The following is a 72089-nucleotide window of genomic DNA, read 5'->3' as shown; positions in this document are numbered from 1 at the left end:
GTAGCTTGTCCGTCTCTCTTAACGGTTGCTAAAGTACTTGGGTAGCACACGCCTTAATCCGTGAAGCCTGGCCCTCATGTATCACTTCGTGCTAAGCACGCTCAAGCCTGCTCTCGGCAACACCCCGGAAGGTTCAGGTGCTTAAACATAACGAGCTAACTACTCAGGGAAATTACATGGCCTACAAGAGCAGGATGCGCAAGAATTTACTTCTACACCAAATAAAACTCCGAGTTATTCAATTATTAAATACTCTATATTATGCTACATAATCTTTGTATTGTCCTCTTACAACTCCGAGACTACTTGGCATGCCTCCCGTTGCCCAGCCGACCTCTCTGGCTCAGGGTGGGAGGCAACTTGACGTGCTTCCATGGCTCAGCCGGCTCCTAGGCTTGGGGGCTGGGTGCTACACACAACTTGGTGTGCCTCCTGTTGCCCGGCCGACCTCTCTGGCTCGGCGCGGGAGGTGGCTTGGCGTGCTTATGTGGCTCAGCCAGCTCCCAGGCTCAGGGGCTGGGCACTACAGACGACTCGGTGTGCTTCCCGTTGCCCAGCCGACCTCTTTGGCTCGGGGTGGTAGGTGACTCGGCATGCTTTCGTGGCTCAGCTGACTCCCAAGCTTGGGGGCTGGGTGCCATAGACGACTCAACGTGCCTCTTGTTGCTCAGCCGAGCTCTCTGGCTCGAGGTAGGAGGTGCCTCGGTGTACTTCCGTGACTCAGCCGACTCCCAAGCTCAATGGCTAGGCGCCTTACTTTTGTCGGCGTGCCTCCGTGGCTTCGCTAGTCCTCACGCTCGAGGGTTGGATGCCTATTTCTGGTGGATGTGCCTCCATGGCTCTGCCAGTCCTCGCGCTCGAGGGCTGCACACCTGTTTTTGGTTGGCGTGCCTCTGTGGCTCTGCCAGTCCTTGCGCTCAGGGGGCTAGATGCCTGTTTCAGGTTGGCGTGCCTCCTTGGCTCTGCCAGTCCTCATGCTCGGGGGCTGGATGCATATTTCAGGTCAATGTGCCTCCATGGCTCTGCCAATCCTCGTGCTCTAGGGCTGGACGCCTATTTCAGGTCGGTGTGCATCTTTGGCTCTGCTAGTCCTCGCGCTCGGGGGCTGGGTGCCTACTTTAGGTTGGTGTGCCTCCGCAGCTCCGTCAATCCTTGTGCTCGGGGGCTAGGCACCTATTTCAGGTCAGCATGCCTCTGCGGCTCCACCAGTCCTTGCACTCGGGGGCTGGGCACTATATTTGGATCCCTTTTACGACAGAAGCAATACATCAGATTCTTGACCATTGGACCAATTACTTTAATCGCTTGAATGCTTGGGGGCTACTCCATATGGAGTGTGTCTTACAACGCCTTCCATGTGCTTCCCTTTGATCTACAGGATGCCAGACATCCTGGAGCTCGGCAGTCGCATAGACATGCACATTTGGTCATATGCCTGTGGAAGTTTCAATTTTTCTTCCTTTTTTGAGCACTACACAGCCTCTCCATCACTATGACGACATCGAAACTTCATCTAAGTGCATTAAAAGCTTTGTTGCATATCTATCAGGCTCCTGTTCAACTCCACATTGCTCAGGGGCTTAAGGGATAAGGGTACACACGAGTCCCTATCGACTAGGATACTGGTCGGTACTGACAGGTGGGTCCACCCGACCATGCCATGCAGGCCAAGGCATGAAGATACGTAGAGCACAAGCTTAGAGGCCGGGAGAACGGATTCTACCTGGATATTACAGGATACTTGTTGTAGTCCGACTAAGATTGCTTTCCATTTAACAACCGACTAGGATTAAATCCTATCCGATTGTAACCCTAGGTCGTCAGCCTATATAAGGTGGCTAGGGATACCCCCTGAACGCAAATCAACCCAACTGAACATCAACTCTTCATGTCCCATACCAGCAATACAATCCACCAGAACACACAACGTAGGGTATTACTCTCTGGAGGCTCGAACCTATCTAAACCTTGCATCTCTGTGTTACCATTCGAGTTCTTGGTCTTGCGATCTCTCTCGCCTACAAATCTACCACCTAGGTGACCCTGTGATGGACTGTCGGTCACTAAATCCAACAAGCTTGAAATCATGATGAGTGGCAAATGCTAGCAATATATGGATAGCTTCAAGTCTTACCACCGGTGCATAGGTTTCACCAAAATCCAATCCCTCAATTTGAGTAAATCCTTGAGCGACCAACCTAGCCCCTTTTCTTGTCACCACGTTGTGCTCATCTTGCTTGTTGCGAAACACACATTTTATTCCAATAACATTTTGCTTGGGGCATTCCACTAAGGACCAAACTTCATTCTGAGTGAAGTTGTTCAACTCTTCTTGCATGGCCAACACCCAATCCAGATCATCCAATATTTCATCTACCTTAAGAGGAAACAAACAAGTAATGTTCACAAATATTTGCCAATCTAGAACCAGTAGTTACCCCTATTTGGATGCTCCCTAGGATGTTATCCACGAGATGATCACGTTGAACAATCTGATGAACTCTTGGATGTGGGTTTGGAGCTTGATGTTGGATCGAATCATCATCATCATCATCATCTCTAGAATTTTCAGAGATTTGTTCAGAATTTCTGGAACTTGCAAAATTTCTGCAAGTTTCTTTGGAATCTCCAGAGCTTGCAGTGGATCTTGCAATTTGTGGCCCATTACTTGTGTCACAGTCATCTTTCTTCTCTTGAGGCTTTATTTCTCCTGTGGCCAGCTTCTCAATAGCTTGTGATGGAGGTTCTTCATCATCTACATCAATTAAAAGCATCGTTATTTATTCAATTTAAAATCATTTTATAGAGAGCAATCAGTCAAGGCATATACAACATAGTGTAGGTAAAACAAAGCGGCAACTTTTATCTTTTTTCCATAAGCAAAGGCAATATAAAACATTGAGGTGAGCACATGGTCATGCCTATCTATTGAAAATAAAAACAAATTGAGGTTGTCCTCCTAGTAGTCATGTTATTATCACACAAATGATGCACCGAGTTGAAGGTTGAAGGCTTTTATAAATAGGCATTTAGAAAGAGATGGAAAAGAGAATGTGCAAGAAAAATTTACCATCCTGTTGATGATGAAGTGTAGCGAAGCCTCCCCCATGCTTAAGCGTCATGCTTAGCATGGAAGAAGAACAATGACCATGTTTTTGCAGTAATAATCCTCATACTCCACGTGTCATTTTCATCTTTATCCAGCAAGCGCTCCCCCATGCTTAGCAGTGCGCTAAGCATGGAGAAGAAGATAGAGCATCTTGTGATCATCAGCTTGATGCTGTCTTTTATATTCCATCGTGGTTCCCCTCTAACATCTCTGTGTTTCCATGTGACAATGCTCTCGAGGGTGTGATTCCGTCCTAAGATCCAAATTTCATCATGTAAGCTCAATGGAAGCATCGCCCAAGCTTCTCCTCATTGTCGTCATCTTCATCTCCTTTGTTCAGCTATCATTATCTTGCAAGCACCTTTGTTCATGGATTTTCCCCTACGTCCAGAGAAGAACATATACCAAAGTATAGATCTATTGAAATGTGTATGAAATTACCTTTCCAATGAGTGGTCATTCATAAAAAAATGGAGTTCATATGAGAGAGTTATGCCCGTTTAACTTCAGCACAGCGCGCTGTCCATAACTGATTTCAGGACGTGCGTTGTTCAATGATTTGGCCATAACCGCTTGTAATAACATCCCAATGCCTTGCCACTTGATTCGTTGGAAAGAAAACTTCATATGGATTCTAAATATCCAAAAATATTTTGTGTTTTCCTCTGAGGTGATGCAAAATTTTGATGATAACAATAGCTACGAGTATGTCTCTCTGGATGTTGATAATCTTGATCTTGTGGTCTTTAGGGCACCATGTTGTGCATCCTTTGGCTTCAAGGTCATCACCGTTGCTGCACAAACAACTAACATGGTGGCAATGATAGTTCTTCTCCATAATTCTTGATTTTACTGAGGTGATGGGATCATAGTAGGCTTGTGTGCTTCGTGTTGATGATTTGGATTGCCTTCTTCCTAGGGAGCACCACTCACTCATGAACATCTCGCAGGAGAATATTGGTGGTGCCACGGTGCTTCGAATTTTGTTGCCTCCAAATCTGATTACCATCGAATCATATCCCTCTTATTTATCATCTTTTTATCATGAGATCATCTTCATCATGCCTGCAAAAAAATTTAAGTGCACATACTACTCCCAGGGTGATAATTGGGAGTAGAAACAATTGGCAACAAACCAATGACACATCCTAAGATTCTTAACTTGTGGCATAATTAGTCTAGTGAAAAGAAAGATAAAAACCTAATGGGTGTACATGAGTGCAAGGTGCATATGCATATGAGAGGGAAGCATATAAGCAAAGACCATGTTCACGTCTAGTTCTAAACACCATGTTTACAACTAGGTTGTTGAATTTCTCCATAACCATAGAGATTAATTAACCAATATCAAAACACCATGTCTATCCCAAGATCAATAATTCTTTATAGCACAAGAAAAACAAAGCGCATTGCAAAACTTATAAACCAACCAAAGCAACATGTAAACAAGATGGATAGCTAGCGAGGTTTATAGAACTGAGTGATGATGGCCTGCAATCAATTTTAAACACCATGTTTACATGCCCAATTGAAGCACTAACATGGATATGAAAGAATTCATCATAAAACACATATAACAACCAAGCCAACAATATGCAACGCATGACTAGAATGCAAAGAAGCTGCAAGAGAACTTTAGAATGCACACATCATGATGATGGCAAAATGCAATTCACGCAAAAAAAATAAATATGAACATGAACATGATGGTGGTCTAAAGACAAAACAAACCTAGAATAACTAGCCACAAGTTAATCATCATAAGGTGGTGCCATGCATTTTATTATCTAAAAGAAACAAAAACTCAATGAATGGGATGCCTCCCGAAAAGCGCTTCTTTTATAGTCATAGAGCTCGACTTTCTCAAATACCTTATTTTTGTCGCAAAGCCATGATCCTTTATGTAAGAGTTAAAGGAATCCATGCAGCTTTTATTCACTTCCTATACTGTATATGATCATTTAGGCTCAATAGAAAACTTGCCCAAGCTAATTTCTCTCACATCATCATCTCCTTCTTCATCGTTCTTCGTTGTTGCCTCTTCTTCATCGATTTCCGCTGCGTCCAGAACTTACCAAAACTCTGCTCCATTGCTAAGTTCATCAAATTATCTTTCCAACAAGTAGTCATTCACCCAAAACAGACTCCGGATGAGAGAGTTACGTCTGTTTTATTCCAGCACTGCGTTTTGTCTTGAGTTGATTTTAGAACGCACAGTGTTGAAAGATTTAATCATAACACTGCGTACTGATGTAATAAATTAGTGATTCTTGATGTGTTGGAAAGAAGACTTGATGGAACTTCTGAATATCTAATTTTCTCCTATTGTACATCTCTGATCATGGGTAGAAAATTGATCACAATGGTAACGTTGAACCTGACATGCTGATGATCCAACTTGCAACTTTTGGGGCATGACTTCTCCATTTGGATCTCATGTTCCTGCATGGATGTGAAATCCAGGCAACCTCCCAACAAGTGCTTATTTAAGGTCATTTGCTTTCCCAAATGCGAAGCAAGATCGAGATTTGAAAAATTTATTGTAAACATAAGTGTCCATGTTTAGACCTAGCAACCTACCGAGGGGTATGCGAGGTAGTGTTTTATGCGTGGGGCTCGTCGAAGATCAGGAACTCGAAGGTGAACTCAAACACATGATTTAGACAGGTTCAGGCCACTTATGTCGCGTAATACCCTATGTCCTATGTGTTGATTGGATTGTATTGATTAATGATGTTTGGAGGGGGTCCCTACCTCGCCTTATATTGTCGGGGGCAAGGTTACAGGTCGGTTGCTTTACAAGAGTTTTAGTCGAATTCGACTAGAGAGTCCTACTCTAATCGCTACGAGTAGTTTCCTACTCCTCGACTAGTCCTTGTCCTCCACGCAGACCACGCCGTCCTGCACTATAGTCTCCGTGTCTGACACGTCTCGGTGTACAGCCCTATATGTAGGACCATCCAAACCTGCTGGTGGGCCCATAGATGTATGGCTAACAAGCCACTGAGTACTTTTTAGTCAAATGCAGCAGTCCCAAGTACTTCTGTAGACGTCTCTAACTAGTTTGTGGTGTTCTTTTGAGTACTCCATCAGATTGAGTCTTCGAATGTGCTCGAGTACTACCTTGCGGCTAGAAGGTGCTCAAGCCTCATTTAACTTAGTCTTGAACCATGGAAGTGCGATGAAAGCCCCCGAGCCTTAAGTTGAATCAAAGAATTAGACTGAGGGTCAATCTTGTAATTTCACATCTTTTTCCCCTTAAAAACCCAAAGAAAAAACTTTTTGTCCAACGGGCACGTGGCACACAGGCCCCGAGCCGTTACATGACTAGTTTGGGTACAAGGATCAACAACTAGGCAACATGACGCTTCGCCTTCAGAAATCTTATCTCTTCCGAGAAAATTGGTAACTGTCACACCCTGAAATTTTCGAATTTCAGGATGTGAATTAAAAGAATAATTAAATAATGATTTTCTCATAATTTTAAATTTTTCCCAACATTTTTTTTCTTTACACGAAATTTAGTGTAGGAAAAATAATTGTTTGCTTTTCTAAATTAAATAATGTTGTTCTGTGTTTGTGCATTCATGCTGATGCATCTTGGTGTTTCAGGATTGCAAAAGTTTTAAAAATGTGTTTAGGCGTTGTTCAGACCCTTCTGAGAATTTTCCATCTTTTTTCTGAAAATTATTCTCCTTTTCCTAGAGCTAACTCCAATTTTTGGACGGCTCTAAAATCCTTTGCATGAGCTCCAAGTATTTTATTTGGATTGATCGTGTCCCAATCTATCTCCAGGATTTTTCTTGGAATTTTGGAGTATTTTTCGTGAATTATCTGGACTTTCTGGATTTTCCGTTCACGGGAAAATACATCCTATCCTTCTGGGCCAAGCCCGTGGGACGACCCGCTTCGTCCGACCTGCCATGACCCTAAGGTTCCAGCTTTTCACGAGCACTATTCACTGAGTCTAAGGTATCTTTCTTGCTAGACCCTATAGACTACGGTTAACCGCAAATAGGTCCCTACAATCTTGTTTAGCTCATAGATTCCACGTTTTAACTCCCTTTAACCTTGTTCAAGTTGCGTCAGGTTCAGGTTAACATAAAATACACGTTAGTGGTAATGTTTTTCTTCATGAATGATTTTGAAAATAAATTTGATATTAATTTGATTAATACCTGATAAACATGTGTCTTCGCTAAATAAAAGCTACTTGGAGTTATGCACCGCTTTTCATGATAAACATCAATTTGATTAATGCTTATCTAAATAGTTCTTACATTTAAAAGCTAATTAGAGAGATACCTCGGCTTTTCATAAATTAAATTCAATTTGATTAATATCTATTCAATTTGCTTTCTAAATAAAGGCTACATAGGTTATATCTCGAGTTTTCAAAAATTAAATGTTAATTCAACTAATCTGAATATAAATGTGTTTTTAATATAATCTCCTAGTTGACCTCGAAATATAAAGTTATGCGCTTATATGTTTACATATACTTTATTTCCAAATTAAATGTTTAATTTGCATAAATTGTACTTAAATATTTATAAATAAAATTGGACTAAGTTTTACGTCATCTTTTCTTATGAAAATATAAATATGACTTGATTAATACTAACTAAGGATATTTCTCTGAAATATCTTTACATTGTTTTTCTCAACTAAAACATATGCAGCATGTAGCTCTTGTCTTTTCTTTTGTAATTCAAATCACTCAATAGCTTTATCTTTTCAACCATAGTTCCGTTTCAAGCATTTCCTACGTTCGTGAAATCCTAGAATCAAGTCCTATCCTTTAATACGCTCTTTTAAAGCCTTTCTCTTGTTTTGGTGTATTGTTCTTAGTTGTATTTGTTTGCTTGCTTGTATGTTTGTGCCGATGATTGCTTCAAGTAGAATGATCGCTGTTCGCAAGATTTGAAGATTAAGAGTTTCAAGAAAACAAGATCTGAAGAGCAGTAAGAGTAACTTTTTCTTGGAGAAAGACAAGTGTCCCTAACCATCCTTCTACTTATGCTTTGTTCACAATATCATGATAATGTTAATTGGAACATGGAGCGACCACCCAGGAAAACAGTACAACCATAAGATTAAATGGCTCTGGTCTTGGCTAATTAATTAGAGACTCTAGTTTTTGATAGTCATGCTGAAAGGGCAAGAGGGGCTCATAGGTTGTGCGATAGCTTGTCTAACCAAGGGGTGTTCGCACCACTTGGGGGAGGGTTCATCCCCTTATGCGGAAACCTTAGCGGGTTATTACTTATTAGGGAATCTTTGCATAGCATGGTTAGGTCTAAAGCTCTCCTGAACTTTTACGCGACTTGTGGGTAAAGATGTGTGACCTCTGCAGAGTGTAAAACTGATATATTAGCCGTGCTCATGGTTACGAGTGGCCTAGACCCTCACATGATTAATTAAACGTAAAGATGGACTTAAATTGTTAATTCTGGTTGTTCCTTGTGGTCTTGCTGAGTACCAACCATAAGTGTACTCACCCTTGCTTACTGCTGCTCAGAAGAAGAAGGTGAGAAGTTTTTCGAAGATGATGCTGAGTTCTAGGCGTATGCAGCCCCTAGTTGATTGCCTGTGAAGTTTGGAGCCTCCGTTTCCAGAATAAAGCTGTAATCTCTGATGGTTTTGTAAGTCTTTATTTGTATCTTTTTACGTGATACTGTTGCTGTTATTCACTAATGATGTCACTATATGTATGAAATTTGATCCTAGCATATAAATAGGTAGCACTTGGTTTTGTCCTTAAAACCGGGTGTGACAGTAACTGTTCCAGCGATAGCCATGGGCTTTAAAAATGGAATATTCCCCGTTATTCTCGCTGCTCGGTTGACTGTGCCGCGATTTTAAATATCAGAGGAACTTATCCCTTCCATTTGCCCGAGCTAGTGCGCCCGCACATCTTCTCACTGTTGCCCTAGCACTGCCACTTGCCATCCCCGAGCACTATTGCCCAAGCACTGCCGCTCGTCATTCCCGAGCACCACCACCCTCGCCCCCCAACTGTTTAGCCCTCCAGCTCATGCGCCAGAAGAAGCATCCTCAAGCAAAGCGGCGAACACCAAGAAGTGCAAGGTCGCCAAGAAGGAGAAGGAGATCTCACTGCTGGCGCCCAAGTACGGGAAGAACGACAAGACGGCACCGCCGACTCAAGCCTGTGCCGGGAAGAAATCCATCTTGAAAGAGGCAGACGTCCAAGTACTAGTGAATGCGATTCTGCTCCAGGAGAAGGAGTTTGCTGATTGGAGGGAAGTAGTCAGCAATCCGTGGCCTCCAGAGAGCTACCCGGATGAGACAGTCATTTTCGCGCAGTTCGTTGAGCGCGGGCTAGCTCTGCTGTCATCCGACTTCTTCTGGGGTTACTAAGGTACTATAATCTCGAGCTAGTCCACCTCAACCCTAATTCTATTTTGCACGTTGCTATCTTCATGCACCTCTGCGAGGCCTTCCTAGGTATTCAGTCCCACTTCCAGTTATTTAGGAAGTTCTTTAAAGTGAAGCGCCAACCTCGGATGGACCATACAGAAGTAGTCGGAGGGGTGAGGATCTAGCTTCGAGAGTAGTTCAAGAGCCAGTACATTGAGAATGAACTCATAGACTTGCAGAAATACCAGAAGATGAAGATAATTCTGATGACGCCTACATTGGTGATGGAGTTGTTGCTCCAGTCAATATACCTGGAGAAGACAAAGATATTTTCTTTGTGTAATTTGGAGTTGCAAAGTTTACTTCGTGAGCGGAGGCGAAGGCACGTCTGTCGTCATGGCCGCACAGCCCCGACCGTCGCACCTCTGGATCAGTGCAGCCCCGGCCGCCGCGCCTCCAGATTTGCGCTGTGCTGCTCTGATATGCTCCGGATTCGGGCCACACTGGCCTAGTCACCGCTCCTCAGGGCTGTGCCGTGCCCCGGCTGCCGTGCCACTTGACCCGGGAAAAGGGGCCTCCGCCGCCCATGGCCACGCCTCCCACGCTCGATTTGGGGGCCAGCGAGGCCAGGATGGCGCGGCGGCGGGAGGTGCAGGGCCTGTGGAAGGGAGGCAAGAGGTGCCGCTGTAAGGATAAGACTAGAACGCGCAGGCGGGCGGCGGTGCGGCTGCCACGGTAGCGAACGAATAGGAGCTAGGGTTTCAGGGGATCCGTTTGACTTTTGTTTCATGTGGATGCGATCCGATCAGTCAGATCGAGGATCCGATGGTCAGGAAGAGATAGGCCGTAAAGGCCGCGCGGACAAACAAAAAAAAGATGGCCCAGATCTATACTTTGGGGTATATAACATAATTATTTTAAAAGTTACTTCACAAGCGTGTATTAATTAGTTAGTTAAAAAATAGAAAAATAAGCTCCCATTGATCCAGAAAAAAAAAGAACCTTTATTCTATGGCCCAGATCTATACTATGGGGAATTAAACCCAAGTCTTTAGGCTCCCAAACGCAAGCATTACCACTACGCCAAACCTTTATTCTTGGTACTATTTGTATTTCATCATTTTATATAGAACTGCTCTCGTAGAGAAAATGCAAAAAAGAAAGTACAAAATGCTACACACAGGATACAAACCTAGCGCACCAGGGGTCTTAAGCAGTACTAGCATTACCACCACACCACTTGAACATTCGTGCTAGAGAGTTGCATTATTTCTACTTAACAAACCTCTCTCGGCCCAGCAGCGAGAAGCCAGCTCCGCTCGGCCCACTTCCGTCGCCTGCGCCATTCTCGCTCAGCCCGCTTCCTCCCTGCGCCGGACCAGCAAGCAGCCAGGCCACATAAATAGGGCAAAAAAAATAGTGAGGGTCAAGGGAATTGAACCGATGACCTCAAACACAAACCACACATACCTTGTCATTGGGCTACTAGCTCAGATGGGCTTTGACATAGCACAAGAGCTCTTATACAATACAATACTGATCAACTGATTTGGATTAAAGAACACATAAATAGTTGATCTTTCTCTTTTTAATCTAGAATCAAAATTTGTAGCTGGCATTTATCCATCATACATTATCCAAATTTGATGAGGTTTTTTCTAATTTTTTCTAAAATCGCCATATTTTCTTTAGTGGCGTTTATTTGTATGTTAATTGCTATTTCTTGAATTTTTTTATTTGACATGTTTTCTTCCAACTAAATAGAGAATAGAAAAAACATGTTTTTGCATAACAATTGCTAATGTTACTTGATATTTTCCAATGTTATGGTTATCATAAGGTTGTGTTCAATTTTGATGTGCATACAAGTTCGAACATGTTATGAGGTATTCAAATCATAAAATTTGACTTGAATTGTGTGAAACAATGTGAGAGGTCTATCCATTTTATGAACAACGTACACTCTAATTTTTGTGAAATCTTATGAGAGTTTTATGTCAAGCTTATAGACCCAAAATATGTTGACATGTAGATTTGTAGAATTTTCTGAACAAATTTAGATATTATTGTAATTATTATGTAGTAATTTGGAGATAGAAGTTTGAATTGTCCCTAGAAGACAATTGATGTTTTCTTCTATCTCCAAGACATGGGATAGAATTGAACATAGAAGTCTAAATGTAATTTTTTTGCATTTTTTTGAATCTTATTGGAGGTACACATAGTTCAACTTGGAATTATTTTCGATAAGCGTGTAGAAATTCATTTAAATGATAGAAAATAGTAATTCTATTAAAAAATTAATAAAACTCCTACATGACAACTTAGATGTTGTTTATTACATTTTAAAAATATAGTAGTGTATTTAAGATAATTTTCTTTGTGTGTTACTTTATGACGGTGTAATAAAATGAAAAAGAAAAAGAAACATATTAAGCAGAGAAGGAATGAATCAAGCCCATTTTGGCCCAAATGGCCCAACTATTTCTGGTCGTCTATCGTCGATACGATGGTTCTAATCGCACTCATACGATATAAAATCAGCTGACCACCCCACAAACCCTAACTCTCCTCTCACACACCTCCACCTCCAGCCGCAGCCCCCCTCCTTCTCTCACGCGCCCGCCCATCTCATCCAGACCGGTCCTCTCTTCCTTCTCACGTTTCTTCCTCCTCCCCTGCTCTCCCATGGTTTTCCTTCCCTAAATCCCCTCTACAGCAGCAAACCCTTGCGGGGAACTAGAAAAACGGATCGAGGACAACAAGAGGAGCAAGAAAGGTGCATCTTCCATGTAGATCGGTCCTTTCCCCATATCTTCCTGCTGCCCTAGGGTTTGGGAAACGACCAAGGTGAGGTGAATCCACTTTAGATCTGCTAATTGATGTTTTTAGAAGGTTCTTGGTCCTAAGTATTAGTGGATTTGTTGGGGAAAACACGGTTTGAAGGTCGATCTAAGGTGTGTTGTCCTGTAGCTCGGGCAGTGCTGCTGTCCTTGTAGTTTTGGCAATCTAAACAATTTTTCCTCCAAACGTGGATCGTACAAAAGTTGTGGAAGATTATGAGATCTAACTGCTGTGAAAGTTTCGCATGTTTTTGTGGAGTATACTTTTGGTTATGGAATATTGTTTGGACGCTGTTTCTGAATGTCCAGATGGTTGACAGCAGATGTTCAGAGATGTATTAGATGATCTTAAGGATGGAATTCGTGGAAACCTATAATAACAAAGTTGTAGGTTTCTCAGAGATGTATATCCTAACAAAATTTTAGAATTTTTGGACAAGGGGTTTGGGAGATATAAAGTTTTTTATGCTGCTGCCCGAAATTTTAGACAGATTCTGTACTTCACATTCAACTGCAGTTTTACCCCTCTTTGGATTATGCTAAAAATAAAGGATCTGAACAAAGTTGTATGATTTCTCCCTTAGTTTTCTAAGGTGTATTTGCTTGCTGTCATATCTTTTATAATTTTAAAGATACCAAAAAGTGAAGCAAAGCTGCTGCGGTTAGCCTAGGCGATGTTCACCATTGTTGCTTGTTTGACGGGTTGAGCTAATGAGTGATTTACTTGCTATGTGCACATGGTTTTCTACCTCCACCTTAAATTTTAGAATGATAACTTATCCAATATAATCCATTCAATTACAAGTTTATGCACATCTTACTGTTGTTATTACATATGCCTTGTTCTTTACTTTATAACTTGGTAATGGCTCTTGTTGGCATAATTAGGATGAGGTTTATGTTGTCAAATGAGGAGAGACTTATCTAGTGCATGCGATGTATACTCTTTCCATGTGATCTGTCTTGGCATTGCATTTCATTGCATCACAATGCATGGCATATGGAGTTATGTCGCTTAATAGCATGATACTGTAATATTTAAGTCCTTCTCTATGAGAGTTTATTTGTTGCTTAATGATGGCTAAGATTTGTTAAACCTTACCTTTAATCATTTGGACATCATGTTAGGATCTTTCATTTATGCTAGTGTGCTTTATTTTTTTTTCATATCTTTTTGTTTGTTGCTTCCACGATGTTCCTGTTTTAGGGGAGATGCTGTCAAAATATTTCCCTTCCGTCTAGTGTGGCTTAGTAGCATCCTAAGGTGGTGTTAGTTTTCCTGGGGTGTTACATTAACAACAGTATATACTTCTTAACAGTTTGAATTATCCCTGTCAGGTGCTTTGTGCTTTGAGCATATTTTTGTTTCATAACCTAATTCATACAACTTTTGTTGCAGATTGTCAATGAAGCAGCTAAATTTAGATATACCAAACCAACATTTTCCTGAATGTATACATCTTTGATATTCTTCTGAACATCTTTTCAACTGTAGCAGCAATACTTTGTTGTAGTTAAATTGTGACTGTTTCTTTCTTGTCTTGAAAAAAAACTAAAAATGTATACCTCAGAATATTATTCTTATGTGTGTATGTGTATCTAAGGTACATTTTGCTATAGTCCTGCCTACTAAGAAAATGAAGTCTTTCAGTTTATGCAGGTAAATCTGGAACCAGAGCTGAGGACGAATAGGGCAGTGTCAATGATGGTCCACTCCTTGACTACTGAAGAGCGTGTTTATGAACCTGAAGGCACTGGTGTATGCCTGTGCACAGTGTTGCTAGCACATTGTTTGACAGAAATCGATTAGATTTATATATGATTTCGGACCATTTTATTAGTTCTCATATACTATTTCAGTGACATTGATTGGTTATTTTGGATAGGAGTCAAACTATTTTTGAATGTACCTGGCTGTTATTTTTAGTTGATGGGTTCATATAATATTATATGTATTCTGGGTGAAATGATGATTGTGATATATGGGCATATAACGACGATTTCACGTCGTTGCTATATCCATTGAGCATATAACCACGACCCGTATTGTGTTGCAATATCCTGTACGCATATAACCACCAGACATATTCCATTGCGATATGGTTGAAGCATATAATGACGGCACGTACATCGTTGCGATACCTTGTACGCATATTACGACGCTTTCTCATCGTTGCGATATCCGTTGAGCATATAGCAACAATCCATATTTCGTTGGGATATGGTTGACGCATATAGCCATGACTAGTATTTCGTTGAGATAGCCTGTTAGTATATTGCAACAGCATAGGTCTCGTATTGCAACAACATTCTTGCATTGCATTAACGCTTGTTTGCAACAGCGCAATGTCGTTGCAATAGCCACTATAGCAACGACGCCTACTGTTGCAATAGCCACTATTGCAATGACAATGGGCGTTGTAATAGCCACTTATTGCGATGACACACGACGGCTTCCTGTGTCGCTGTAATAGCATATTGCAACACCATTTTACACGATGACATGATTTTTAGCGCCACGACACGAAATCGTTGCAATAGACCCCTATTGCAACGAAATAACCCCTATTGCAACGATTTTGTGCCGTTGCGTTAGTGACAAAACCTTGTAGTGCAACTTAGATTCTAGACACTGTAGACCACTTGAAAGAACCGTCAGTAATAATGAAAATTCTTGTAGTGATATGACCTAAATGGAATCCTATCTTCATAAGATGTGAGTTCAAACACTTTTAGTGTTCACTAGTTCTTTTTTCAACAAAATCAGAGGAAGACGCTCATATACATGCATGCACACTCACTACTACGAATACACACATGCATGCAATCCTACCCCTATTACTATGAGCATCTCTGAGAGACTGAGTCAACAAATATCGAGATCGATGAAGTCACCATAGGTGCCTTGCTATCGATGGGCACATTGCCTAACACTAAAACAATAACGCCGGTTAAATCTTGGAATAAATACAGAAAAATGCAAGTGCTCATGCCGAATCGAGGACTAATCTGGGTGGGTAGATTCCAGCCAAAGAGAACCTGCCAGGTGAGCTATGCTCAGTTCGCATGTTCACTAGGCTTTTACCTGTGCTTGTCAAGCCAAAAAAGTTTCAATATATAAGTGAAGCATAAAAAACAGTGACTAATTGTGAAATATTATGTTTTCCACTCTAGAGTTATGGGCTTTAATGTTTTCGGTGCTTTTTGACAGCTATTTCGGTCAAGATGAGAACAATCTTGACCGTACCCACTATGCATGAACCTTTATAAATCAACTAAGCATTATGAATCCATAAACATTTAGTTTTTTCCCTACGAGCCAAATTCAAGTTGTCTAAATTCTATATCCAAATTTGCATTGAGATTTGTATATCCAAATTTGCATCACATAGTTAATACCAAGGCACCTATACTTCAAGTTAATTAATTAAAATACAACTATTTAGATTTCAGAATTCAGACCGAATTTAAGTGATTTTTATTTGATTATTGGAAACCATATCGAGAATACCCAACTTAGTGAAAAACTCAAATATAGATTTTCTGGAAGACTTTTATTTGAAGTCTAGAATAGCTATGATGCCAAATCCATGCAAAATACATCTCTTTTAATTTATAGCATATACTAAAAAAATTCATGATTTTTTGAAATCATATTACCAGTAAAGACCTTATATGAAAAATCAAATATAGCTTTGCAAAAAGATTTTATTAGAAAAATGTACAACAGCTATGATGCCAGATCCAACCAAAGTAATTTACTATTTATTTATATCATCTACTAAAAAATTTTAAGATTTTCAAAAACCATATGAAGGGTAAACAACTCACCTAACAATTGAAATATAATTTTTTTGGAAGAACATTTATTCCAAATATATAATAGGTGCTATGTACTAGTTCCATGCAAAATGGGTCTCTAGCATCTACTCGAAAAGTTTCATGTTATTTGGAAACCATCTTATGGGTAAACAGATTAGGTGAAAACTCATATGTATCTTTTACAAGAAGAAATGTTATTTCAAATCTACTATGATGGTAGATCTAAGAAAAATAGATTTCTATTAATTTATATCGTCTACACAAAAAAAACATTCCTTAAAAATATTGAAGTACTTTGCCTAAAACATAGACTTAGGTTTCACATATTGTTGCTTCAGGTTTAAGAATATATTGAAGGACTTATGAACAACAAAGTCATAATCTAGTAACAGTGTTAGATATAGAGATTGAAATAAAAAATAAAAACAATTAAAAATAAAAGAAAAAGAGCCTACTCATATGTGTTAAGGTATATATTGTTGGAGGACTGTAATAATTGACACCAGCACAATACACTTACAATGCAATGAAAGTAATGTAACATATCATGAGCATGTATGTTTGCAATCCTTTGAGACATCTTTGTCACATCCATCTCGATCGCGTCATGTGCTCTCACTTTTAAATATGGCTAGTCTAGGATGTGCCTAGTTTGAGCATCAAGCTGCTCTAGTTTTGCCCCCACATACAGCTTCGATGCCCTGGGCGTGGATAACAACATTGTCAGCGTGACTTTCATCTTGCATGGGTCTTCTAAGATCCATGGGTCTTCTAAGATGGCATGTATACTCTGGGAAGGGATAGGCTGGGCCGGGTCAACTACTCATGATGGAAGCTACGATGCAGCACAGCGAAGCTGCCCAATCAGGAGACAGGAGACAGAACTAGTTAGATAATAGGAAAGTACTTGTCAGGGCTCTTCTCATCTTAATTGGCTATGATTCATGAAAATTGGCCTGTAATTCTACCCTCAAATATATAAGGTGAGGCAGGGACCCCTCTAAAACACATCTAACACCAATACAAGAAAATACATCACATAGGATGTAGGGCATTACGCTATTCCGATGGCCTGAACCTATTTAAGTCATGTCTCAAGTTCACCTTCAAGTTCTTGTCTTGGTGAAGACCCGCCGATGAATCTACTACCTCAGGGTATCCTTGGTAGGTTGCCGGTTTAAACACCAACACTCTGCATTTGTGGACATGTACTTATTAATCTCTAACCATGTGTAAAGACCCACTTACCTTACTAGTTACCTTTCGTGACCACATGGGACGTGATGAACTACCTAAGAAAAATATAATCAAACTATATTTCATATCATGCATCTCATTTTATACATATCCTGGGTTTGTGCGAGGATAGTGGTACAAGGTCAGGCTCTTGCAGCTTTCAGTAAGGTGAACACACCCTTCACTGCCAATGTAGGGTCGGCTTCCTCCATGAGTTCTCAGCATTGTGCCACCCTAGCTACTACGGATCAGAAGGAAAATTCATTGTGTATTTATTTAAAGGCAATTCCTGTGAAAGTATTTGAATGGAAATCACAGGTTAATAAGAAAACTATAAGGAAATCAACCTAATAGATTTAAATGAAAATTTGCATCAGACTTAGGAGATATATATGGGCCTAAGCATAAATTTAGCTTGACTCGACATATGCACCCTTTTGGTTAAACAGTAAGTTGAGTCGAAAGAAAAGATAGGCCATTGCAAAATCATTAGGAAGTATCACATTGAAAAGGTGGGCATGCTGGATTGGAATTCTCAAGTACAAGCATATCTAGGACATTCTTGATAACACCAATCAGCCTATGGGCCACTCATAAGTGATTTTGCACCTGCATAGCTTGTAATTAATACAGGTTTCAATAAAAAAAGAGAACATGACTAAAGACAAGCTAAAATTTTCCACCCGTTTCATCATTTGCTTCAATGTACAGCCACTTACATCAACAGTTAGAAAATTAAAATTTTTCTAGATAAATTTTCCTAATTTTTTAGCTAAATTCCTAGGAAATATTTCCAAACTACTTTTTCTAGCTAAATATTTCTAACTATTTTTTGGCTAAATTTTGCTAACCATTTTTCTACCTAAACTATTTTTCAACTCATGATTGAGGTGAGGTTGCTGGTGGTGGAGCCGCCCATTGTGGTATTTCACTCTAGCTTTATAAGCCACATTGATGTAATGAAAGAAAAGGACCTACAATAATGACAGAACGCCCCAAGTAATCGACCCGTTTCCCAAGCAGAGTCTCGCGAAACCTCCCCGAATTGAAAGACATGAAAATTCTCAATTCTCTGTGTCACACATGGAATTCTATTCTAACTGATGATGGATTAAATTGTTCACCTGAGCCTATTTTGTCAATATGGCATTCAACTAAGCTGCGTAAGGGTTACGGGTTACCTCCAGAATGTTACTCAAGAAGGAGATGCCTGTGGTGGTGGAGCCGCTTGCGCGTGGACAGTGGGATGCTGGTAGTGGAGCCTCCAGAAGAGGGGTCATCTCTGTGGTGGAGACGCCTGTGGTGAGAGAAAGGACATTGCTTCTAGAGGGGGTTGGGGGGGGGGCGCTGTTTAATAGAAAAGGAACTTTACTCCTAGCTCATACTAGAGACCGGGAATAATGAAACAATCGCTCCCAATTAGTACATAAAACAAACTGGGAGGGACAGTTAACCATCACTCCTAGTTCTTAATAACAACCGGGAGTGATAGTTAATCATCACCTTTTATTCGTCCAATAAACTGGGAGTGATGAGGGTCGTGTATTTTCCTAATACACTTTCACACAGGATAATAAATAAAAAACAATTTTTAAATGGATTAAGCTTCTCCAAATCAATTTTGAACTTACTATAACCAATTAAAAATGCTATGTGATAAATGCAATATGAATTTTTATTGCTAGCAGGGACGAGTTCCTCCTCCATTGGTTTCCTACCAGATGATAAATCCTATGTTTGCAATAGCTTGCACTTGGTATCTTTCCTAGTAAACTTAGCCATTGAGTCCAGACTGCAAAAACTCTAGAATTAATGTTATCATCATCTATCACCAACAGTTTCTGGGACACTACCAGAAGCAGAGCCGCTGTCTACTCTGGTGGTGAGGAAATATATAGTAGCACTAGAATCTATAGTGAAATTTAATCTTTCATGAGAATCTATACAAAAATCCGTACATGAAATGTAGAATGGGTGGCAATGCACCGAGATGTACCGCTTGTGAAGCCCAATTCTGTTTTGTACTGTTTGCCTTTTTCCCCCTTCACTTCTCCTAACAATAGGTCTGATTGATGCAGTCTCTTTCTCATTGTTGGTAGTGTTTGCATTTTGTTTTTTTCCTCTTCGTCAGACAAAGCTCTGGGTACCTTCCTAAGCAGTCTGCATCTTCGATCTTCTTCTTGAAGGGATAATCACAGATTATTATAATACTTATGAGAGCTCCGATGCGAACCACAAAATATGTTATAGATATACAATAATACGGTTCTCTGGGAGATCCCATTCTAGATTTACTCTTCTAGACCCTCACTCCCCTGTTTTTTTATTACCAATTCAGGATTGTGACACCATTCAACCAGGAGTATGCATCCATCACAAATGGATCGTGCTGAACCGCCAGCTACAATGTGCCGGTTGTGAAGCCCATATCTAGTGTACACTTCCATCATCAGCTTGCAAAGTCCAAGAGAGAGGGAAATTTCCATCATGTTTGATTTCTGACTGAACTTAATGGTAAGATACAAGTGGATATTAAAAATACTATGACATCAACCATCAAGCTAGCTGTGGATGCACATTTCAAAGCGGGCCATGGTTATCCATTGCACATGCCTGGGATCTTACAAGATGGTTACTACAATGAAGATAACAATAGAGAGGCAATAATACGAGGATGTGATTTCAAAAATGATATGGGATTGAAGGTCCAGATGAAAAGTTCCACACTGTATCCAATTTTGATTGCATCCTGCACCACTATAGAACATATATTGTCATACCTGGATGAAACTGAGGCACATCTTACTTCTCTTCTTCCATTAAGATTCTTCCGTTGTGGTTTGATGAATTTGCTTTTTTTTTTTTGCTCTTGAAGTTATATTCGCCAATGATGAGTGTTCCTGAGCTATCCATCTAGACCTTGGTTATGGTCATGTCTAGAAGGATAGCTTTGACCACAACATACTTATGTGAGATGCGATCGAGTATCACCTTCGTGAATTCAGGCATTAACAATGTGTGAATTTGTGCTCCTTTTTGTCTCCTAAACTTTTTTTTTTGCTATTTTCTAATGCCAATTATTAGTATATAAAGGTCCTTATGCATAATGTAAAGTGCATATTCTTATCTATCCACTGTCATTGGATAAGCAAAAGATACATGCATGTTCGAATGTCCTTATGCATAATGTAAAGTGCATCTTCTTATCTATCCATTTTTATTGGATGAGCAGAAGATACATGCATATCTGAAAGTTTGGACTGCTCCATCCTCTACCATAATGAGTGCAAAGAATTGGATGGTTTCCCATCGTGGAAAGGGAGATGGTAAAAGTAAAACGATGATCGATTGTGATGATGAAGATGCTTCAATTCTGACAATGTGAAGAAGATTCTCTGCTATGGTGATGTGGTTTTTGCCGATTACCGCAGCGTTGTTCTTGAATCCTAGTTGCTCTGAAATGGCCTGTTGCCCCTCACTCCCGATAAGTGCAAGAAAAGAATGTAAAACTTTGACACCCTAGCTAGTTTGTATTGGCAAACGGTAGTCTACAAGGTGTCTAGCTAGTAATAGTAAGGTATAACTACTGCATACGGAACCAAATTTTGATGCCTTTTCTTTTAGAAGCTAATTTTAAGACAAATGTTAAAAAACATTTAGCATTAGAAGAAATGTCTGACGTTGCAGATTCGTTCTAGCGATCATAATCAATAAATTTTTTGTCAGGTGACGTTCTAAACCTGCGTACCTTCCAGCGCACTACCCCATGCAAACCTTCACATCTCAGGAAAAAAATTTGAACCGAAAGATAAGGAAAACAAACAAACATTTAGTTAATCTCCACATGAACCTCATAATCCCAAATCCGCTACGACAATGGATAGATAACCATATAGGTCAACCAACCAGTTCTGCAGTGAACACAAACATTGATAGGATAACTGGTACGAGCATACACGCTTCACATCTCACAACTTCTCATTGTCTGATCTATCTTCCTATTAGGATCTGAACTGTAACTCTCATCGAGAGGATGGCACTAGGAAGAGTTAGGGTAATTTTCTAGGTTTTCTTTCCATAATACCATGTCCAACTAAAGGTTAGGGATATATATTTATAGCTAGCCTAGCAGTCAACCAGCGAAGCATCAAGGCATATGTTAGTCTAAGATACCTTTTTGATGCTGTCCTATCTAGTCTAAGATGTTTAGGACTATCATACCCTAAAAGTAGTCAACAAAGTGGTGCTGCAGCAAGCATATGCTGCAGCCCCACTGTCCTCCAGTCAACAAAACAACTGCAGCCCCAGCAGCACAAGGACTAGTACAGCAGCTGCAGCCCCACAAGAACCAACAGCAAGACTTATCCAGCACTTCCAAGGGTGATCGAGCAGGAACTAGTCCAGCGTCTCCAGCTCGTCCTCGCCGCCACTGTCCCTCTCTGACAATTCGTCCGGAGATGGTAGGTCTGCCTGCATGTTTAAGGCGCACGGGCCCGTATCCACTGACGACTGCAGCAGCGCATTGCCCGATGAAACGGACCTGGCAAGTTCAAGCCTAGGCGTTGGCCCCCTGTAGACAGGCAGTTTTGGCAGGAGTTGAAGATCCCTGAGCGTCAATCTGTTGTTGACCTGCATGAACCTTGGCGATGGGTTCGCCATCATAGCCGTCGGTGGAGCCGGCGGCGTGCCAACGCCAAGCACGGTGGGGCTACGTGGAGCAGTGGCAGCAACCGGAGCAGCCGCAGCGGCTACCTGTTGTCTGGAGGAGCCCTGCAGGAGCTGCCGTTCAGGCGTGACCGTTGCAGGAGCGCGCGGCCTGAAAACCGGAAGCTTCGGTTGGCGGTGCTGGTGCACCGGTGGCCTCAGTGCCACAAACCCGACAGCAGTGGGCGACCATGGCACGGCAGTCACAGCCGCCGTCTGTTGGTGGGAAGAACCTTGCACGGCCAGCCTCGGTGACGGGTTGGCCAGCGTGCTCACTGTGGCAGCCGGTGGTGCAGGCAGGGGTGGTAAAGGGTCGGGCTCAATAAGGGCAAGATTATAAATTTATATGATTTTGAACTAAATATTAAATAGGATTAAGTTGGATTGTGAAGGAGGTATGCATAAGGACCATGATCCATTACCATCCCTAGGTGCAGGCGGCTGGGAGTTGCTGTCCATGGGGAGTTGCTGTCCATGGCAGATACGTCGCACTTCGGGACTGAGACTGCAAATACCAAGTTATCAAGTGAGATGTATTCATATATACTACTCGCAAGAAAAAGTGATATGTACTAATATGACGCAACGTGGAGATTATGCGCACCAATTCTGCATGATTATACACGATTGCGATTCAAGAGTTCAAGTGCTTGCCTGCAGCTTTCGGCTGGGGAAGTATCCTTTTATCGTTTAAGTAGTAGAAATTCAAATAAATTAAAGATTCTTCTCCATGATTTATATATGCTGTAAGCAAGGAAGCGTGTGCTAGACTAATAACTCAAATAAAGTTTAAGACGGCCGGCCTACTATATGACAATTGTGGCATTCCCAGCTCACCGTGTAAAGCCTGTGCAAATACTACTGTTATGTGCATTTATTTACAAGTAAATATTTTTAGGAGGAGAAAACTAGCTTGGGTTAAGTTTTGTCATGCACCATAGAACAAAGTGACAATGCATTTTATGTTAGTGACTAAATCAGGGCAAAAGAAGTCGCACCCAACTTATCTGTGGATTAGTATCAATCCCATTTGATAATCTGCCACCTGCAGATGGGTCGTTCTAGGTGATATGTAGCATCTCAGTTAGATGACAATTCTTAATATCAGAAGAACTATATATGTTACGGTAGTACTATTCAAGGCTAACTTATTATCTTTTATTTTGTGTGATAAATCTTGTATAATTGGAAGGCTAAAGTACCTCTGAAAATCAAAATTTTCATGTGGCTTATTTACCAAAATGCTGTACTAACCAAAGCCAATCTGGTAAGGATAAATTTGTCTGGAGATACTAAATGCTCTTTCTGTGAAGATAACGAGTCAATTCGGCATCTCTTTTTTACTTGTTCAATGGCAAAATATGTCTGGAGCTTGATTGCTTGTGTGGTGGGCGCCGACTGTAGAACCAGATCGATTGTGCAGTTCTGGGTGTGGGTTAACAGTCTCACAGATATCTGACCAATGAAAAACAATTTCACATGGCTGGTTTGGCGGCCGTAAGCTAGTTCGGTGCTTTGGAGAGGCCGGAACAATGCATGGTTTGAGCGAAAGGTATCCAGATCTCCTACTGAGATCATTTGCTCAACTAGCTCCTTCCTCCCTTACTGGGCAGGGATGCAGAAGGAGACCGAGAATCATTGAACAAAGTCCTTTTGGTTCTACTGATTTTGATCAAAAAATAACCCCCTGGCCAGTGTTCAAGCTGTGTCAAGGGCTGGGAGTGACAATGTCCCGCTGATCTTTAATCAGGGGTTAGAAAGAGCTAGAAAACCTAGTATTTTTAGATTCAAGAAGTGGTGGCTAGGCAGGGCTGACTTCCATGAGCTGGTTAAGTCAGTATGGAGCACCTCTTGCAACTTTGAAAACCCTCTTGACACTTGACATGCAATACAAAATTAGGATGCTGAGGAAGAAAGCCAAAGACTGGGCCGTTAACATCAGTGCTGAAATTAGAAAAGAGAAACAAAATCTGTTCATGGAATTTGAGATCCTTGATGTTTGTCAAGAATCCGGTCATCTTTGTGAGGAAGATAGAAATAGAATGCAGGACATTTCAGATGAGCTGGAAGGGATATGGAGGATTGAGGAGACCAAAGCTAGACAAAAATTGAGAGAAATATTAAGGAAGGAGACAGAAACACTGCCTACTTCCAGGCTTTGGCCAATCAAGGGGACAGGAAGAAGAGAATTTCTGTGTTATAAGGCCCTGAAGGTTCAGTCACAGAAACCAAAGGTATGCGGGCCCTAGCTGGTGATTACTACAAAACTCTCTTTGGGTATGAAGAAAACCTTTAAGTTAGACTAGATGATAATTTTTGGTCAGAGGAAGACAAAGTTACAGATGAGGAGAATGTGATGTTGGAGAGTCCTTTTTTTTGAAAAAGAAATTAAAGATGTCATGTTCGGGTCATATGCTATGGGGGCTCCTAGCCAAGATGATTTCTCCTTTTTATTCTACCAAATGTTTCTTGAAGATAGTTAAAGATGGCCTAATGACTTTAATTTGGTGAGGCTGTTTGGAACTGGGAACTTTGATCTTGATAGACTGAACTATGCAATTATCACCGTTATCCCCAAGGAGAGTTTTATCTTGATAGACTGAAGTTTAGACCTAATAGTTTAATCATCTGTAGCTTCAAGATTTTTACTAAAGCAATGAACAATAGGCTTATTAAGATTGCTGACAGGCTCATGTCCTCTAACCAGACTGCCTTGATCAAAGGTAGGTACATTCTGGAAAGTATGGTGGCTGCCCATGAAACTATTCATATATGCGGTGTTTGGGAAAGAAAAGACGAGGGTTATCCTCAAGCTAGATTATGAGAAGGCATACGATAGTGTTAGTTGGGATTTCCTAGATGAAATACTAATATCGGGAGGTTTTGGTATAAAATGGAGAATGTGGATTACGAAAGTGGTGAGTTGACTCTATTATTTGTGTTAGAATAAATGATGAAAATTGGGGCTACTTCAAACCTGGAAAAGGCTGGCACCAAGGAGAACCTCTGCCTCTTACATTTTAATTTGGTTGCTGATGTGTTTACAAAAGTGCTAAAAAAAGATGTGAGGGAGGGCTTGATTACAGGACTCCTCACTGATGTAGTAAGTGGGGGGATTATTAGCCTCCAATATACTGATGACACCTTGCTTTTCTTAGAAAATAATAACTTGGATAAGGACAGAAATCTTAAGTGCCTGCTGCTTGGAGCAATTGTCAGGTCTAAAAATCAATTATGATAAGAGTGATCTGCTTACTGTAGGCCTAGAGGAGGAAGAGAAGAGTAATATGGCTAAGATTTTCTGCTGTAAGAAAGGTGAGTTTCCTTTCAAATTCCTAGGTGTGCCTCTGCACCATAGTAAGTTGAGAAGGGAGGGCATCCAACCTATCATTGACAAGATCATTATTAAGAGAGTGGCTGGTTGGAGAGGCAGGCTTCTATCTTATGGGGAAGGCTTGTCCAAATGAAATCCTACCTAGCTAGCTAGCATTCCAATTATCTAAATGGGCTATTGACTTGATTAACTCGTGAATGGCCCACTTCTTCTGGGACAACTCAGAGGAGAGGCATAGATATCACCTTGCAAATTCCAGATAACGGCCTAGAAAAAGACTTTTGGGGTCTAGGAATTCCAGACTTGAGAACTCTGAACACGTGTATTTTAGCTTTGTCGATCCACAGAAACCACCTCCAAAAAAATGTCCTTTGGACTCTAATTGTTCAGAAAAATATAGAACTGAACAACCCAACATATTTTGCTTCCCTATGCAAAATGTCTATCCTTTTCGGAAAGGAGTCATATATGTGGGAAGCACAGGTAGCCTCTATAGGTTATCAGTGGAAAATCAGGAATGGCAGCAGGGTTAGATTCTAGGAGGACCATTGGTTTGGAATTCTAGTCTTGCTGTCCAATATTGGCACCTCTATGTTATTGTGAATGAGAAAGGAGCAACTATTGACCAAATTTGGGATGGTGCCGATCTAAAGCAGACCTTCTCGTGCTGTTGTGGGAGGAGCTGTTGCAGATTGCCTATAGCATCAGTCACTGATGAGGAGGATGCTATTACTCTGGGAGCTGACTTTGAGTTAGTTGGACGGTGGTGGATTAGCAAAAATAAGAATACAGTTTTGAATTGTACCTGTGCTGCAACATGAGAGATGTTGAATGCTGTGTGGATTTAGGCAGGTGGGCTGGGAATACGCTTCATTCTCCAACAGTCTCCCAATAAACCTGTCCCAATAAAGTGTTATTGGGATGTCCCAATACCATTTTCATGGATTATTGGGAGAGATACTTTTGCAGTTCCCCAATAATTTCATCCCAATATCTCACCCTACGTGTCAGCGGTATGTATTTTTTCCCTCTTCCCTTCTTCTCTATCTCTCTTCTCCCACCGGCCGGCCTTTTCCGGCGAGAGCACGTGCCCTCCGGCCCTTGGGTGCCCATGCTCCCGCACGCGCCCTCCGGCCCTTGGGTGTCCCTGCTCCGGCACGCGCAGTCATGGAGGACCGATGGTCCTGATCCAGTGCTTGACTCCTATACACCTATCTGCCGCATGCTGCTCAGGCTGGGGTGGCGGAGCTCCTCAAGTCAGCGAGACGCGCCCTCCTCCTCTCTGCGGCGGCTGTTAAGTTCCTGATTTCCTCATCTTCCAGAAATTCAGCAGGTTCTGATTTCTTTCATTATGTGCAACTGAATCCTCCTAGTGTAGCACCTATGAGCTGCCGAATCGCCATAGACAATGCCCACACGGGTTTTGTTGCTACGCCTAAGGCTCCGTGGCAAATGGTGAAGCATGCAAGAACAAATACAGCTGAAGCACGGATGAGTTCGATTGGGCTGAGAAGGACTCATTCTGCCATCAACAAGCACAATTTGGGCAGGAACACAACTCGATTGGGAGGCCTGCAGCTTCAATTTGACTACTGGACGGCTCGATTTGAGAAAGAACGCTCGATCTAGAAACTCAGAGGCTCGATTTGCTGGCATAAAGCTCTGATTTAAGTTCTCAGCTGCTTAATTTTGGATGGAAGACAGTGGAACGAGAACAGCGGGGATGGCGGCTTCAAGCGAAGGCGACGATGGGAACGAATGAGCAAGACTTGCGATAGCGTGGCGGCAAGGGAGGGAGGGACGATGTTTGTATGGGATGGGCTGGAGCGGCGAGGGCGTGGCGGCGGGCACCAGCGGTGGCACGGTTCAGCACGAGGGCAAGGCAGCAAGCGGACGGAAAAAAAAAAAGAAAGGCACGAGGGCAACTGCTGCCGCCGCAAGGCTTGCCTCCTTGCACAAACTGGCGCGCGCGGGAAAAAACGGCGGGAAGGAATTTGCGTGTTTTTCTCCCTAAATAAGATTTGGGGTAATATAAGGAAGCTTTTGGAGTTGCTCATAGAATAACAATCATCCTTGATATTATTGGAGCATAGCAAATAATTTTGTGGGCAGAACAAATCACCCTTATGTATGAAATAACAAATGAATCAAGTTACCTTAATGTATTGATATCTCCCACAAGATCGATGTACCAGCAGCACCTCTTCTGATGTACCTTGATGGAGAGAGGGGGGATGAAGAATGGAGCGAGGAGGAGGAGCGGCGAGGAGGAGGAGAAAGAGGGAGGGAGATGTGATGATTGTGAATAAAGCTGCTCGCGTTACTTGTTAGCTGGGCAGAAAGGGATACAGCCTTGCACGCCAGCCACGCAGGCGTGGGGAACGCGCGGCACTACAAAAATACGGGCAGGAAGGCCGCTATCTTTTTGTTGCGTGGCCATCAGACCCTGCCCTGCTGGCGCGGCTGTCGCCCGGTCTTGCTCACCGTTGGATCCACTGCAGAGTTTGATCGGCTTAGTCTCAAGCACGATCCCAGGCAGGCTCCTTGTCTTTGAATTCGCGACTCGAGCTGCCCGTCTACAGGTGCTTCCACAACCTTGAACCTTCTGAGCATACACTTGGTCTCATCCTAGCACTCGACCACCTCCACCGTACCTTCTCGGGCTCAAGGAGATCACAGCGCCTCCACTGCCGCGTGCTGTCCCTCTGCACCTCATGCTCGATGCGACGGTAGCGCAAGCCGCGACGCGCTGAGCCGAGAATCCAAGCGCCGACCACCTCCCTCTCCCTCGCTAGATGCGCAAGCGGCCTAGTGGGCCATCTTGTAGCGCCTTAGCCAGCAGCGCATCGGCTATCACATATCACCTGCAGAATTGAGTTGCTCAGCGCGCGGAGAGCTATAAAATAACTTAACACGGCCCATGTACGTATATAGTTTGTCCATATATAGTTTGTTTCTATAATTTTGTCTGATTCTAATTGTGATGGGATGCCGCAGCAGTAGGGTGTGCCACCAATGCAGCTGCTTGACGCGCCGCCTAGCCTCCGCCGCCACGGAGGGAGTCTGCAACCATGGCCCTGGGAGGAGGAGGAGCAGGAGGCGACAAATCTGCGCTAGGAAGAGGCGTAGGAAGGCGAGGTGCAGGTAGGCGGGCGCGTGGAGGAGAACGGAGGCGAGGAGTCCCACCTGCCGGCGAGTCGACCACGGCCGCGAAGGCGAGAAGGGAACGGACAGGGCGGACAGCGAATGGAAGCGGGGCGAAGGGAGCTTGCGAACGGACATGGTGCGAAGGAAGCTTTCGGACCAGGGATCACGCTGGGCCCCACATGTCATAGAAAGAAGACGGACCAAAGTCAATTTAACCACAGACCTAGTCCTCCTTTTACTGATAGGAGAGATTTGGCCTAGAATATTTTACCTGCTATCTTTCTTTTTATTTATACCATTCCTTTTTTTTACATTTGTATTTATCCCTTCTCATTATTCTTATTTTATTTCTTAATATTATATGAGTGTACCTTTATTTTCATACGCATTTTGTACTATTGCCTTTTGTTCTCATATTATTCTTGAAATGTCCCACGGTGTAGTTTCCATTATACAAATAGTATCAATGAGAGGTTTCATGGTGTTTTTTCATGGTTCCCATGATATATCAGTGACATGTTCCATGATGTGCTTTAGATTGTTCTCACTTTTTTTATCAGATATTTCATGTTGTATTTTGGATTGTTTTCTGGGATTAATAAGAGGTTCTGTTGTGTAGCTTGGATTGTTTCAACCACAACATTCATGAAATGTTCCAAGATGTAGTTTGGATTGTTCTCATTGTATCGACTTAGCGAGATGTTCCATGATGTGTCTTTTATTGTTCTCATATCATTTGCGAGATGTTCCACGATGTTATTTGGATTGTTCCATAGTAGTCATGACATGGTTCCTTGTGTATTTTAGATTGTCTTATAGTTGAATATCAACTGTTGCATAGTGTATTTTGGATTGTTCCCACAACATTAATGAAATATTTCAAACTTTAGTTTGGATTGTTCCTATATATAGTATCAATGAGATGTCCTATCATGTGTTTTTTATTTATTCTTATAGCATTCATGAAATTCTCCATAGTATTGTTTGCATTGTTTCCAATAATATTTGTAAGATGTTTGATGGTAAATTTTGGATTATTCTCATAGTCAGGGGCGGACTTTGGACAAACACTAGTAGAGAATTGATCTTCCATGCGCCCTTTTTGTTCCGGTTCAAAGTTGGCCCGGGATAAAAGGGGACGCGCCACGGTAGGCTGGAATAGAGCGGAGCTTTACTCCCGGTTGGTATTTGCCACTAGGACTAAAGGCCCCCCCTTTAGTCCCAGCTGTAATGGCCAGAGTCCAGGCGTCGGTGGCATGCCCCTTTTATCCCGGTTGGAGCCTTCAAACAGGAGTAAATTTCAACTGGAATAAAAGGTATTCCTTTTTATCCCGGTTGGAGTTTTTAACTGGGATAAAAACCCACTCCTCATTATATCCTAGGATTGAGGCCTTTCTTCCTCCTCCAGCCCGAGCCAGTCCACTCCACAAAGATAGAGAGCTTCACCTACTCTCCGGTGGTGCCAAAGCAAGCGAGGTGCTGCCCAAATTTTTTTTCCTCATTTCCATGGGAATTTCACCCATCCAAAGTGTTGTGAAGGTTAGCTACTTCATCCTCTTGTTATGCTTTGATTTATGCTTTAGAGAGGGAGAATGAAGAGGATTCATATTTATACATCTTTTTGAGCTAGAATGTGATGGATAGTTTGCTTGTTATATATGATTCGTATTAGTTAAAACAACTTGATGTGTAGAATGGAGATGGATAGTTTATTTGCTAGAATGTGAAGTAGAAAATGGAGAGGATTTTGAGCTAGAATGTGAGGGAGATTGGAGTGTAAATGTGAGGTAGAATTGAGAGGATTTCAATATTAATTATGAGGACAAAATTAGTATGTCATATGTGTCATATATTGTATGTATCCTTGCAGCGGTTTAAGAATGATGCTACCCTTGTCTAGACGGTTTATCTTATCAAATCCATACTTGTTGAACTTGCATACTGTGTTCATCTCGGTAAGCATGTTCTCCGCCGAGCAGCAACGGACATCAAGGAGGAGCTCCAATTCTACGAGAAAGAGCGGCAACGGACATTGTGGAAGACCGTGTCCCCTTTCTCGTAGAATCGAAGCTCTTCCAAGACGAAGTACGGTGCCACCAAGTGGAGAACATGCTTGTCGAGATGATCACGGTCTTCAAGTTCAACAAGTTCTTTTGTGCTAAGGTATGAATTTTTGTACATAGAGATGGCTTCTACTGCTGAAGGTAGTGGCGATGGTGGGGGTGATCGTCGTTCCTCTCGCGGTAAGGGGAAAACTATAGTTGACCCTCATAATAAGCTGAAGAAAATGAGCACGTGGGAGAAAGCAATACTTCGTTTTTTGCAAAGACATCATGAAAATGCTGTTGCGTCAGGTCAGGAACCTCCTTTTGGTGGTCGTCATGCTCCACCGTCAGTCCCGGGTGTTTCATGTCCACTTAGTACTACCGTTGTAGGAGGCACAAATAAACCACAGGATGAGGCTAGGTCAGCGGAACATTCATCTTCGCCGTCCAAGGATGCTTAAAGTCCTCCTAGATAATACTCAGTGGACGGCTTGTCGTAGTGTATCATGTTGTTTGGATCTGAAATTTAAATATGTGTATTTCTATCTATATCTAAACTTTCAGCATTATTTGCACTACAAAGTTTGACATGCTTTCAATTGTGAATATCATGTAGATAAGTTGTAAAGCGTATAAAAAAATTGTAATCCATTTTCATGCGTAATCCATTTTCAAGTGTAATCCATTTTTATGCGTAATATGATGCAGATGGACCGGCAATGGATGTATAATGCGGACAGACGGAGCAAGGTGTTTATTGATGGCTTTCATTATTTTCTCAAAATGGCCAAAGTGAACAAGCCAGAGAACGGGTTCGTATGTTGTCCATGCTTCCAATTCAGTAACAAGAAGGACTATTCAAAGGATTCCTGGGGGACTATTCACAACCACTTGTTTAGATACGGTTTCATGCCTAACTATTTGGTTTGGACCAAGCATGGCGAAAGAGGAGGAGGATGATGACAACATTCCGAGCTGGGCTGCAGGCCAAGCTTTAGCAGATACTATAATGGGCGAGGCTGATGAAGATGAGTTTGCAGAAGATGCCCTACTGATGACCTTGGTTAGGTGCTATGAGATGCACACAGAGATTGCGAAACTGAGAAGGAAGTAGCAAAGTTGCAGCGCATGATAGATGATCACCAAAAATTGTTGTACCCAGATTGCCAATAGGGCCATAAAAAACTGGGTACCACACTAGAATTTGTGCAATGGAAGGCCAAAAATGGTGTGTCCGATAAGGCATTTCAGGAGATGTTGAAAATTATCCAAAAGATTCTTCCCGAGAATAATGAATTGCCGTCCACAACATATGAAGCTAAACAGATTATTTGCCCTCTAGGATTGGAGGTTCAGAAGATACACACATGCCCTAATGAATGTATCCTCTATCGTGGTGCTGAATACGAGAAAATGGATGCTTGTCCTGTGTGCGAAGCGCTGTGGTATAAGATCAGGCGAGATGATCCTGGTGATGTCGAGGGGCAGCCTCCCAAGAAGAGAGTTACCATGAAGGTGATGTGGTATTTCCTTATAATACCACGCTTGTAGCGCTTGTTCAGGAACAAGGCGAATGCTAAGTTGATGCGATGGCACAAAGAAGAACGTAAGGAAGATGAGATGCTGAGACACCCCGCAGATGGGGCCCAGTGGAGATCAATTGATAGAGCATTCTTGGACTTTGAAAGTGATGCAAAGAACATAAGGTTTGGTTTAAGTACTGATGGATTCAATCCATTCGGTGAGTTGAGTAGTGGCCATAGTACTTGGCCTGTGATCCTACATGTGTTCAACCTTCCTCCTTAGCTGTGCATGAAGCAGAAGTTCATAATGATGTCGGCGCTTATCCAAGGCCCAAAACAACCCGGCAACGACATTAACGTGTACCTAAGACCGTTGGTCGATGAACTTTTACAGCTCTGGAAGGAAGAAGGTGTACGGTGTGGGATGAGGATAAACAAGAGATCTTTAATCTATGAGCATTGTTGTTCGTAACCATCAATGATTGGCCTGCACTGAGTAACCTTTCGGGATGGACAAACAAGGGATATCGGGCCTGCATCCACTGTTTAGATGACACAAACAGCATGTATTTGAAGCACTGCAAGAAGGTTGTTTATATGGGTCATCATCGATTTCTCCCTGCTTACCACCAGCTGAGAAAGAGCGGGATGCATTTCAAAGGAGCGCCAAACGATTGTAAAAAACCTACACACCGTAATGGAAAGCGTGTCTTTGAGATGATAAAGGATGTAAATGTAGTATTTGGAAAGGGTCTTGGTAGCCAACCTGTTCCGAACGACGATAATGGATGTGCACCCATGTGGAAGAAGAAGTCAATATTTTGGGAGATACCTTATTAGGAAATCCTAGAGGTCCGCTACGCAATAGACGTGACGCACCTGATGAAGAATCTTTGCGTGAACGTGCTAGGCTTCATGGGTGTTTATGAGACCTCAAAAGATACATTGGAAGCACGACAGGACCTGAAAGTCATGGGGCAACGAGATGACCTACATCCGGAAAAGAGAGATAACGGACAACACTACTTACGTCCTACCTAAAAGTCATGGACCTGAAGAGAAGGATAACATGTTTGAATGCTTGAATAGTACGAAGGTCCCGTCTGTTTACTCCTCGAATATAAAGGGAATAATAAATATGAAACAAAAGAAGTTCACAAATATCAAGGCCCATGACTGCCACATGTTGATGACCTAGTTGCTTCCGGTTGCACTGAGGGGTGTTCTACCAGAGAATGTCCGATTGCCGCTCGTAAAGCTATGCGTGTTTGTCAATGCGATTTCACAGAAGGCAATCGATCCATCCAAGCTAGCAAAGCTATAGAACCATATGGTGCAATGTCTTGTCAATTTTGAGTTGGTATTTCCACCATCCTTCTTCAATATTATGATGCAACTCCTGGTTCACCTAGTAAAAGAGATTGGTATTCTCGGACCTATATACCTGCACAATATGTGGCCTTTTGAGAGGTTCATGTCAGTCCTAAAAAACTATGCTCTTAATCGTGCCCGTCCAGAAGGAAGCATCGCCAAGGGATATGGAACTGAGGAGGTGATCGAGTTTTGTGTTGATTTTATTAACTCAATTGACTCGATTGGGGTTCCAACTTCACGCCACGAGGGGAGGCTGCAGGGAATGGGCACCCTTGGAAGGAAATCAAATTTGAGCAATGATACTGATTTGTTTGACAAGGCACACTACACTGTTCTGCAACAGTCATCCTTTGTGGCTCCGTATATTGAGTAGCACAGGAAGATGGTAGTTTTCTAAAACCCGACGAAATCCGATGCTTGGCTTACACGTCACCACATGGAAACTTCCCTCCTGGTTGCGCCAACAACTTATGGGTAACTCTGAGATTCACCCACAGCTCGCTTGGTTAGCTAGGGGACCTGCTAGCACAATCGTGAAATTCCGAGGCTATGAGATAAATGGTTATACATTTTACACAAGAGCTCAGGACCAGAAAAGCACGAACCAGAATAGTGGTGTCTGCATAGATGCCATAGATAGAAACAATAGAAAGGAGTCATATTATGGTTTCATACAGGAGATATGGGAACTCGAATATGGACCACTCTACATCCCTCTATTTCTTTGCAACCGGGTTCAGCTAACTGTCATAACCCAAGATCAGTACGGAATGACAATAGTGGACCTGAGCAAGATTGGATACAGTGATGAACCATTCGTACTTGCCAATGATGTGCATCAGGTTTTCTATATGAAGGACATGTCTAGCAAACCCAAGAGAAATCCAGAAGAGCCATGGGAGCCAAAGCGCCACATAGTTCTTCCAGGTAAAAGAAAAATTATGGGAGTCGAGGATAAAACAGACCAATCAAATGATTATGATCAGTTTGATCGCATGCCTCCTTTCGCTGTTGAAGTTGACCCAAGCAACTTGCTATACAAAGAAGAGGATCTGTGCTTACTCCGCGATCATGATCAAGGCACTTTCGTGAAGAAGAAATTTTATAACCTTATATTGTAATTCGTAAAATTTGCTTCACTTTATGTACTACTTGATACAATTTTTTATTTAACGTATGTATGATTTAATGTGTGTTTAAATTACTTGACATGAAGATTTATTAGATAAACATGAACAATGTTAACCACATACATAAATTGAATTTTTCGCGCGTTGAAATTATTTAATTGAATAATTTCTTGTTGATAGCGATGCAGTAAAATAATTATTTTAGAAGCTAAAAGAACTGGTATAGAATAAATGACTAATTCACACTTATTGTCAATATACATGCTAATTTAATATATTTTTGCATGTTCAAAATATGTAAAGTTTTTTGTTTTTGTATCTTGAAATCCAGTGAAAACATAAATAAAATCCATTTCCAAAAAACAGGCGGGAGACGAAAAATGGGAAAAGGCCCTTTTGTCCCGGGTGCCAACAGCAACCGGGACAAAAGGCCCCCCCTTTTATCCCAGTTGCAACTTGTAACCGGGATAAAAGGGTATTTTTCGATTCCCACCGGGAACATACCCTTTTGTCCCGGTTGCTGTTGGCACCCGGACAAACGGTACCTTTAGTCCCGGGTTCAATTACAAGCCTGGATAAAAGGTGCGGGGGATAACAGTAATTGTAGTCTCTTCTACCCCCCCACCCACCCTTCAACACTTAGGCAAATTTTTCACTGCCGCCAAGATCCGCGCCCGTTCGCGTGCTCCGTCGCCGCCCGTCCGCCTCCCTCACCGGCCACCGTCCTTCTTGTCGCCCGTCGCCCTGGCCGTCGTCATCCCACCGCCCCGGCTGCCTCGCCCGCACCTAGACCACCTCCTCCTGTGTCGCCCCGGCCCGCCACTTCCTCCATCGCGCACCCTCGAGCTCGTCGCCGTCGGCCTCCGCCCTCCGTCGCGCCGCCTCCGTCCCTATCATCGTCGCTGCCGGCCTCCACCCTCATCGCCACGGCCACCTTGCTCCGTCCCCGCCTCCGCCGGCGTCCGCCGCCCCAGCCTCCTCATCCTGCGCATTGCCACTCCGCCGCCCCAGCCGTCGTACGGCCTCTAGCCCCAGTCGCCTTCGCCTAAACCCCACTGGCCATAGCTCCCGCACGTACGGCCCTTGCTGACGCAAGCCACCGGCTTGCTAATGCAAGGGCCTTTTTATTTTTTAGTTAGAAAATCAATAGAAATTTGTAGAAAATCAGTAGATTAGTAAAAAATCAATAGGAAATTACTATTATTAGTTGAAACTCAGTATAATTAGTAGAAATTTGTATAAATTTGGTAGAAATTCTTACAATTTACTAGTAATTTGTAGAAATTTAGTAAAAATACTTAGAAACTAGAAGAAATTTGGTAGAAATTCTTAAAATTAGTAGGAATTAGTAGAAATTTTCTAAAAATTCCAATAAATTAGTAGAAATTTGTATATACACTTGAAATTTGGTAGAAATTAGTAGAAATTTGTATAAACACTTCAAATTTGGTGGGATTCATTCAAGAGTGTCATGTATGGTTTCATGTTATTCTATGATTTCATGTATATACCTTAACGTACATGTAACTAAGGCTATTTCATGTAAGTTTCATTTCGTGTGTGAGCTGCCTATTTCATGGTTGTTCTATGATTCAAGACTGTCATGTATGGTTTCATGTGTATGTTTCAATCGGTTTGTTCTTTTCCATGGTTGTTCTATGATTTCATGTATATACCTTAACGTACTTGTAACTATGATTTCATGTGTGTTTAAAGTAGTTGAGATGGCAGACGACGAGACCGCAAGGTATCTAATGGAGCGGATTATTGCTAGTGATGGTAGTGGCTCCAACCTTCCCATAACGTACACTGATGAAGAGGGTACCCAGGCGGACATATTCCTCAACATGTCTGGCTATGACAATGAAGAGCCCGAGCCCCAACAAAACCTTGTCGTGGCGGAAGGTTCTGGCAATGGAAATTTAGAGCTCGAGCCCCAGCAAGACCTTACCGTGGCGGAAGGTTCCGACAAGGTATATAAAATTTCCAATATTTCACCCCATCTATAATGTCTTATTCGTTATTACTATGTACTAATTAATGAATCTTGAACTGTTAGCCCTCTGGATCGATGAAACGTAAGAAGCTCCGAGGTCGTACAAGGGTGATGGATGGAAGGCTTGTCATCACGGAAGTCACAGATGAGGGCAAGCCGGTTGCTTCCGAAAAACTAGCAAAGAAGTACGTGATTAAGATTGGGGCAATCGTAAGGGACAAAGTGCCCATCAGCATCAGGGAATGGAAGGGCAAAAAAACTAATCCATACCGCTCCCGGATAGACAAAAGAATATGTTGTGGGAAGATGTCAAGAGACGTTTCACATTTCCCGAAGGATATATTGAAAAGGATGTGAAAGCGTGGACGCTGAAGAAGATGGCCACACAATTCTAGATATTCAAGAAGATGCTGGATGCCAACTACCTTAAGAAGGGCCAAACTCTAGATTTCGATGTGTGGCCAAATTTGAGGGACCATTCAGAGGCATTTGTCGAATACAAAAGGAACGAAGACGGTGTGAAAAATATCCAGACCAACACTACAAATGCTGGTCAGAAGGAGTACCATCATCGTCTACGACGAGGTTGTTGTGGCACAACAATTCCCAGATGGAAGAAGATGGAACAAGACCTGATCGATCAGGGTATCGTACCAGCAACTATTGAATGGCCCGAACGATCGAAAAATTGGTATTACGTTCATGGAGGCTTCCTGCCAAGAGGATGGGACATTGATATTCAATGAGACAATACGTCAGAAGGCCAAAAGGCTTATCAAGAACATTGAAGATTCTAAGGCTGGGAGGTTGAAGGTGGACCGAGAGAATGATGAGCTCACATTGGCCCTTGGGAATCCCAAGCACCCAGGACGTTGCCGAGGGTTCGGGGTTATTCCGTGGAAGTTTGCTTTCCGAGGTGACAGTGCATCATACAGAAGCCACAAGTGAAGAAAGGAACAGATCAAGGAGAGCTGGCGGCAGATGCTAGAATCCAAAGTGCATTCACAAGAAGTAAGAATGTTAGAGGAAATCAATGGTCGAGTGGCCCACGCAGTTGCGGAGTTGGCCCAATCTGGAGCATTGTCGGATCCAAACTTCGCCAGTCCTTCTCAATGCCTCTTGAACAGTTGTGCTTCTATAGGGCTCCCCGATGCGCAGACGCCAAGATTACTCGTGGACAAGCAACGGTTCACTGTGGATGCCATCACGCAACGCACCTCATGTGAGCTGCATACAACGGTCGGCAACCTCACTATTAAGGTATACTTATACATAATATTTATGCAATCTTCTCAATTGATCCATGCCTCGGGATCAGAGTTTAATAACTTGTTTACTTCTGCTATATGTACAGGTGGCGTACGGGAGTGTCTTACCAATCCTGGCAGGGTAGACAAGCCATGGCATGGAGATTCCACCTGGCTATGCCAGCGTCAGCCTAGAGCAGATCGCTGATAGCCAATATGAAGACCTAGAGCTCGACCTCCAGGGAGGCATCAGGGAAAGGACACTAGGAGATACGCTTCATAGGATCATTCTATGGCGCAAACGCTACATCATCATCCCCAACACGGAAGCACCTCCTCAGAGCTCAAGACCGCTCCCCGCAGATCCCTAGCAGCGACCATCTCCTCAAAGCTTAAGACCGTCATCTCCAGCACAACTTGCTCCAGGACCGTCACTTCCTGCTTGATCAAGGTCTCCATCTCCACCACATCCTAGTGGTGGGAGCGATGACGACAATAACAACACCCCTCCCCGATCACCATCGCTGGGACTAAGAGCAGCCCCGAGGAAGGAATCTACAGAACCACTTAAGAAGTCACGACCACCGCCTCCCAAGCCAAGACAGAGAAAGAAGAAAAGAAAGGAGCCTGAAGTGACTCATGAGGAACGCTGGGAGGCAATGACTCATACAGAAGAGTGGGCCGAAATCCAAGTAGAGGCAAGTGAGTGGTTCAAGAAACAGGCCGAAGAAAAAAAGCAAGGGAGATGGAGCCACCACCAGTAAATCGAAGAGAATTAAATTTTTTTATCAGGATGGAAGAAGGAGTCAAGAAGAGGATACTACTACTATCGAACTACGAACGGGCGTTAGTCAAGGTTGTTGAGAGGGAAAAAAGGAGAGGAAAGTCATCTTCCAGTGGTGCTGTCCCCAACCTCGGGCATCTACCAGAAAAAGACACTGAAAAGATAGAAGCAATGCCCTTTGATCAACAAGCACAAGTATTGAAATTCATGGAAGAAACAGGTATGGGACTTGATGAATGTCTAGAGCAAGTTGAGCTGCCAGCTGCACCACCAGTTGAACCGAGATGGACCTGTGAGCTAGGCAAGTCTCTGGTAAGGCCTGAGTTGGTACGGAAGCTATCAACAAAGATGTACGAATTCCATCAATGGTACATGAAGGTGTCTGCTGACTGGATGGAGATGTTCGGCCTTAAGGTAAAACCGATAGATTTTTACGGCGAAGGAGAGAAAGTTCTGTGGCTAGAATTCAAGGATATATACAAAGTATACCATCATGATGCCCTGGACGTCTCTCTGATCAGCGCTTGGGTTTTGTAAGTGTCCGTTTATCTACATGTAAATTTTGGCTCATATCATTATCTTTTTTGCATGCGTCACCGTACTAACTTTGTCTTCCATTTTATGCAGGATGCTAATTCAGACGTGCCGACGAGAAACGTACCTCCATATTGGCTTCATAGATCCATCCGTAGTTAACCAAAAACAGATATAGGTATCGCTAGAAAAATCTTGGTGGAAGTATACAATTTCCTAGACAAATAAAAATTCAAGGATTTCATACTAGTTCCATACAACTTCAAGTAAGTGTGTGTATACCATCTACTTTCGTTTTCTTTTTCCTTGCATGATTAGTGTTAGTTAGCTCTAATATATAAGAACATTTACGTATGCAGCTTCCACTAGATCCTCATCATAATTGAGCCTGAAAGAAGCCACGTCACTGTCTTCGATTCGTTGAGGAAAGATCTGGTGGAGTACCGAGATATGCAAGACATGCTAGGCTTGTAATAATTCTTGACTTTTATCTCTATGCAAAAGTTTGTTTCCTAAATTTTATCCTAGTTACACTATATCATTCATTATTTTAATCTGCAGTGCATGGAGACAATTCATGAGGACACACAAAGGTCCATTCAAAGAAAAACTTACATGGAACATAGACTTCCCGGTACGTATGAAGTCTGCATATTTTGTACATTCTATAACACGAATATTTCATAACTTATTTTTTTCCTATTGAAGTGCTTAAGATAGGAACTCGGGAATAATCTATGTGGCTACTACATCTGTGAGCGTTTTGTGGGACCCAAGGGACTAAAGATGACGCCGCACAACTTTAAAGGATGTAAAATAAAACTATTAATAGTTAATTATTTTCTAGCTCCTTATATTTAATTGTTCATGTAATATTCACATATTTCCAAATTATAGATGTTAAATATTAAACAAGGACTCTTAAAGAAGGAAAGAGTAGCAGCAATATGTGAAGGTCTCATTGGATTCTTGATGGACGAGGTGGTAAATCCACAAGGAGAATTTTATTACGATGGACGAAATTTAGATGCTCCGAGCAACACCTCGACGGAAAGATTGTAGATATATAGTTTGATTTGTATATATAATACGCTAAAATCGATTTGTATAGTATGCTAAGAATTGTATATATAGTAATTACTAGTTTCATTCATTTATAAAAAAATCTCAACTAATAAAGGTTAACAAAAAAGGCCGGGGTACGTACGTGATGCATGAAATTATAAGCGCCATGCAGGCGTCTGCATGGCGCGTGTTTGTAGGACTTTAGTTCCAGTTGGAAAAACCAACCAGGAGTAAAGGGCCTGTCCCGCGCCTGGCGTGGCAGGCCCTTTAGTCCCGGTTGGTTTTAGATGGCTTTACTCCCAGTTGAAGGACTTAGGACTAAAGATCCCCCCTTGTCTCAATTGGTTTATCCCAGATGGATTTTCGAGAGATTTGCATCCTACCAACCAGAACTAATACTGAGTTTGCTACTAGTGAAATCTTGAACAGGGACATTTTAAGAACAGCTGAAGTTACAAAACTTATTGAATATTTGTTGATTCCCTTAACAAAACAAATTAGATGAGGCTCTGTGCTCTCGCTCTGATCTGTGAGTCCGTCCATGCACATAGTATTAATGTTATGTTCCATGGTATAGATTGCATTGTTCCCGTAACATTCATTAGGTGTTAAATGGTGTGTTCCGTATTCTTTCCATAGTACCTCCATGAAATGCTTCATGTTTTATTGTGTGTTTTAAATTTCTCATAGCATTTACAAGATATCTTGTGACGTATTTATTATTATTATTATGGTATTTGAGATATTTTAACATTGCATTTATTTCAAAGGTATTCATATGATATTTTATAGTGTATTTTTCGATTGTTCTAATGGTAAAAGTTTAATGTTCTAATATAAAAATTCAAATGTTTCCCTAAGATTCGAAAGTCTCCATGTTATTTTTTTTGTTATTCCATATATTAAACATATTTCAAGTTTATAAATTTGTTTGTTATATTTATGCTAGTTCGGGTTGAAATCTATTTATCTTATATACATGAGACCCATTAACTTCTATTCTCTTCTTCCACTGATAAATAAAATCCCTCAAATCAGCATTTTGTCAACAATGGCGCCGTTTATGTCCAGCAGATGCGTTGCTACTGCTGTTTACCTCTCTGGCGGATGCTTTCCTGCCATTGCTCTTCCACGCTGGCGGCACTACAAGGTTTCGTGCCTAATGCTATGATTTTTTTAGCAATAGTTGATTTTCGTTGCAATACATGGTGGTTATTGCAATAGTAGTTGATTTTAGTTGTGATAGGGTGACATGTTGCCACCAATTGTGTGGTGTTGCGACATAAATTTTGTTGGTTGCAATAAGGTGGATATATCTCAACGAATATATTTTCGTTGTTACGGTGACATTATTGCAATGGTAGTTGCAAAGGTTGCAAAAAGATGTTCATGTCGCAACGAACATAAAGCGTTGATATTAGTACTATCATGTGTTGTAAAAGAGTATATGTTATAGTAACGCAAAATGAGTTGTTGCGAATAGAATCTTAGATATAGCAACGCAAAACTATATTATTGCAAATGAGTCTTAGATATTGCAACGAGTCTTAGATATAGCAACAAATACCAAAATCATTGCTACACACAAGGTGGTATTGCAACGATATTTCTAGATGTGGCAATAGATGAGTTTGTAGGTGGGCCTCACACAAGTTGAACTCAACACATATGTAATTTGGCCCATGCAGCAAGCCTTTCTTTCGAGAGGGATCAGACCTAAACCAGATCGAAACAAGCTCTGGCCCTCACGCCGTATCGCCGCCTCCCTGCGTGCGGCATTCACCTCCTCCATCATGAACGCCGAGCGTGCACCACGCCTTCCATCTCGCCCATCCTACGCGCTGTCGCCCTGGTTGATCATAGGAGCGTGAGGAGCCACTTTGCTAGAGAACATTCAGCATGATCGATTGGCCTAAGGTATTTTGTTTCCTAATGTGTTTTGAGCGATCAACCTAAGATATCATCGATCATGTGCACGAAACTTGAGTTATTTCAATATATTTTGTTTCATAATATGTTATAAACATTGGTTATTTTAAATCTTGAACGAGCACCCTTTTCCCATAGTTTAGGAATTGTGAATTTGGTGTTCTAACTCCTGCTGTACCTGGGATTTGTCCAATGGCACATGATGATCATAGTTGGATGCTATTACCTCAGTCAGATGAAGCGTGGCAACTCAAATTTGACAAATTTATTGGGGATACCTTTAAAGGCAACTATCCAGGAGAGATTGTGCCCTGTCCATGTACTAGGTGTCATTGCATGGCGTCCATGTACTAGATGTCATTGCATGGCGTACAGAAGGAAAGTTGAGGTTCAACAACACTTGCTTGAAAGAGGGTTTGACAAGGATTTCATAAAACAGAAACATCGTGCTGTTAAAGCAATGGTCCTGGATGGTGATCGGCATTTGAGTGAAAGACCAGCTGTTGATCGTGATGGTGGTGGCTCCGCCAATAATCTGCTTTCTAGTTTAATCTGTGTGCATCTGAAAGAAACATGGTGAGTTGACGAGCTGATAGACTGATAACATGTTTCTACACAAAATTGAAGTAATATCTTTCTTCTGTTCTGCACTTGCAGACTTTTTACACCTTAATTTTATACTAAAATTCCTATGTTCCCGTTTGCGATGTCACTGCATAGGATTATGTTTGCTTTTTCTTGGATCTGACGGAAAGGCAAGGATGGTTTTCGCCCACCATGAAGTGCTGAGTCATGTGCTTGAAAAGATGGAATATTGCTGGATGTTTTATTGTAGGAAGTTTTGTCACAACAATATGGTTATCTATTTGTTTAGAGCGCATCTCCAAGACTACCCAACAAACACTGCCAATAACTAGTTTTGAATCTGAAGGTGAAAAATAACGCTCCAACAGTAGTCCAATCTTACTCCCATTTTTTTGGCATGTCCAATATTAAAGCTATCTGGAGCCAAATTTCCACTCCCAATCGGCAATCCACGCTCCCAATCGGCGATCTTTTCATGTAAATGGGTGACGTGGCACCTAGTTTTCTTTTTCACCCCGCGAAAAAAATTCTGTCCATTTTTCTCTCCACGAGCGTCCTTGTTTAACCGGTGGAGGTGGCCCCATAAATGCGATTAAAGTTTTTTTTAGCAACTACTTTTGGATAGTTTTGGTGGGGAAGGATTTTTTTTAGATCCCAATATTTTTTAGAAAGGTACCAAAACATGTTTCTTGGAAACCTATTTTTAGGGGCACTCTTAAATCTGAGAGACTTAGTCTGTTTTATGTCTTCTTTTTTTTGTGCTAGTTGTCTATATTCCTGTATGCAGATAGGCGTATGTTAATATATTAATTAATTAATGTATATGTTGTTCTAATAAAAATAGTTCTCGCGTGGGCCCGAATTGTTTAGGCCCACTTGGAATCTGGCCTAGAATGGTACAGGGTTGAAAACTACAACTAGGCTCAATTCAAAAGTATAATGGTACAGGGTCAACAGGCTTGAAAAATGGTTGATATAGTTAAATTGAATTGGGCTTCTAACTCAGCTTAGCCCACAAATAAATTACTTCTTATATGCGCCTTGTTGGGCCATAAAATATTTTAAATCTTTAAAATGACTTGTCACATTAGATCCCTTCCATCGCCATGTTACATGGTGGTCACATTTTATGATTTTTTTTCTACATGGCACCTGTACAGTCTTCTATATGCAACATTTTGCAACATTTTGTAACATTTTCTATGCTTGATGACGACGACGTGACGAAAGGAAAACCTTCACAATATTTATGATGAAAAACGCATTTTCATAACATATTACCTTTTATTATAGGGTATAGGTGACGAACAAATTTTCATAAATGCATTTTTAACATATTACCTTTTATTATAGGGTATAGGTGACGAACAAATTTTGATCACATTAGAGACACAGATTATGAAACATAACGACAAAACTTGTTTTTATGGCATAAATGACAGAAGGCCACATGTGTTGTAGTGTGTGGTGTGGCGTGGCATGGATCTTAAAGAGGAGCGTTGGCACCCACTGCTGGGAAAATGACATTATGCCTCATCACGTACTTCGTATGCAGCATCTACGCTCGGTGATAGAAACAAATGTGTCAAACATACTTTTCAAGTGTATCTACACTCATAGATCTTATACAGGAGCGTCGACACCCGCAGACAAGTCACAACCCCAGTGCTTATAGATAGCATTGTGCCTCTTCCCGTACCTCTTAGGCCCTCTACATCAACCTTGTTTTCTGACGGGGTTATGTAATAGAATCCACAACAGCCTTTTTGCTTTTTGGTAACAACCACCGGAGGACCATTTTGGCACCATGGAGTCGCACATCTTGGCACTTGATGACAAACTAGACCAATCTTCAAGCGCTCGGCGACAATAACAAATGTGTCAAACATTTTCTTCTTAAGTGCATTAAACATCAATAGAGGCAGGTGACGAAGCACTACAATATGTATGTAGCACAGATTTGGGACTACAAATATTCAAGCTAGAAACAACATCATAGTCGGCCTGTTGCCTTTGACGGCATACCAGATTGCCTGACTGGTCCTAGGCTCTCACTAAAACATCAAACTTTTATCTTTTCATGAAGCCGGTATTTTGCTAATCACTCAGAAGTGTTCATCAGATATTTCATATTGCTTGTTGTTTAATTGCTAGAATAGCTACAGGTTCAGTAAACGATCTTAGCCTGTGCAGATATTGTTATATATATGCTGGTTGTTCAAGAAAGATGACTTTTCTTTCTTTTGCTTTGATATTTGCACTAACATTGAATGCCTTGTTGATTTCTATTCATACAGTGCACTCTTAAAACTTTGTTTGGATTATTAACCTAGCATGCTTCCTTGCTTACTTTAACGGATTCATGCCCGACGGCTGCAGCTAGCGCAATCGTGTATACCTGGGCATAATCATGCAGAACTGTTGCGTATAATCCTCACGTTGTATCATATTAGTATCTCACACCAACTAACACCAACTACAAATCTCCTGCAGCCTCAGCCCTGAACTGAAGTGCCATGGACAGCAACTCCCAGCCACCGGCGCCATCACCGGATGCCACAATGGCTAACCCGTTACCCAGGTCCGTGCAAGGTTCCTCCAGCCAACAGACTGCAGCCACGGACGGGGCCACTGCTCAGTGTGCAAGGTTTCTGACACTTAGGCCGCCGGTGCCCCAGCACCGCTGACCAAGGCCGGCTTCTCGTTTTCAGGCCGCCGACTTAAACTTTTTTTGAATTATTAGTCTAGCACACGCTTCCTTGCTTATATATAAGGATCATGGAGAAGAATCTTTAATTTATTTGAATTATTTCTACTAGTTAAACAATAAAAGGTCGGATACTTGCCCGAAGGCTCTGGCAAGCACTTAAACTCTTGAACGGCAATCGTGTATATATCTTCATGCAGAATTTGTGCGCATAATCTCCACGTTGCGTCATATTAGTATATATCTCACTTGATAACTTGGCATTTGCAGTTTCGATCCCCAAGTGCAAGGTACCTGCCATGGACAGCAACTCCCAGCCACCTGCACCACCGGCTGCCACAATGATCACGCTGGCCAACCCGTCACTGAGGCCCGCGCAAGGTTCCTCCAGCCAACAGACGGCGGCTGTGACCACCGTGCCATGGTCACCCACCGTTGTCGGGTTTCTGGCACGAGCACTGCCAACCGAAGCTTCCGGTTTTCAGGCCGCCGGCTCCCGTAACGGTCACCCCTGAAAAGCACTTCCTGCAGGGCTCCTCCAGCCAACAGGTAGCCGCTGCGGCTGCTCTGGTTTCTGCCACTGCTCCATGTGGCCCCACCGTTCTATCGGCCACCGTGCTTGGCGTTGGCAGGCCGCTAGGTCCTCCGACGATTATGCTGGCTAACCCATCTCTGAGGCTCATGTAGGTTAAGAACAAATGTGTCAAACATTATTTTTCAAGTGCATTAGACATTTTGTTTTTAAGTGTACATAAAATGTTTTCGCATGAGGATAAGTTTAAGAGAACATTCGTTACGAGATTTTTAGTTTTAACTAATGGCATAAGTCACGACGGCGGCTCCGGTTGCAGGCCGTTCTGTCGGCCATCGTGTGCTTGGTATTGGCAGGCCGATAGGTCCATCGACAGTTATGCTGGCTAACCCATCGTCGAGGCTCATGAAGGTCAAGAACGAATGTGCCAAACATTTTTTTCAAGTGCATTAAACATTTTATTTATAAGTGTACATAAAATGATTTTGCATGAGGATAAGATTGTGAGAACATTACCAGCTAGTCACTGCAGAACATTACCAGCCAACTTTATTCCCACTCCGGCCGGCTGGTCCCCCGGCACAGCCAACCAAAGCTTTTTTCAGGCCGCTGACTCCTGCAACGGTTAAGACGGCTGCTCCGGTTACGGTACGTTCTGTCGGCCACCGAAAAAATGCCATTTAGTTAAATGGATTAATATATGTAAGACGAGGAAAAAAGGTAGCCTGGTGATAAAAACCTATGGATGAGCTGCAGCTATTTTTGTGTGATTCTGGTCTGTTATTAGAGAATTTTTTATTACTTCAGCACCTAATTTATGCTTTCTCTTGGTGCCATATTTAGGCTTATATCGCCGCAGGTCATGCGGTTCGAGGAGGAACAAGCAGAACTGCTAGCTTATGTCGTAGCAGGTGTGAATCATATTACCTAAACCCCTTAATTTGCTCATCTCTCCTTGTTCGTTTCACTAATATGGTTCTTGATCACGGCAAAAACAATGTGCAGCTCCTTCCTGTTACAATTAAAAGCAAGAGGACGGGAAGGATGATAGGACATTGACTAGGAAAAATGTTTGCTTGTCAACAGGCCGACTAGAGAACAGCTAGAAAGTGTGCCTCAAGCACATGAGACCATCGAGGACCGTGGCATGGAACCTCTGGTGACGGCATAGAATTACACATCTTATTAGGCGTTTCATGGTGAACTAGGCGATCTTACGAGCACTTGATACCAAGGATCAATGTGTCAAACATTATTTCTGATATGAACCCGCTAGGATTGATTCCCAATCTTTCGATCAGAGAAGGGGGATAACTCGATTTGGGGATGGACATGACGTTCACGGCCCGACTATAGCCTTCCAAGGATGCTGCGCTCGTTGCGATCTTGTGCAGCACGATCAACCAAACCACTAGGATAATTCTTACAAATAATTGAAGAACAAGCAAGAACAAGTAAAACAAGCAACTCAATATGGAGATAAAAATCAATCTGAAAATACAAAGTTGGGGTTCTGAATTGAGTAGAACGGATGGTCGAGTCGACACACGCGTCTACAAGGAAGTAGCAATAGCTAAACTTTCAACAAAACAAAAACCCCATTTGTTTGTGGCGGCTCTAATCCTTATTAATACCTAGGAGGACGACCAGGGGGATCCTAGTGTCGTGCTCCAACCCTAGAACACGTCCTTATTGGACCCGACTTGATACAAGGCCTATCGGGCAAAAAAACAAGGTGACACAGCACCTTTGAGAGAAAAACCTCTTGCTAGTAATTTGATCATTGCAGCCTTCTCGGGAAAGATATGGATATGAGTCCAAATCCATATGAAAATAGGCTTCATAAGAATTCCAATGAGTACTTGAATGTCTAAAACAGAGTTCGAACGAGGTCACGACGGCCATCGCAAGTTGGCGCAGTGCTGCAGTCCGAATCCAGCCCCAAAACATGTTGGATTTGATCTCTTTCTTTCCTTGGGCCAAAAGTGACGTGGTGGTCTAGTGGAGGATGTTGGGAATACTTGGACTTAGCCCCCAATCAACTTTTTTGGTCCTTTACACCTTCCATGTATATTTAACACTCTTTTTGATCCACGTATGTATTTCTGAAAATGACAATGAACACACATCATAGTGCAGCATCCATTCATCAAATATATCAAATACAATATTGATAAAGAATTGGTTCACCTTTGAATCAAAATGTACCAATGTAATTGTATCCGAGCACATGATGTCCTCATCACTTTCAAGTGCATCAAACATTTTGTTTTAAAGTGTACAAAACAAGTTTTAGCATAGCGATAATTTTTCACTGGTGGAACATTGAGCATTAGTCCCGGTTGGAGAGAGTCATATCTCTCGAGTATCCAACTAGGACTAATCTTTCGGGACTAAAGGTCCCTCTCTTTAGTCCCAGGTCACTCACCTGGGACTAAAGGGGCCGCCATGCAGGTGCATGCACGTGGCCCTTTTAGTCCCGATTGGTATTACCCTAAATTATTTTCCATATTAATGCTAATTATTGCTTTACTTATATATATATACACCAATATGTATACATTCTTAGCGTAAACTACTTACATGTATACGCTTGTATTGTATGCATGTCGTATATATATTTCATGACAGTATATGCATAATATTAATTTTAACTACTATATATACAATTCTTAGTATATTATTAACATCAAACTAGTATTAATACAATTACTATATATACAATAATTTGTCCTTGAAATTCTTAGGATGCTCCCGTCATGGTGTTGCTCGGTTCGGCTACTGAATGTCCATTATAATAAAATTCTATTTTGGAATTTATTACCTCGTCCACCAGAAATCCTATGAGTGCTTCTTGGATTGTCAAAAGTCTTTCCTTCTCCAAGAGTTCTTCGCGAATCTGCCACATCTGTAATTTGAAAAAATGTGAGTGTTACACAAACAATTAAATAAAAGAAGCTAGAAAATGATTAATAATTAATAGATTTATTTTATGTATAGTTATATGGTCCGATAGCACCTTGTCCCTCATGAAATGGTGTATGTGCTCACAGACGTAGTGTTCACATAAATTATTCTCTTGTTCCTGTCTCAAGCACTTTAGTGGAAAAAAATAAGTTATGAAATATTCGTGTTATAGAATATACAAAATGTGCAAACTTCATGCATACCGGAAAAGTTGTAGTGAATGTAAGTTTTTCACCACGGAGATACTTATGGAATCATTTCCATGCACTGCGAATTAAAATATTGAATATGATACAGTGTTAGGTGAAAATTTAGGAAACAAACTTTTGCATAGAGATAAAGGTCCGAAATTATTACAAGTTAAGCATGTCTTGAATGTCTTGGTACTCATCCTTTGGTTTCCTTGGCGAATCAAAGACAATAACGTTGCTTTGATCAATCATAATTATAAGGAGAATCCAGTGGTAATTGTGTACATAAATGTTCATATTAGAACTAACTAACATTAATTAGGTAAGAAAAGAAAAATGAAAATAGATGGCACCCACACTTACTTAAAGTTGTAAGGCAGTAGTATTGTTGCTTGTAATTCTGTTGCTCCAAGAATCTGTATATTGCACCCAATGTAGACTTTGGTTGATATTGTATCTTCTTTTGGTTAACAAGCATTGGGTCCATGAAGCCAACAATTGAAGTAGGATTCTCGGCAGCACCTCTGAATTTGCATCCTACATAAAATGAAAGCCAAAGTTAGTGGGACGACAGACACAATAATGAGCTGAGCCAAAATTAACATCTAATAAACACACACTTACAGAACCTAGGTGCTAATAAGAGAGACATCAAGGGCATCTTGATGGTATACTTCATAAATATCCTTGAATTCCAACCACAAGAATTCTTACCTTCACCAAAAAAATCAATCGATTTAACAAGAAGAATTAACAAGAAGAGTGAACATGACCCTGCCATTGTCCGACTTCTCCATGTACCACTGATGGAATCATACATCTTAGTTGTGAGCTTCCGCACCAATTCAGACCTGACTAGAAGCTTGCCTAACTTAAAGGGCCGTTTAGGTACAGTCTTTTCTTGAGGTGGCGGTTCATCTTGCCCTAGAACTTCAGCAAGCGAGAGACCTGTCTCTGCCATAAACTTAGCGATCTTGATTTGTTGTTCTAAAGGCAAAGCTGCTATTTGTTGAGCTTCTTGATCTGCTTGCTAATCTTGCTACCCGAGCTGGGGGCCAGTATGACTGGACAACGAATCTCCTCGTTTCTTCTTCTGCCAACACTTAACTAACGAACGATCGTAATTTGATAGTAATGTCTTCTTGACTTCTTTTTTCATGAGAATAAAAAACTTTAATTTGGCTGGATCTACTGGCTTAGGCTCCATCTCCTTAGCTTTTGTTTCTGTAGCTATTTTTTCAAACCACTCCCTTACATGTGCTTGCGATGCCTTCTCCAATTTCTCAGGAGTCATATCACCTGCTAGCTTCTTAATAGGTTTAGACTTCTTTTCTTTTCCTCGGTTCTTTCATCTTTGGTTGCCTTGGCTTGGAAGGCGGTGGTCATGACTTCTTAAGAGGTGCTGCAGGTGCTTGCTCGCACTAGACTTTAATCCCGGCACTGCAGACTGTGATCGAGGAGGGGTGTTTTGGTCATCGTCGCTCCTGCCTTCAGGATTTGATGGTGCTGGAGATGGTGATCAAACAGGATGCAACAGTCCCAATGGTGATGACGGTCCTGGAGGTGGATGTGCTAGAGATGACGGTCTTGAGTTCTAAGTAAATGGTGGTTGCGGGGGATCTATGGGAAGAAATGATGCCTCCTGGCCGGGGATGATGATGTAACATTTGCACCATAGAATGATACCGTGAAGTGCATCTCCTAGTGTCCTGTCACCATCACCTCCCTGGAGGTCGAGCTCTAAGGCCTTCATATTTACAATCACAAATCTGCTCCACCCCAACGCTAGAGTAGCCAAGTGGAATCGCCATGCCACGGCTTATCTGTCCTGACAGGATTGGTAAAGCACTTCCGTACGCCACATGTACATATAGGAGAAATAAATAAGTTATTAAACTCCCAACACGTGGATCAATTGAAATAATTGTATAAATTATATATATGTATACCTTAATAGTGAGGTTGCCAAATGGTCTATACAGCTCACATGAGGTGCACTGAGTGATGTCACCCAAAGGGTACCGTTGGTTGTCCTACGCAACCATGGGTAAGCTTGGCATGTTCTCATCGGGGGTCCTTGTGGAAGCACAACTGCTTCAGCATTGAGAACGGCTAACGATGATGTTGGGATCCGGCAGTGCTCCAGATTCGGCAGTCTCAGTAACTGCCAAGGCCACTCGCCGATTAATTTCTTCTTGCATTCTTACGTCTTGTTCATGCACTTTAGCTTCTAACATACACCACCACCTCTCCTCTTGCTATTCCTTTCTTCTCTTCTAGCTTCTATACGTGTTGATGTCCCTACAGAAAGCAAACTTCCATGGAAACACCTCGAAGCCTGAGCAACGTTCTGGGAGTTCGAGATTCCCGAGCGCCAAAGTTAGCTCATTGTTCTCTCTATCAGGCTTGAACTTTCCCGCTTTAGAATCTTCAATGTTTTTGATAAGCCTGAGGACCTTCTCACGTATTGTTTCGTTGAAAATAAGTGTCCCATCCTCAGGGCTAAGGGTGCCTCCATGAGCGTAATACCAATTCTTCGATCGATCGGGCCAATTAATAGTCGCTAGTATGATACCTCGATCGATTAGGTCTTGTTCCATCTTTCTCCATTTGGGAATTGCACTCCTATAACCACCTTGCCCTAGACGATGATGGTACTCCTTCTTCTGGGCATTACTTGAGTTGACGTGAACCTTGTTCGCACTATCTTCACTCCTCTTGTGTTCAAGAAAACCTACACCGAGGATGAGTGTAGCAAGGCAGACATGTTCCTCAACATGTCCGGTGATGGCAATGTTGAGCCCGAGCACATCATTGATGATAATGCAGAACAAGACATTGCCGTGATGGAAGGTTCCGGCAAGGTATATATCGTTTTCATTATTTTACCCCATCTATAACTTCATATTCATTATTACTAAGTACTAATTAACGAATCTTAAACTTTTAGCCCTCTATATTGATGAAGCGAAAGAAGTCGCGATGTTGTACAAAAATAATGGAGGGAAGGCTTCACATCACCGAAGTGACAGAAGAGGGCCAGCCAATTGCTCTCGAAAAAGTCGCTAGAAAGTTCGTGAGTTAATGCGGGGCTATTGTAAGGGACAATGTATCCATCAGCATTCGAGGATGGAAGGGTAAAAAAGATGATCCATACGTGCTTCGGCAGACACAGAAAGATATGTTGTGGGCAGATGTCAAGAAACACTTCACACTTCCTGACAGCGTCAATTAAAAAGTTGTGTAAGATTGGACGCTGAAGAAGATGGCAACCCAATTTCAGACCTTCAAGAAGAATCTGGATACCAACTATATAAAGAAGGATCGAACTCTAGATTTTAATGACTGGTCAAAGTTAACAGATCACCAGAACTCATTTCTGGAATACAAGAGGAGTGAAGATAGTGCGAATAAGGTTCGTGTCAACTCAGGCAATGCCCAGAAGAAGGAGTACCATCATCGTCTAGGGCAAAGTGGTTACAGGAATGCAATTCCCAAATGGAGAAAGATGGAACAAGACCTAATCGATCCAGGTATCGTACCAACGATTATTGACTGACCCGATCGATCGAAGAATTGGTATTACGCTCATAGAGGCACCCTTAGCCCTAAAGATGGGACACTTATTTTCAACAAAACAATATGTGAGAAGGCCCTCAGGCTTATCAAAAACATTGAAGATTCTAAAGTAGGATGATGAGCTGACTTTGGCGCTTGGGAATCCCGAACACGTAGGATGTTGCCGAGGCATTGGGGTGGTTCCGTGGAAGTTTGCTTTCCGTAGGGACATCGACACGTACAGAAGCCGGAAGAGAAGAAATGAACAACAAGAGGAAAGGTGGTGGCGCATGTTAGAAGCTAAAGTGCATAAACAATAATTTGCTCCATAATATACATTTTATCCTCTTCGTCTCCCATCTCAACTAATAATGACATTAGTTATACACATATGTAATCATAGATACATTAAAATAAAGATTGTATCAAGCAGTACAATTAATGTATAAACAAAAAATCATAGAACAACCATGAAATAAAAAAAAACTGGTTGAAATATACACATGAATGTATACTAAGCATTTATACTAAATTATACTGATGTATGCTAAATTGTACTAATTTATATTAAATTATCCTAATTTTCTAAGTATTATACTAATTTACTAATTTATACTAATTTTCTAAGTTTTTCACTAATTTATACTAAATTATACTAATTTTTCAAGTATTTCGAATAAATTATACCAACTTCCTAAGCATTTCTAATAAATTATACTAGATTATACTAATTTATACTAATTTCCTAATAAAAAAATCAGCTTGTGTCAGCGCCATACCTCTTTAACGAGAGGGTCAAGGCGCGGAGGGAGGCGGCGGCAGGCTGGAGCACTGGGCAATGATGTGGCGGTGGGGAAGGAGATGGCGCCGAGGATGACGATGCGACAGATCTTGGAGGGGACGGGGGTCGAGGCGGCCGGTGAAGATGCGGTGGGGGCCGATGTGGCGGCAGTGCGGTGTCTTGGCGAGGGGTGTGGGGGTGCCACTGGGATGGTGTCGGGGTGTCGATAGGGACGCCGCAGAGGATCTGCCGGCTGACCGCAAAGATGTATCCAAAATATGCGATCAATTTAATTCAATGATTTAGTGTACACATTCAGGGTCTTTTTAGGAGAGCTCTAACACCTCTCAAAAAGAAGACAGTACTAGGATTCAAAAATTATCTCACAAAGAATGAAACCCTATGGACCAGCTAATATTCTACATTCCGGCCACTTAATTGAGGTGGTTTTCTTAAAGTTTTGCATGCACAGCTAATTATGGGCACCTAAGTTATTTTGCTTTAAGCCAATCTGTCTGAAATTTTCTAGAATTGCATTACTTTGGGGATTGGAGTACGATCTTAGTCGATAAATCAAAGTTCTCTACTTTCCACTAAAATGGAAACAAAATGGCTTACCCAACACCCTCAGTCCTTCGGTGGCTTCAGCAACGAGAGTTCTTGAATCTTTGGACTGAGCTTTCCCAAAAAGGCCATAATTAAACCATTCCAAAAAGAAAAGGCAGAACGCAAGGCCATTGGCTATCATCACATGATCTTCAGCAAAAATGATAGATTCTGTAGGTGTATATATATGCATCAGAAGTGAGAGACATCCTTGTAAATCAATGGCTAAAGCATGATCCTATGAATCAATGAAAATATTGTCACAGTCTGTCACAATGACCTGATCTGTTCAAGCTGTAAAGTGAAACAATGGAAGGTAAATGATATTTTGTTAAGACCTATCTCAATGATCTGATCAAAGTGTAAAAGTTAAAGCGACTTATCATCTAATCTATAAAAAGTCTTGCACTCTTTTGTTCTCTGCTTCTCTTTACACACAAACGTGCAGTGATGGTTATGTGCAGTGAGAATTAGAAATCTTATGGCAAGGCAAAACCATCTTCCAGGCACTCAGTTCTTGTCTCATGCATAAGCTGCTGCAGGAGGGAAGGGTTGCTGGTCACAATGGCATCGACATGCTCATGCAGCATCTTCTCCATGGACTTGTTATCGTCAACAGTCCATGCAAAGACTTTCTTACCATGTCTGTTTTCAAATCCATGAAGCGTAAGTTCAGTTTGTTGATAATGTAATGCAAATTGCAAATAGGGGGAAAACAGATCCAAATGTTGGCTATTAGGTGGACATACCTGCGCATGACCTTCACAACTTTCTCATGGATCAAAGGATGATATACACCAGCAACTTTAGCCCCCTCGAGCCGCACAAACTCGGTTTTTCTACCGGTGGACTTATCAACCATAACAATATAACCAACCTATAAAAGATGAGCCACCTGTTGAAACGTATGGCACATGTGGTCGTAGGTGCGGATAATAGACGAACCATTCAAATAAATAAATGAAAAAGAGAGAAAAATGTACCACAACATCTTCAGACAACTTGATTATATCTCTTGCTAGGTTATCAGTTTTTGCCCACACAAGACAATTTTTGCAATTTGTTCTCTTCAGCTGCAAATAACGACAAAGGAAATTGGATCACAGAAGGTTTTCAGAAGCATGCTGCGAAATTGGAACATTTCAGATTTAAGTCAAATGACAAATCACTGAAACGGATAATGGAACACAAATTCAGCAAGTTTTGCTAGAAATCAACAAGGAAATCACATGAAGCCTCGCCATGAATTAAGATGCTATTCCTTGAAGCAACATGTGATCAAGTGCAAGAAAATAAAACAATGTTACTCTGCAACAGTCACAGAGCATTTGGCCATAAAGCATTTATCACAAGTAATGGTCGGTTCGCACTAATCACATCTAAGCTCTAGAAAATTGATGATATGATACAGATAAGATATGTACATCAGGTACATGTGAAGAACCACAAGAGGTACAAGAATAGTAAATAAAACAGCTCATGTTATTTAAATCACACCATTAGGCAAAACAAAACATGACATAAGCAAAACTTACAAGAGACAATACATCTTCAGCTAAACCTTTGTCAAATGAAGGTGGGCCAACTTTCACATCCAGAATCACCTGCCTAACTGATCGTGATATCACCTGTATGAGGAAAAACAGTTCATACATGTAAACAATTAAATCTATACTCAATTATCCAGAAAACTGTAAGATGCTTATAGTAAAGCTTTCGCTGTTTCACACAAGTAGCTTAAAGCTTATGTGATTACAAATACCAAATTTCCTACAACTTAAATTGGTTGGATCAATACTTACTGCCAGAGCATCTTCTGCTTTAGGAACTTCCTCGTTTTGGACTCTTTTCGATAGCTGGAACCTTAGTGCTTTTATCTACAAAACAACTAAAAGATAACTCCATTAGCATTTCAGCTCCAAAATCAGTCCATGATTATGAAATGTCTTAGGAAACTATAACTGAAACAAGAAAAAATGCTGCAACTTCAATCCACATACTCCAATCAGTCATTTAGCAGTTTCTTTTGGGGAAAACGAAAACAACAAGCACAACACAAGCACAGGAGTTTTAGTATGTTATAGTGAGATTAAAATTAAAAAATGACTCACCTCATCTGTGCTCCAGTGGCCAACTTTGGCTGTGGAATTACCAGACATTTTTTGCAGATCCCTGCCTGTGTCAATTGTGAATTAGGTCCAGGCATGTTGTTAGAAAGAAAAATATGCATATTAATGGATGCATTCGTCATACTAAACATTCAAAAATGTTACTCAATCTACTATTTTATGAAATTCCCATGCATTCCTCAATGAAGAGTAGCAGAAGGGTGATCCCCAACCATATCATAACTCTGTGCTCATGTTTATAGGTAGTAAGAACCATGAACACTAAAATAAGACTGTAATTGTATGCTTCCTGGCTATCCCTTCCATCAACTAAGGTGCGCATAATTCATGAAATAAACCAGACATATGCCATTCTGTGACAGGCAGATAAAACTGTTTTCTCATAATTATAATCCAAACTTAAGAGTTTGCATGTTCAATATAAAAAAATGAAAACATATCAGTAAGCCATCCTGCAATATGCAGGTCTCTCGGCCCTTGCTCCGCAGCCAACTGATATATCTCTGAATGACTGGTGGGCGAGAGCGGAGAATGATGTGGATAGTGATGTGCGCAAAGGCTTTAACTCTCTTATCATCCTTGGAGCCTGGACCATTTGGAGACATTGCAATGACTGTGTGTTTAATGGGGCTTCCCCCAGGGTTGCTACGGCTCTGATTCTAGTCAAAGAAGATGCCCAGCTGTGGAGCATGGCAGGAGCCAAGGGCCTCCCCCTGCCTGCTGTCAGAGGGGTTGATTAGGCCTCGGCTCTTGGTTTTTTCGTGGTCGTTTTTTAATCTTGTAAAAGGTGATTAGGATCTTCAGGTTCTAGCGTGTGTGGGTGTGTGTTTGGGTCTCTGTATGACTCTCTTCTCCTATTAATACAATGATACGCAACTCTCCTGCGTGTTCGAGAAAAAAAAACACATCGGTTAGTAACAAAACAATATGAATATGCAGCAAAAAAAATGGATGTCATCCACCTAATCAGCTAATTAGCAATGGTGATGGGTAAACTGTCACACAAAATATCTACTGGCCTTGGAAAACTAGTCAGATGCTTTCCAGTTAGATGCCTTCCTTCCCCATTAATTTGACATAGTTGCAGTTTAATTATTAAAAAAGCTTAGATTTATAATGATATGAGATGGTATGCGCAATATCTACTATGCAGGTAGTTTTCATCACCCATCCTACTTAAAGATAAGCCTTCATTGCCTTTGTATGTAGGTTATTTCATATATAAATGCATCAATGCAGTTGTAAAAATCGTCTTTAAAAGGATTCCACGGCAATCCACCCATGTAACTGCAAACTATTTTATGGTACCCTGTTGACACTTGACAAGCACATGCCTTTTCCTGTGACATTAACATCAACATATCACATAAATGCAAACAGCAAATTGCTATACAGAACATAGAACCATCAAGAACTGCCATTACTATTATAGTTTCTATCTCCAGTTGTATTAAGTACAACCCATACGCATTCACAGATATAACATCGCATGCTGATTTCAAATTAATCATCAAATGTAAGCAAATAATTGCAGTTCCGGTTCTACAGAAGCAACATATGATAGATATTTACCATAGATTGCACCAACCCCAGCAAAGTGGCAATTCAATTACCTGTCATGAAGCGCGAAGAGCACGCCATCTGAGGACCTCGAGACGTCTACCTCCACGCAGTCGACCCGTGCGTCCAGAGCCATCCGAAATGCTTCCATCTGAACCACGAGATCCCCGAAGAAACCAAGTCTCATCAGCACATTTATCTCAGCTTAAAATAAATTGGGGGGGGGGGGGGGGGGGGGGGGGGGGGGGAGGGGGGGGATGGGATGTTAGAAAAGCAAAATCGAATTCACTGGGAGAGCGTCATCTCGAGAGGAAACCCACCGAGTTGGGGAACGCGTTGGTGGAATCGCCGCCGTGCGCGCACACCATGGGCGGGCTCGTGATCCACCCGCACTTCCTCTCCCGCATCTGGAAGACAGCAACCAAAAGGGTTTAGCAAACGCACGAAAGGAACGCACTAAAATCAAATCAGTGAAAATCTCCAGGCGTAAAAGGGCTCCGGTTCGAGAATCGAGGGGATGGGGCTTGGGGCACGCACGCGGTGGAAGCGGCGGAGGCGGAGGTGGAAGAAGGCCGGTGGGACGAGGGAGAGGAGCGCGAGGAGGAGGAGCAGGCGGAGGAGGCGGCTCGCCGGGAGGAGACGGCTGAGGCGCGCGAAGAGGAGGCTCGCCGGCGCGGAGGAGCGCTTGGCGGCGGGGAAGAGGGGGAGCGGCGGCGGCTGCCGCCGGCGCCCGAGGAGCCCCCTCATTCTCTGCGTGCGCTTCTCCTGTGGTGTGCACTCCGATCTGAAGAAAGTGAACCCAGTTGGGATGTCCCAAAAAGGCCGAGGACCAGGCTAGCTCAACCCATCCAGCAATTTAGGCCCATAATGAAATGAGTTTGGAGTTACTTTGGATTAGATATTTAGACGCAGAGAAGAGCCAACTCATTTTTTTTAAAGGAAAAGGGCACGAGAGTGTGCCTATTTCATTGATATAGGAGGGTTACAACCGGCGAGCCGGGCAAAAGACGGGAAGAAAGGGAAAAGGAAAAAAGGCGGGAAGGCACCCAGATTGTTGTGTTTACAAAATAAGGGTCGCTAGGCCTCTCGCTCCCGCTGCTAGCCACTTGTTAGCTGTGGATTTGATTTTTGCCATTAGTGATATCGTCGGGGAACCCTGGTGGCGGAAGATTCAGGAGTTTCGCTCATTCCATATTTCCCACATAATAAGGAGGGTTAGGCTTCTGCTCGCTTTACGCGGGATCCCTGTTGTTGATGTGATATTGGTCCACCAGTCGATGGCCCTTATGCTGTGCTTCCATTGATCCGGTTGCAGGCTTTCATGTGATAACCATTGGGCTACGAGCTTCCAAATTTGCTCTGTATATCTGCATTCGGCTAGGAGATGATGCGCAGTCTCCGTCGTGCAACGGCATAGGGTGCATGTTGGGGTGTGGTCCCAGCCCCGTTTTGCTAGTCTGTCCGAAGTCCAGACCCTATTTTGGAGAATTAGCCAGGCAAAAACTTTGCATTTTGCCGGTGCCCAGGCTTGCCACGCTGTTGCAAGATTAGTCGTCTTGACGCTACCTAGGAGTTGAGCCTTGTATGCTGAAGCTGTGGTGTACTGACCGCTCTGGGTGAATTTCCATGTAATTCCGTCCTCCTGGCTCGGATTTAGTTGGTATTGTTGGATCAGAGGCCATAGGGTTACGAATTCATTCAAGAGGGTGTTTGTAAGGCCTGTTGTGTGTTGTAGATCTCTGATCCAGTTGTTGTTGTGGATTGCATCTCGCACTGTCTTCTTTTTCACATAATAAAATGAGTTTGGAACTTTGGATACTACAGCAAGACCTTCAGAATATGTCACAATTGCATTTCACATACCATGCAAATTCACAACAATGTCAGATCCATCTATATGGGGAAAAAACATAGCCCTCATTTCTTCGTTCGAAGTTCATCAAATCCAATAGATCGATAAGAAGAAAGCACCCAAAACTAGTACCAATATGTAAACTGCAAAGTCGTATGCCTACTTATGAGGCACACCGTAGCACTGCATAGAACTAATGAACAACCCCATTATATCATAACAACATCAGCGATCTCATCAGCATGGAATAGTCACAATGAAAATGACTCAAAGGCATTGAATCACACTATATTTCAGTTTCAGTGGAAATACAATTCCATGCTTGGCTCTACTGTCGTGGAAACACTGGAGCACAACACACGCATGCATTTTCAAACTGGATCGACAATTACGAATTCATAAGATGTCATACGGCAATCATTATGCGCTACCGTTACAATCTGTATGGCAGGGAAGCTTGCAGCATCAAGGTGCGCGTGCAATCGTTGAGTGTGCGAAGAATTCTTTCAGCTTTCCCGTTCTGAGGAGAGGAGTATGGACAGGAGAGCCTGAATCTGATGCCTAGCCGAGAGAAGAAGAAACGCAGCTGGTTATTGTCAAATTCCTTTCTGTTGTCGGATTGGAAATAGCGAATGTCAGATGAGAACTGCGTACGAACGAAGGCATGGAAAGACTGAATTATGCCAGCTACTTCTGATTTTGCACGTAGAGGAAACGTCCATACGAAATGAGAGTAATCATCTAGAATTGCCAAGTAGTATTGATAACCAGAAATGCTCAAGACCGGTGACGTCCATACATCGCATTGCAGTAATTCAAATGGAAAGGAAGTAGCAGAGGTGGAGGAATGGAAGGGGAGCCGAGTGTGTTTGCCAAGGCGACAAGCCTGACCGGAACTTGGACTCGATTTATTACATCTGAATGAAAAAGTACTTAAAATATTGCAGAAGGAATCCTGGCCACGATGACCAAGTCGTCGGTGCCAAGTCGTGGCATTGATGGCGGCGAGAGCTTGAGCTGCCGGTGGAGGGCATGAAGGCAGAGGATAAAGATCGCTCGAGCTGTTACATCGGAGCATCACGACCTTGGTCTGAAGACCCTTAACACAGAAACCATTTGGATCAAATTCATAACGGAGACGGAATTGTCCCGGGTAAGAGCACGAACTGATAGCAAGTTCTTGATAATATGAGGTGCAACTAAAATGTTTGAGAGATGAAGAGCACGAGAAGTTGTGGAAATGGTGGTGGTGGCATTGTGTGTTACAGGGAGAGAAGCGCCGTTGCCAACAATAATATGAGATGATGAAGTAGAAGAGGGGAGGAGGGAGTGGAGATTACCGGCGCCGGACGACATGTGAGAGGAGGCGCCCGTGTCCATGATCCAGTCAGCGTTTCCTTGAGCGCTGGACTGTAGAGATATGGCGTTGAGAGCCTGGATCAGTGCAGCTTGATCCCACTGAGGTGCTAATGACGTCGTTGGAGGAGGTGGAGCCGTGGTGACGTGGTGCGCCTGGGATGGCGCCGCGCCAGGACGCGTGCCGAGAGGATGCTGGCCGAAGACGTCGGTAGGCGGGAAACAGGCCACGCCTGAAACATGCCCGCCCATGGGTTGAGGAAGGGCGCCGGCGATGAGGCAGCGTTGGTGGTGGAGCGGTTGTTGGGGAAGGAGACGGCGCCACCACCAGACTTCTTCTTCGACTTGATCTTCTTGTTGCTCGACGAAGACGGCTGCTGCGGCGCGGAGACGGGCGGTTGTGGCGTGCGGTGCGCGGCAAGGCTGAAGTAGGGCACACACGCTGGCACCTGTGCCAGAAGCGCCGCGGTCCGCTTGTTGCACTCCCCCTGCGCGAGGCGATGCTCCTCCATGAGAAGGTGAGAACGGGCCTCCAGGAACGTGGGCAGACCGTGGACGGTGAGGACAGGGATGGATCCGTGGTACTTCTCGTTCAAGCCACGAAGAAGATTGAGGACGAGATTGCGGTCAGTGATGCGCGTGCCCAGATCGTTGAGGTTGTCGGTGAGGCCCTTCATCTTGGTGCAGTAGGTGAGCATGTTAAGGTCACCTTGGATCATGGTTCGAAACTCGGCGCTGACGTACACCGAGCGCATCTTGCGGTTGTTGAGGAAGAGGGAGCGGATGCCGCGCTAGAGGGAGTACGCCGTGTCCCTCTTGGTGCGCACGATCTTGAAGATGTCGCGGGAGATCGTGGCGTAGAACCAGGAGATGATCGCGAAGTCGATCTGCACCCAGTCGGCGTCACCGCAGGCATCCGAGCTGTCAATGTGATCGATGAGCCCGAACTTGGCCAGGACGACTTGGAAGGAGTGGCTCCAGTCGCTGTAATTGGAGGATTCAAGATCCAGCACAAAGGGAACATGGCTAGCAATGTTGATCAGTTGGATTTGAGAGGTGGGGAGGGGGTTGGTGGCAGCCTGAGCGAATATGGTGTCAATGGCAGAGTCGCAGGAGGAGGAGGAGGAGGAGGAGTCGCTCATGGTGGCCGGGCAGCGGAAGCAAGGCTCCGAACCGGAGGGTCGCTGATACCATGTAGAACGAGAGAATACGAGAGAGTGTAGTTTGATCAACCGTATCCTTTGATTGATCTCTGGATTAAGCTAAATACGGGCCTGTTTGGCAGAGCTCCACGCAGCTCCAGATCCAAAAAAACAGCTCCGCTCCTATTTTTTCCAGCCAAACGGTGCAGCTCCGTGAACTCCAGATCCGCAAAAAAATTGGATCCAGCTCCCAGATCCACCAATTCCACGGAGCACCCAAGGGGGTGCTCTCAAAACGCTGGTTTTGTAACCCCTCATGGAGTTGGTGGAAATTACCCACCAATACCATCGATTACACACATCTAGTACCGGTTCGACCTCTGTTTATTTCCTCCGCGCGCCGCCCCTCTGTTTTTTCATCCTACACTTTTCCTTCTCCTCCCCCGCCGCATCCAGCGCCGGCCGCCGCCTCGTCTCCGTCGGTGGCCGGACCGCCGCCGGGAATGAGGAGATCAGGTCCTCCTCCACCTCCTCCGCCCCCATCATCTTCCAATCCGGCCCCTAGGGTTGGACTTTCCCGTCCCGGCCCCGTCACTGGCGCGCCCGGCGGCGAGAGCGTGGCCGCCGCGGCCCTGGGCGGCGCGCCCGGCGGCGCGGGCCTGGGCGGCGCGCCCGGCGGTGGGACCCTGGGTGGCGCGGGCCTGGGCGGCGCGCCCGGCCTGGGCGGCGCCTGCCTGGCCACGGCTGGCCTGGGCGGCGCGCACGGCCTGGGCGGCGCAAGCCTGGCCGCGGCTGGCCTGAGCGGCGCGGCCGGCCTGGACGGCGCAAGCCGGGCCGCGGGTGGCCTGGGCGACGCGGATGGCTTGGTAAAATCCATCAATCCCGTTGATTTCACAAATTCCACATGATTGCAGCAGATGATTTCTTCCCTTTTGCCTTGGTTGTAGTAGCAGTTTGCTTTGCCGTGGGAATGAAATAATATTGCTAGATGTGCGTATTTGGTTTAAACTTTTGTTGTGCTCAATTAAAATTTGCTTTTTTTGTGATTGTAATAGTTGCTACATATTGTGGCAAATGTGGTTCATGTTAGCCGGTGGTTCAATCGTTCAGTCGCTTTCAAGTGGATTACTGATACCATCATTCATATGGTTTGCTATGAAAAGCGGTTTAATTGTATTTTCAGGGAAAACCATGTCAAATTGCATATGAGTAGGATGTATTTGATGTCAATAGGGGTACACGGTATCTTTTGTTCTAAAAAATTGTTTACAACCAGTATTCATATTGTGACAGTTCAGCTCAAACAATTTGTTACCTTGGAACGTTGTTGGCTTATTGGAAGGCTATGTAGTTAAAAAATAGTATTCTTATTGGAAGCCTTGGTTGCAGCAGATGATTTCTTCCCTTTTGCCTTGGTTGTAGTAGCAGTTTGCTCACTTGACACCTGGTGCTCAATAGAAAGGGCTTCAGGTTGATTAGTACCACTCCTCGACACGCACCTGACCAAGTAATTTAGGTTATGATGAACACAATATAATCAAAACTAGCACAAATATACCTAGTACAAACTATGTTCAGGACCATTTACCTTGCTGATTTTTCAGAACTTGGTGTATCACCTTTTCCTTTTGTCTTGGTTGAAGGTTCACTGTTTTAGCTATGGTTCAAAGAAAGAACCAGGTCCAATTTTCGCTAGTTTCAGAATCAGAAACTCTAGAAGCGACTGGGTACATCCAATTATGACCAGCATAAGCAGTAGCCAACTGCCCCTTAAAAATTTACATTCAAGAATGTGCTGTCTACTACCAAATATGGCATGTAATGGTTTTAACCCAAATACTCTAGATATCATGAGGAATAAATGTGGCAGTCCTTTTCTCTATTTTGTACATTTAATTGCTTTGCAACTTGTAAGACATGTAAATGAGGTAGAAACCTACGACTACAACAGAGTCCAGTTAGCATTTGTACAAGCATGCCACAAATTCATATAGTCTTATAGCAACATAAATTTGGATGCAAAATGATCACAAATGCTGGAATTCTTTGACAATCCTTGCTAAAATAGTTGCTGAGTTGCTGACAAACTAATATGGTGCAGTTGCGTAACAAAAAGCACACACACTACAAAAACAGCGCAGATATTTCACCCTTTTTTTGCATAATGCAAAGAGCAAAAATCTTAGCATATATTGCCACAGATCAAAACAAACTGACCATGAAGAGCTGTCAAGTAAAGCCTTAGCGCACCATTATTCCTCAGCTTGCCCTTTTGCCTGAACATGTGACCATGTCTGTTCAGTATTTTTTTTTTATCCCAAATTATGTTTGCATAGCTCACACTAGTCACTGATACTTCTATGAGGCTTTGCCTATTTCCTATTTAATTGAATCCATTAATTTTGCTTCAACTATTGTTATATTTATGTGCTTATAAATGATCTGTTTACACGAGGTTCATCATACTGCCTTCTAGAATAGCCTTGTAATATTCTCTTGGAGCTCCATATGCTTGGCGTGCTATTTTGCTATTTTTGCACCAGGAGCCAATTGGGATTATTGGATTATTGGAAATATATACTAATTGGATTATTGGCAAATGGCATGTAGGACGCAGTGATCGGCGATGAGTTCCTGATGGCATCGCAGGCATCTTCTACACCGGTTGCGCAAGCTAGGAGGCGTGCTGCATCAGCTAACAAAAGGGCAAGGGATGATGAGGTATATTTTTCTTCCATTGTAGTGGAGCTGTTGTATAATAGAGTTGGAATTTGAACAATATTTTGGGGAAATCATTAATAGGGTGATCATATGGATTGGAATGATGGCTATACCACCATTGTTTGCAAGTTGTTTGCTGAACAAGTTAGAAAAGGAAATCGACCCAACACTCATTTGAACAATGTGGGATATTCCGAGGTGAAAGAAAGGTTTTTTCAGAGTACCGGTATCATGTTGAAAAAAAGTCAACTTAAGAACAAGTGGGATAAGTTGAGGGGTGATTTGTCTGCATGGAAAAAATTAATGAGAAAGCAAACTGGTACTGGTTGGAACTGGGAGAAGGGAACTATCAATATGGACGCCGAGTGGTGGAAAAAAACAAAAAAAGTGAGCACTTCTCGCATGGTATTTTGTTCATATATAGATTATATTAGTCTTGTATAATTTCAATTTAATACCTTTGTCAAACACTTTTAGGACATCCTGGCGTGGGGAAATTTAAGAATAGGCCTCTCCAAAACGAAGATGAGTTGAAGGTGATGTTTGGAAATATCATTAATGAAGAGCAAGATCATTGGAATCCTATGAGTTCCAACCCCATCATACCCCCAAGCGAAGAAGCACCCAATCCTATGAGTTCCAACTTCATTGATGCCGAGGATGGGTTAGAGATGGGTGGTAACAATGATTTAGACAATGGCGATGAGGTCCAGGAGGTTTCTCCTTCCGTTGCCAATGCTAAGAAAAAAGTACATGTGATCCTTGATAAACCTAACAAGAAATCTAAGGCAAGCACAGCATTAGTTATACAAGAACACATCTCCAAGATATCAGATAATGCTTCCTCTTTTGTGGCAAGCAGGCAAGCTGGGATCACTATTGAACAAGTAATGGACCATGTTGCCGCATGTGGGGCTGCGTGTGGCAGTGATGAGCATTTTGTGGCAACTGAGCTTTTTGTCAAGAAAGAGCAAAGGGAAATGTTCATGACTATTCCCACCAATGAGGCTAGGTTTAGTTGGCTTAAGAGGAAGTACGATATGATGTTTGCAAAGTGATGGCCGAGTGATTTGCCATCTTTTTTTTAGACATGTCATTTTTATTCATCTATGTCATATGGACAAATTTGTGATGCTTAATTTGTTGTCATTTTTAATTCATCCATCTTGTGTGGATAATTTTTAATTTGCCATCTTACGTTGTTATTTGGACATGTTATTTTTATTCTTGCAGTTGTCTAGTGATGATTCTAGTGATGAGAATGAGGAATTTTTCAAAACTATCCTAGGAGGTGCTATGCTTGCTCAAATATATGTTGATATGTTCCTTACTAAAAACCCTACAAGGACATCTACCACCAGTGGAATGGGTTTTATTTTGGAGACTTTGCACACTCCAGGCGAATGCCATAGCCAGTTGCGTATGAGCACAAAAATCTTCTTTGATCTTCATGGCTTATTGGTACAGAGGTATGGGCTAACACCATCGTTGCACATGTCTACCGAAGAGAGCTTAGGAATTTTCTTATTTATCTGTGCGGGAAATGAGTCTAATAGAAAATGTCAAAATCGATTCAAGCACTCTGGTGAAACTATTAGTCGAAAATTTGAGAATGTTCTAAACTGTTTGATGGCCATGGCAAAGGATTTCATTAGGCCAAAAGATCCAAATTTTCATAATGTTCATAGGAGAATAAGGGATGATAGGCGAGCATATCCACATTTCAAAGATTGCATTGGAGCACTTGATGGCACCCATATTCGTGTTTCCCTTCCACCGGATGATCAAGTGAGGTATATCGGGAAGACAGGGATAGCCACCCAAAATGTTTTAGCAGTCTGTGATTTCGACATGCGGTTCACATATGTGTCAATGGGCCAACCAGGAGCTATGCATGACACAAGTGTGTTATACAATGCATTGAGTGTGGACGAGAAATTCTTTCCACATCCACCGCAAGGTAAAATTTATTGGAATAGTTATTTTACCATTATACGTGACTACAAATAAATTTATTTTTTGTCATCATTTGTAGGTAAATACTACGTTGTCGATGCGGGTTATCCCAATCGTCCAGGTTATCTAGCTCCATATAAGGGTGAGAGGTATCATATGCCTAAGTGGCATAGAGGTATGGAACCAAAAACCCCAAAGGAAAAATTCAATCGCATCCATTCTTCTATTCGAAATGTGATTGAGCGATCTTTTGGCGTATTGAAAATGAGGCGGCAAATTTTATACAAAATGCCGAACTACCCGATGTGGAAACAAAAAATGGTAGTTATTACTTGTATGGTCCTTCACAATTTCATTCGTGAGCGTAATAGTGAGGATTCAGACTTTGCTCGGTTTGATCGTGATCCTAATTTTGTCCCTACAATACCGCAACGGTACAATCCATTTGTAGTTCCATCGGATGGATCTACTTCAGAAGGCAGTGTCACTACAATGGATATTTTTCGCGATGAGCTGGCCACCAATCTTGCTCTTGCTTGGAGGTAGAATGAAATGAAGTAGTGAATTATCAAATTTATTTTCTATGTATGGACAATTATTTATGTATGAACAATTGATTTATGTATGAACAATTAATCAACTTCTTGGGAAAATGACTGGATGCATGCGTATATAAAAAAACATGTCAATACGTCTTCCTCCGGCCATTTTTCTCCGGCCATTTTTCTTCGGACATAAAAAAAACATGTCAAAATGACTGGAAAATGACCAGTATGTCTTCCTCCGGCCATTTTTATTTTTTCAGAAAAAAATGAGAAGAAAAAATGGAAAATACCAAGGGTATTAATGGACAATCCAACCAAAAACTCTGTTTCTGGATTTGGAGCTGTTGTCTCAGCCAAACACTTTTGCTCAGCTCCACGGTGAGAACATAGATCCACGCTGGAGCTGCTCTGTAGTGGAGCTACTGTTTTTTTGGATCTGGAGCTGCGTGGAGCTCTGCCAAACAGGCCCTACATGTACAAGAGGCTCTCGGCCATAACAGACACATACTTAGTCAATGCTACAAATCAGGATCTGAAGCTATTCTAATGGAGCACGTTACAACAGTCATGTACACGTTCAACATGAAGCACTTGTGATTTCAACAACTATCTCTGAATATTGCGGTCAGGAGCTTCAGAATATGACAAAATTGCATTTCATATGCTTTGCAAATTCACGTCATACGAGGAATGTCAGATCCATCTATTTGGAAAAATAGAGTCAGCTTGCCATATACACACTGAACTGCATGTCAGTGCACAGAGGTATAATGGACTTCTCATTCTACAACATAGCCCTCATTCCTGTGGTAGCGTCTTCCTTCCGAAAAACCTGCTGATTACATGCAGTCCTCACTACATATTAGTGTCAAAGCAATAAAAGATGCATAAGATTATAGAAAATAGGGTTTTACCCTTAAGTGGTGGAGAGCTGTGTGGTTACCCATTCCATAAGCAGAATGAAGTTAGGGCACTATAGTCCTTAATCCTCTACCATGAAAGCAAGTGTAAGTACTCTTATGCATGGTACTCACCAAATCCTAGCCTTGAAATTATATTATATGCATGGGTGATCAAGGAAAGAGCATGAGGTTTGATTTTATTAATAAATCTATTTTATGCAAGGTGAGGTGAGTTTTCGAAAAGAGGAGAAAGAAGGCATATTTATTATGTTGCTGGCCCTGGAGGGGAATCTTTCGCAAGTTTTAAGGAGATGGGACGGCTTATGCCTTATTCCAAATTACTCTCTTAGGGCCTCGGTCCCATCTTACCACACTCAAGTTATGATTTAATCGACGGGAGCTTTGACTATGTGAGCTTGTAACCGTGAGCCTCGGCTATCCAGATAGATTATACTCTACGCAGAGGTGTACACTTTACCCATATGTTCGATCAGCCCATACCTCATCTTCAGGCGGTACTGACCTACGAGACCCATACCCACCGGTGTCTATCTCTAGACAACATTCCCTAGCTCTATCCATACGGCTGGGATCTAAACCATTTGGACACTATCCCGGGATACATATGCATCATAATGTGGCATATAATGCCACCAGGTCCTCTTGACCTCAACCTATGACTCGTGCCGACCAAACCTGGGACTCTGCGAAGGTCCTGCTCCAGTGTACCTATTGCCCACCGTGGCCCCTTGGGATGGTTTACTAGATTCCGCTAGTTGGGTGTGAATCAAGGCCTCACATGATTAGGTACTCCCGAAGGTTGTACCTTTTTGGCATGTATGGTTGCACGTTTCACTAGAAAGACTTTCCTCCGAGCCGGTCCTCATGACCGAAGTAAGCATTGTGATAGAATCCTCCAATGAGGTTGCCCCCTTACTCCCATGTCCTGTCCGGGGTTTCTAACTCTTTAGTTGGTTCATTTTATTAAACTCACACCTTTTAGGGTTTTCCATAAAAACATAATGATTGTGATATTCCTAAGGAATTCTATTTCTAAATGTCACTCGGTCATTGATCTTGTCATGACCAGGGTCATTAATAGGATTTCTGGCCAGAAACGGCTTCAAGTCGAGGCAAGAACGAAAACAGATGACGCTTCCTCCTATAGGTTTTTAAAGAGATGCAAGTTAAATTATTATCTTAAGAAATTTTAATATCTATGTAAATATAGGATAAAAATATGATCAAGGGGTGAGTGCTAGGGCTCGCCTTCATTGACGTTTCCTAGGTTGACCAAGGTCTTGACTTCTCATCTTCTGGATCTTCGGCTTTTCAACGAAGCCTGATCAGGCTAGCGTATCTACATGTCTTCTGGATAGCCAGATCTTCGACTTCACATCTTCTGGATTCTTGGCTTCAAGCCGAGTCTTGGTTGCGTCCTCGGCTCACACGAGTATGTAAACAGGCAAACAATGAATCCTAGAAATCAATGTGAAAATATATAGCAAAATAAGTTATGAAATATTTGCTGTATTCAAGAAAGTGTTACGAGATGTGAAAATTCAACACATACCGGGAATTCAGTCTTGAAATCAAGTTCCTCCTTGAATTCACCTACGTGATTTCGACGGAAATAAGCCCATGCTTTGTTAAAAATGTCTATATATGAGGTTTTTGTATTGATCAAAGAGTCCATGATATGGACCGCGCTTCGATCAACCACGATAATAAGGAGTATCCAGTGGAAGTTGTACATATATGCATAGCCAAAGCTAGTTAGTCTTATGTTTAACTACTAGTTCGAAAAAGAAAAGAGATGGGAAACACGCTCACTCGAAGTTGTACGGTAGAAGTAAGTATTTCTTATAATGTTGGTTGCCTAGGAACTTATATATGTTCTCAACATCCGATTTGATCTATCTCTTACAGTTGACTCGTTTATAATATCTGGGTCCATGAAGCCGATGTCATAGTATCCTTTCCTCCGGCAAGTTTGAATCTCCATCCTGCATGATATAATCGAATAGGAGTTAAGACATCACGACGATTTAAAGACTTACAGAACCAAGGAACTAATGAGTGACTTGTCAAGTGCGTATTGATTGTAAAGGAAATAGAATTCCTCCGGCAGCACATTTATAATGTCTTCCCCACAGAAATAATGTTGATCTCCAATCCGAACTTCGATCATGAGTAAACCATTGGTTGAAGCCTCCATGTACCATTGGTGCAATTTGTACTTCTTCATTTGAAGACGGTCCACCAACTGCGGCCACACAAGCTCTTTCCCTAACTCAAATTTCCATTTACCAGCCCTAGGGTCTTTTGGGATGTGATCCTCCCCTTGAAGTTAAGCTACGGTGAGATTTGTATCTTTGGTGAATAGGTGCAGGTTCTAATCAAACTCTGAAAGCACTTGGAGCAGGCAATCGATTGGTTGGATTGGGTTCCGAGCTGTGGAATACTTGACTCACTTTTCTCTAGCTTTTTCTTTTTCTCCAACTCCATACCTTTAATGAAAGCCCAAAATTTAACCTTATCGAGTGGTGGATCTTTCTTCACGGGAGGCTTTGGTGCGGAGTGAGCTTTAACCTGAGCATCCACTACTGCATCAAGTTCCGCATTAGTCATATCATAAGGTTTATTAGGCTTTGGCTGCTTCTCCTTTGGCTTCTTCTGCTTCTTCTTTGTAGGCGCAGTAAGTGGAACTGAAGGCGTCTTTCGCCGTGTAGCCTTGCTCATAACAAGGGGAGGTGGACTCATGCAAGGCTCCTTGTTAGTTGGTGGAGAGTGTGGACTCATGCTAGGATCCCTGTTAGCTAGTGGAGAGGATGTCCTAGCAGATGGCGTAGGTGATCTTGCCCTTGAGCCTTGAGGAGATGATCCGAAGGTCAGAGGATTCGGCTGCATAATCCTTTTGTAGCGCTTGAGCCATAGAATCCAACCGTGGATGGATTCTCCTACATTCTTTTTCCCGTCACCTCTAGGAATCTCTAGTTCCAGGTCAATCCAACCGTCGAACACTCGATCCACCCCAACTTTGGCATAACCATGAGCTGGAATTTCCACGCCATGAATTGTTTGGCCTTGTGTCAGTTGTTCAACCACACCGTAAGCTACCACGATGACCTTGTTTTTCACGGGAGTAACAAGCTCACAAGGGGCTCTCCTAGTGATGTCGTCCACGGTGTCGTGTTGGTTGTCCTCAAATAGTTCAGAAGATCCTCCAGCTGGGGCTTCCGTGGAAGTGACAGTGCTTCGACGTTGAGAGGGGCTTACGTCGACATTAGTCCTGGTGATACAGCTGCTTGTTCACTAGCTTGTTTGTTAAGAGCTAGAGCCACACACCGGTCGATTACTTCCTCCATTCTTGCCTCTTCCAAAGCTACGTGTTCTTGCAACTCTCGCAACTGTCGTGCGTGTTCAGCCTTACTTCTTTGGCGACTTCTATAGGAATCAATATGCTCACGAATGGAAAACTACTATGGTATCACTCCTTTGCCTCGGCAACATCCAGGGTGTTCTGGATTACCTAGTGCCATAGTCAGCTCGTCCTTCTCTCGATCAGGCATGAAAGATCCTTCAGTCGTTGCCTTTATTAACTCAACAAGGCTCATAGCCGCTTCTCTTAATTCTTCGCCGAGCACAAATGATCCATCTTCGGGATTGAGCGTGCCTCCATGAGCATAATACCAATGCTTTGCTCACTCCGGCCATTCGAGAGTTGCCAGTACTATTCCCTTAGCAATTATGTCATCTTTCATCCTCACGACATCTTTGCACATAATGAAGTATT

At 42.5% G+C, this 72089-nt stretch overlaps 1 protein-coding gene and 3 long non-coding RNA genes across 4 annotated transcripts; 2 read left to right on the top strand and 2 right to left on the bottom strand.

The window, feature by feature from the left end:
- Positions 1-47500: 47500 nt before the first annotated feature.
- On the bottom strand, positions 47501-51753 carry LOC140223609 (uncharacterized). Its single transcript, XR_011898959.1, has 4 exons — positions 49352-51753; positions 49198-49261; positions 49047-49124; positions 47501-48935 (listed from the first exon to the last, which is right to left on the bottom strand). It is a non-coding gene; the product is annotated as an uncharacterized lncRNA (long non-coding RNA).
- A 2508-nt stretch (positions 51754-54261) lies between these two features.
- LOC117833806 (glycerophosphodiester phosphodiesterase GDPD4) lies at positions 54262-58609 on the bottom strand. Its single transcript, XM_034713407.2, has 9 exons — positions 58357-58609; positions 58140-58226; positions 57873-57970; positions 56242-56302; positions 55933-56007; positions 55666-55758; positions 55114-55203; positions 54880-55007; positions 54262-54775 (listed from the first exon to the last, which is right to left on the bottom strand). The coding sequence occupies exons 1-9, from the start codon at positions 58564-58566 to the stop codon at positions 54610-54612; spliced, it is 1008 nt and encodes a 335-aa protein (XP_034569298.1). The 5' UTR covers positions 58567-58609; the 3' UTR covers positions 54262-54609.
- Positions 58610-62970: 4361 nt separating this feature from the next.
- LOC117866549 (uncharacterized) lies at positions 62971-65366 on the top strand. Its single transcript, XR_004642933.2, has 3 exons — positions 62971-63035; positions 64780-64890; positions 64972-65366. It is a non-coding gene; the product is annotated as an uncharacterized lncRNA (long non-coding RNA).
- A 7-nt stretch (positions 65367-65373) lies between these two features.
- Positions 65374-66159, top strand: LOC140223581 (uncharacterized). The gene is made up of 2 exons (XR_011898920.1): positions 65374-65678; positions 65753-66159. It is a non-coding gene; the product is annotated as an uncharacterized lncRNA (long non-coding RNA).
- The last annotated feature ends 5930 nt before the right edge of the window (positions 66160-72089 follow it).

This window comes from Setaria viridis, chromosome 8 (genome assembly GCF_005286985.2).
Source record: "Setaria viridis chromosome 8, Setaria_viridis_v4.0, whole genome shotgun sequence".
In the NCBI taxonomy this organism is placed as follows: domain Eukaryota; kingdom Viridiplantae; phylum Streptophyta; class Magnoliopsida; order Poales; family Poaceae; genus Setaria; species Setaria viridis.
Note: the sequence above shows the minus strand (reverse complement) of the source record. Positions and strands in the feature narration are given on the sequence as shown.

Excerpts from the sequence above, each read along its gene's own strand:
- LOC117833806 (XM_034713407.2), bottom strand. The coding sequence starts at position 58,566 with ATGAGGGGGCTCCTCGGGCGCCGGCGGCAGCCGCCGCCGCTCCCCCTC. Across the intron at positions 58,227-58,356 it reads GCCTCCGCCGCTTCCACCGC|ATGCGGGAGAGGAAGTGCGG; the intron begins GTGCGTGCCCCA and ends GCTGTCTTCCAG. Across the intron at positions 56,008-56,241 it reads GCCACTGGAGCACAGATGAG|ATAAAAGCACTAAGGTTCCA; the intron begins GTGAGTCATTTT and ends GTTGTTTTGTAG.